General features: G+C 40.1%; 1 pseudogene; it reads right to left on the reverse strand.

Annotated features, from left to right (window-relative positions):
- Positions 1 to 6580: 6580 nt before the first annotated feature.
- Positions 6581 to 52346, reverse strand: LOC142426193 (protoheme IX farnesyltransferase, mitochondrial pseudogene; annotated as a pseudogene).
- Positions 52347 to 72089: the final 19743 nt, after the last annotated feature.

Consider the following 72089-nt stretch of genomic DNA (forward strand, 5'->3'; position numbering starts at 1 on the left):
CCTTTTTTTAAATATAAAAACTAAGAAAAGTATAGCAAAATACTTGGAACACAGCCACAAAAGGATAAAACAACTCGTACTAACAATGCCTGTTAATGTCCAGTGACTGAAACATGAAATGCTTTTGTTAACAAAAATCACGTGCTTCGGGTCGATTCCAGTGTTTTGGTTGAGCTCTGATGGAAAATTTTCTCTACATTTTCAAATTTGATTATGTCAAGTCCTGCTGCGATCAAGTTCTGGGGTTCTATTGTAGTTGCTTCTTTGTAATTTCATCCATTGAAAGTGTTACGTATTTTCAGACCTTGTTATAGTGACTTGTCTTTCTTTTTTTTAAATCATTTTATTGGGGGCTCATACAACTCTTATCACAGTCCATCCACCCATCCATTCATTGTATCAAGCACTTTTGTATATTTGTTGCCATCATCATTTCAAAACATTTTCTTTCTACTTGAGCCCTTGGTATCAGCTACTCATTTTCCCCCTCCCTCCCTCACCTTTTCTCCCTCATGAGTCCTCCATAATTTATAAATTATTGTTATTTTGTCATATCTTACACTTACCGATGTTTCCCTTAACCTACTTTTCTGTTATCCACCCCACTAGGAGGGGGTTCATATAATTTCGTAGAGAACATGGGAAACCCGAGTAACTCAAAAACATCCGATGAGTGTGGCAGAGACCAAGGCTGCTTATTAAAACTGGTATTCTCTTCTCAGGTTCATAAAATCCATCAGGTGGGTGTGGCCCCAGTCATTGGTCCTGGCCAGTCCAAAGCTGATGGTGCCCGGCTATCAAAAGATATAGCGTCTGGGGTCTTAAAGGCTTGAAGGTAAACAAGCGGCCATCTAGCTCAGAAGCAACAAAGCCCACATGGAAGAAGCACACCAGCCTGTGCGATCATAAGGTGTCGAAGGAATCAGGTATCAGGCATAATCAGATCAAAAAAATCTTATCATAGTGAATGAGGGGGGAGTGCAGAGTAGAAACCCAAAGCCCATATGTAGGCCACTGAATATCCCCTTACAGAAGGGTTTTGGGGAGGAGACTAGCCATTCAGGGTGTGATGTAGCAACGATGAAACATACAACTTTCCTATAGTTCCTAAATGCTTCTTCCTCCCCCATTCTCATAATCCCAATTCTATTTTACATATCTGGCTAGAACAAAGGATGTACACTGGTATGCATAGGAACTGGAAACACAGGGAATCCAGGGCGGATGATCCCTTCAGGATCCCTTCAGTGGTATGAGTGGTGATACTGGGAGGATCAGGGAGGGTGAGTTGTAAAGGGGGAACCGATTACAAGGATATACATGTGACCTCCTCCCTGAGACTGACAACAGAAAAATGGGTGAAGGGAGATGCCGGACAGGGCAACATATGACAAAATAGTAATTTATAAATTATCAAGGGTTCATAAGGGAGGAGGAGCGGGGAGGGAGGGGAAAAATGAGGCGCTGATGCCAGGGGCTTAGGTGGAGATCAAATGTTTTGAGACTTTTGAGGGCAATGAATGTACAAATGTGCTTTACACAATTGATATATGTGTGGATTGTGATGAGTTGTATGAGCCCCTAATAAAATGAGTAAAACATTTTTTTAACTAAGAAAAATATAAGCAAAAATAGCAGTAGCAAATGAGCACACTAACTTGGGATAAATATGCCCTAATGTAAGATGAAAGCACCCTGGCCCAGTGTTGTGGGAAACTGGGAAATCATTTGCTCAACCTCCTGTAGATTGCTTTTCCTCATCTGTCAATTGAATATCACAGTCGTTCCTGTTTCACCCACAATGCAAGCATGAAATGAAATAATCTGCATAAAGTACACTGTGAAGCACTGAAGAAGTTTGTACATATCATTATTAAACTCATCATTTTTATTATTTTTAAAAAGTGACCTGTTGAACATGTGCCCTGTGTAGGCTTTTTCTATAGAAAAATTACTAGACGTAAATGCGTTCGTTGTTTTCTCTCTGTCTCCCTGCCTCCAGTACAATTGTGGAAATGACATGTGAGTATATGAAAACCTCAGTTAACTTTGAGCAAGTACCTGGAGAAAAGTTGGTTGGTCAGACAATGTGCTGAAGAACTATTCTCATAATTTATTTTTGATTCAAGACATTATGTATCTTGAGGGTCACTTTAAAAAGACAGTATACATCAATACATTGAGTTTATTTATTTGCTTAAATATCTAATCATTTTAAAGCTATATTACTCTAAATAAAAGAGTAGTAATTCAACATTTAAATTGTTTCCCTGCCTTTTTAGCTTTGCTTTTTAATATGTAAGTTAGAGGTGTTTTCCTACTAATGCAATTAAGTGTAATAAAGCCTATCAGGTCTTGTCCCCACAAGTAACATAAAAGATTGTCACAGACTGCCTGCTACAAAATGTCTATGTCTCTCAGCCTCTACAGAGGTTAGGTCACCTGCACTTGGACCAGTAACCCTGGCCTTTATGAATTACCCACTCTCATTCCTCCCTCTGAAAACCACACATAGTGTTTCTGGAAGAGGACTCTAAATTCCACAGCCTCATGAACGATTTCTCACAGCAGTCTCTTGTACCTACCTCTTTGACATCCACCGGACCCCATCCAGCTGCTCCTGACGTCATAGAGTCAATACTGCATCATTCATTTATACTCAGAGTCTCATAGACACAGCATGCCGTGTGGTTGACAAATGGTGGGAGAAGATAACTCATTCCTTATTTTGCTTTTTTATACTCGAGATTCAAAACAATGTGTTACTCTTTTGTTAATGTGGTTTCCACCACTTAACCTTCCTAGACTTAGCCTCAAATGTTATTACCAGTATTTTTTCTCTTTTAGGCCATATACCAGCACAATTAAATATTTCACACTAGTCCATATTTGTTTTCACAAAATTTTCATATGTGGCCAGATAGGAACTTTTCTTGTTCCTTTATTCCTTGAGATTATTCAACATGCAAATATAGTCTTGACCAAACACACAAGATCAGAAAAGATTAAACTTTCAAACTGAGCATGCACCAAATTCAAGCTTGCCCCATTACAGGATTAAGAATAGATTTATGTCTAGCACATTGCTTATCCTTAGAGATACCACATAAAATATAAAATATATGGATAAATAGACAGTAAGTATTATAACTTTCAACCTCTGTTTACTTGTCTTAGATTAACTCTGTGTGTGTGTGTATGTGTCCTGTTGGAAATAATGCAATCAATTTCTACCATGCTTGAAATATTAAAAACCCAAATTTTCATCTAATCATAATTATATGAACATCTAATATTTTAACACTTCAATTTAATTAAGCATACATTGAAAAACAATTAACCCTAACCATGGTTAGCTAGATAATCAAACAGCACATTACAGTGGGTAAATTTGTTCCACGAGACCTCTTTAAAGTGGTAAAAAGCACGAATGTTACTTTGAGGACAACGTTCCTCCTGAACTACGTCACTGTACTTTCACTAGTTCCACCTGTGTATGAAAGTTGGACATTCACTAAGGAAGACCAAAAATGGATGCATTTGAATTATGGTGTTGGTGCTATAGGGTGGTTATGGGTCCTATTGACTCAATGGCAGTAAGTTTGTATTTTGGATTTGTTTGTTTAATTCCCAATAGAGTTCTGTTATAAATGGAAGAACAGTAAAATTCATTTTATAAAGTAAAAATAATATGTGAATTTCACTACTACTCTCCTGTATCAAACAGTTAAATTGTATGACCGTTATTACTACTGAAAAATGTATTGCTTTTCAAACTATTTTTTTTCATTTAGCCTCAAGAATTCTCTCGCTCTCTCTCCCTGTTGTAATTTTCCCCTTGATGTGTAGTGAATTACTTAATATGGCCCTCTAGTCCTGGTCTTCTAATTCTCACCAAATGTAGGAGAGTGTAAATGTGAGGTCTTTACAGTCCACCAAGAGAACTGGGTGACTTGTTATAGTGAATTAAGGGGCATGACCCTATGAAATGTGGGCACATGGAAACACAGGCTGTGGAATCCGATGTGGAGACTGATCATTTCCCAAGGAGATGGCAAGAAGCAGTGACAGAGGGGAAGGCGCAGCAAAGGGAGACGAACTCAGTTGAACAAGGCCCCATTGCTGTAAGATATGCAACCAAAGAAAGTGCTTTGGGGTGGGGGTTTCATACCCACTAGTGTGCTCTGAGTGCTTCATCTGGAGGCAGTAGGTTTGCCCACCCATGGGGCTAAAGTCAAGCATTTTGGGACTGAGGCTTACGACCACAGTGTACATTTAGGTATTTATCTTTGGAGGTAAGAGAGCTTTCTAACACTTGTTCAGACAGAGCAGAGGTCAGGCCCAGGGGCCACAGATTGAAACTTGGACCTCGACAGAAGAGGGCTGGCCTGTGGAAATGACTGAAAGGAGACTGTCCTGATTGAAGAACTATATCATGATTGTTCCTGAACCTAAGTTCTAAACTGATACATCCCCAATAACCTTCATAACAATTGAGTATTGTGTGTGACTTCTGGTTTGCAATGTATTATCAAACCCATCAGGGAAGTGTAGAACCCTGCATGGCTTTGCATCAGAATTGGTGAAAATGTTAGCAGCTGCCGGCATGTCTGACCTCCATCTCACAGGAGTCATGGGCTGATGCCTCTGGTGATTCCCCCTCCCCCAGCCTGCTGCGCCTCCTACCGCCCTCCCCCCCCCCCCCCCCGACAAACACTTCTTGTGAAGTAAAAGGTGGTCAGACACTAGACTATTTTTGTACTCGTATCCTATCATTTCAACTAGGTAATGGTTATGGAAGTGACTAGACGCTCTGATGGCATAGTGGGTATGCATTTGTCTGTGATCCTCCAAGTTAGCAGTTCGCAGCCACCAGCCTCTCCGGAGGACAAAGATGGGGCTTTTATCCCATAAAACAGTTACAGTATCAGAAACTCATAGGCAGCTCTCCCTATCCTGTACAGTCCCTATGAGTTGGCATTAACTCAATGACTATGAGTTGGAATATCCGATATTTTTTATTGCTTTCTCTTTAAAAATGTTTTCCATTGATATAATTTTAGATTTCTACAGAAGTAATAACAATAAATAAGCACTTCAGTATATAATCTATCAGTCCTCCCATGAAGTGAACAATGGACATTGACATTGTTTGTTAACAAAAGTAAGAAATCCATAGTTTATACTATCACTATGCAATCTTCAGATCTGACCTTAATCTTGAACTTTCACAATAATGTTATTTTTCTGTATGCAGTCTAGACAAGCATTTCATTCCTATATTTTCTCCTTCAATCTGTGTGAAGACCTCAGTCTTTTTGTTTTAGTGCTTTTGTAGAGAAAGAGGGAACTTTTAAATGTTCATGGAAAATGGAATTAAACGATACTGAAATATATACATTATGTTTTAACCCCCCCACACATCTATCTGTCAGATATTTTACACATGGACCTTTATTTTGAGCTTTAAAGGATGTGTTTGTGTGTGTGTGTGTGTGTGTTGCTCAACACACAAATGCTATATTTAATTACAAGAAGATTTGTATTTGATCAATTTAATTTAGGATTTGTGTGTTGAGCAAAATAGCAAACAGAAGATGTTTTGCCCTTGCTATTGCATAGCACCAGGAGGTCAGGATGGATCCCTTACAACACATAATCTTAACTTTGCTCAAAGTTTCTCCAGTGTAAAACTACTAACTTTTCCTTTGTAATTAATGCATATTTGGCCGGAAAATGCTTCAGAACTATGTAAATAGCCCTCCTGCTCTGTTTGTCCTCTTACCGAACATTCTTGCCTAAAAGCATGATCGGGCAGCTTTCCCGATGCGATTCTCTATTTCCATCACGTCCCTCACGTTAATTAGTTGTAATGCTACTGTAAGAGTTCTTGCTTTTTTCACCAGTCACTTATTTATTCACATCTGAATAAATATCATTGCTACTAAGCTCATTGAATAGAACCAAGACATATACTAATACACAAATACACACAACTCATTTTATTTGTTTCTTTATTCCTCTGTATAAACATGAAAAGCCATGATATGAAAAAATAAAAAAAATTAAATAAAACCTACTGCCACTGCCTAGAGTATATCATAGTGACCATATAGGACAGAACAGATCTACCCCATGGGCTTCTGAAGCTACTGATTTGTTTTTCTCTTTTGAACTGATATTTTCAACAGTTTAATTATATAGAATTCACACACAACACAATTCAGTAGTTTAAATATGCTTTTTTCTCTTATTTTGGAACGCCAAATTATTTTACAGTCTTGTGCTCACTGAACGGGGGCTTTCTCTCCCCACACTCTGGTATCACCAACTGCCAAGGGAAATGAAGAACACCTCCCAGTTCATTTTCCTTATGCTATTTGGCTCCTTCTTCCCTCATCATCCAGCGTTGCTGCCTCACTCTCACTGGGCTCTCGGTGGCCACCTGTCCTGTCCTGCTTAGCAGCAGGGGCAGATGCCTGAGGCTGCAGAACCTTTCTTGGCACAAATCAGGTCTGTAGAACTGGAACTGGGGGTAGGAGATATACAAGTTGATGGGGAGGGAGATGATGGCGATGGGTCATGCGGTGACATCCAGCAGGGGGGCCCGGTGGACAGTCCCATAAAGGCCAGGCAGTGAGTGGCTGAGGGCCCCACACGTGCACAGGGCTGGGGGTGTGACCAACATCTTGAGGCAGCTTCCCTCCTCTCACTGAGTAGTCTGCCCTGAGGCCCCAGCTCTGGGCTTGAAGTGTGGGAACTGCCAAGCGTAGAGGATTCCTCCCAGAAGAGATGCCCCAGCATCTAGGTGGCCAGTGGCTGATGTGCAGACCATAATAGACAGGATGGCCTCAAATCCCGCTCCCACCCAGTGGCGTCTCACAACAGGTGTACAGGAAAATGCTGCAGGCTCTCAGAGCCTCCAGGGAGCCTGTCCCCCTGGCAACTCCTGGAACAGCACAGCGAGTGGCAAAGGACACTACATGGTGAGCCGTGGGTGGATCTGTGCAGGAGCCAAAGGTCTGCTCTTTGTCCTGTTCAGGTTTGAGTCAAATAGCATCTCAGGAAAACTGAGTGAGCGAATTGGCAGCACAGGATGCAAAGCTGGTTCCAACACAAGTGGGCAGGAAGCCGGGCAAGTCAAAAGGTCTTGGAGTCAGTGCACATCCAGCTGAACGGATGCTGACTACTAGACCTGGAGTTTGAATCTGGAGAGGCGAGTTGCACTTCCAGGCAAGTCATCCCGATGCAGCTTCATTTCTTTCCATTGCTTTTCATCTCTTGTCTCGTTTCCCACTTCTGTTGACCTTCCGAGTGTTGAGTCCGAGTCTAGTTCTAGCATTCCTACACATTTAGCTTTCTGGACAAGGCTAAGCTCTCATCTCATAGAGTTCTGCTTTGGCTTGAGTTAAAGATGTTTTCTCCAGGAAAGGAGATGCTGTTGGTTCTGGCTTAGGTTTCTCTTGCTGCTTGGGGCTGCTGTTCACTTTGGTGATTTACATGCGCACAAAGGAGTTAGAAAGTGCTGACACATCACCCACTGCTGATTGATGGTCCCCAAAAGGCATGTGAACTTGCGAAGGGATTCCTGAGTCAGGAGGAGAGAGTGTATGGGGATGCAGCCATCCTGCCAGGCTCGGGCCACTCTGGGAACCCCATGTCCTCTCTCTTCTCTGGCCACTGGACACCCCCTGTTGCTTTCCCCTGTTTCAATACCTTTAAAAGAATTGTGCAGTCATCACCACAATCCAGCTTAGAACGTTTTCTTCATATTTATACCCATGATTCTTAGCTTCTCATTTACCCCCAACGCCCCTAACATAACGTAAAGAAATCATTAATGCAATTACTGCCCTGGATTTCATGTAAAGGATACCATACCTCCCCAAACCCCAACAACGATCATGAAACAAAGCACAGGGAAGAAAAGAGAAAATCATATGAATTACAACAAATAAAAAATGTGTCAAAAGGGAAAAAAATCAGGTGCTAAGTTTTAATCTAACTGTACATGCATTAATCCATTTTCCAATGAACTGTGTTTATAGCAAAGCCATTCACATTCCTGGTCAAGGATAACAGCAGATTCATCAGAGACTTAATCCATGTGGGAGGTCTGCAAGTGGATTTGGGGCTTTCATTGACCTCCATAGAGGCTCTGAATCGTAACAGGAGTAAAAAGCCTCATGGAAAAGATGCAACATGGAGCAGCTGGTGCATTTGAAAGACTGACCTTCTTGTGGCTGGCAGCCCAATGCATAACCAACTAGGTTGCCAAGCTTCCTAAACAAAATTTTAGCTTAGCTCACAAAAAAATGTCTTCTTTGAGACATTTTGCCCTTTCAAGATCTATATACAAGGGTGCTTCTGAAAGTTCACGGAGCAGATGGAATTAAACGATATTGGAATTTTTACATGACATTTTTGAATTCCTCACATATATACAATCACACTGTCATCAACTCAGAGATTAGATAGAAAATTGGGGGCACTGATTTATGTTTGAGGGTGGAGCAATATGGAAAGCAAATTAGAAAGGGAGTATGGTTTCACAAGTGAAAGACTGGCCTCAGCATCCCCAGTGTACCTGTAGAAATGACTGGGTCAGTATATATTTTGCTGTGCATATTCTCAACGACAAAAATATTTTAAAATGCATGATTTTCTATATTGATTCCAATTTAACATCATACCATTTATCTTTACTTCCTTTTCTTATAAGTATATTTTTGACTGAGAGAAACTTGGATACCACTATAATATACTTACAAAATAGTTTCAGATTTGAGAACCCATTCTTCTGTGAAAACATTTACTAAAGTACAATAAATGTACGTGTTCCTTCCTTTCTTTCCTTATTGCTACAGTAGACCGAATGCTTACCAAAGTTTCTTTTCTTGATTCTTCCATACTCTCTTCAATGTGGTTATGTTATACTTTTGGAGTGCCATTAGATGCAGTAATTGTTGTTCATATTCCATTAAACATGAATCTCTATTATATATAGAGAGAGAGACAGAGATATGGATATATAATTATAGACACAGATATAGATATAAAGATATTAAAATGAACCTCAGTTCAAGATTTCAAAAGCAAAAACAAAATTAATATGCACTAAGAAGTGTCACTTCTTCCTCATCTGTAACACTCGATTGGATATTTCTATTCTCATCTTTATCACAAATAAGGCAACATATGGGCTTCTCTTATTTCTATTTTTATTATATAAACCATATTCTAGGTATCCATTGCATGATGCTATTTCCTAACGATGAACTTTCTAAATCATTTCAAAGTTATTTATACCTGCTTCCAATTTTACCAATACATTGTAATCTTATTTGTACACCTTAGGTTTTACTTCATTACCAGTAGGTAGTCGAGTTATTTCCAATACTTTATGATTCTTAAAAATTATGAAATAAATATCCCTTTACATATCTTCCATATTTTAATAAGTATTATTGTCTTATATACTAATTTTGTATGATGTTAGTAATATGATCCTAAATAATTCAGGAAGAGAGCAAAGATATCACCCAGTAGATATATAGTACTTTCACTTAATATACATTTTTTACCACTTTTCCCCTGTATTTCCTATGCCTTAATAGAGTTTTATAATCTTTAGTTATGATAATATCTGCACATGTGTATAAATTTATATGCTTTTGCTGAACACTTCACTTTCTGGAGGCAGTATTTCAACTATTAGAAGTTGTGTATTTCACTACTTTTATAATTTAATTCCCCAACAACTCTATGCATGAGATAGGTAATATTACTGTCCTCACTTTACATGTTAAAAGAAGCCTAGAGCGTTTATGCCAATGACAAAAAGCAAATACACGAAGTTGAATATGAATCCTCATAGTCTGTTTTCAGAATCCGTCATGTTTTGTGGGCATTACTTAATAACTGATTAGGAGAGAGACCAACATTATGAGTGACTATGTATCTTCAGGGAGCCTTCTCTATAACAAATATTGTGCTAAAGCCACACCCACAGACCTAAATAATAAAGATGGCATGTGGTGGCCAGCACTGGGAAACATTGCCCAATTCCTAAGAGTGGGGAAGGTCCCACCAAAGGTCATCATACTCTGTGGGCACCTCTCTCCCTTCCTAAATGGTCAGGGTGGTATCTATATCAGCATTTTATATTGATTAAAGGCTATAAGATTGAAAAATTGAATCTATTGCATGGCATGCATATGAGTCTTTCATATCTACTTATAAAAGTAAGACATTTAAAAATATACAGGAAAGTTATATCGGTGACTTTTGACTAAAGACACATGCAGAGTATGAGCTGTTATGTAAACACCGCAAATAAGAATCAAGAGGTTTGGTGCTGGTCCTGGCTTCACTAATAACCAGTGTTGTGACATGTAGGGATCCATTTACACCTTAGTAACTGTTCATCGGAGACTTGTCTCACACACAAGAGTTTCGGAGATGCACAGCGACGGGGAAACGCAGAGAGACCAGTTGCTCAGTCTGTGGCCAGTTTCTGGCAGGAAATCTTCCAGAAAGCAAGCGAGCAAGAAAAAATAACAAAGCTCTGAGACACTTCTTCTAAATTCTGTGTCCCCAGATATGGACATAAACTGCATTTTTGAGTTAAATACTTCCCCGCTTTTCTTATAGCTCTTGGTCTCTTCTTTGGCTGATTCTGAATTTCTCTTTGTAGGTTAAAAAAGCCACACAGGCTGTCCATCATCTAGTTAACTTGTAAAATGTGATGCCTTAATCTCATGATTCATCATAATTTTTGTTGTCAGGATTAGGAGGAAAAAACTAAAGAGAACAAAGAAAGGCAAAATAAAAGCAGAGAGAGCAATTTGTAAAGAAGAATGTAATAAAGTCTCGGGTCTCCCCAGAAGGAACTTTTGTTGTTAACACGACCTTCCATCGTCCCACTGAATAATGCAAAATTTGTTTGGCTGTACCCTGTAGGGCTGGCAGCCTGGGAGCCAGGGGCAGCAGGAGAACTGGGTTGGCACAAAGTAACAGAAATGTCATTTTTTAATTATGTGGTTCGGAGGGGAATCTATTATCCACCGCTGAGATGCTGAAATCAGACCATCTATCTCTAAAGCAGGTCTGTCTACAATGTAAAAAATATATATCTCTTGTCACTGTAGGAAATAGAACGATAGGATGTTTTCATTTTGGCTGCCTTCTGTTTATAAATTTATTCTTTTACGTCTGGCCATTGAAAGGGCATAAATTCCTAATATATTGCTAGTCTCCTCTGTCCCTTCTTCGTTCGTGAAGGTTGTTGAAGTCATCCAACCCAAACTCACCCCAATACAGCCTTCTGGGCTTTGTGTTCAAGGCATCTTCGTTCGACCTCCATATCAGCGCCCAAATGCCCATCATCAATAGAAATGTCCACAAAAACTGGAGGCATTCATCTAAATAAATACAAATACAGATTTTTCCTTTGCATTTCCAACGAGATGCTGGAAACGATTTGAGTCCTACCCTTTCTTCTTCTCTTCTAAGCTAGTTTAATTTAAATGTAAACTAATACTTTTACCTACCAGCTTGTTCATAAAGGTTTTGCATTATTTCAGATTTTGTTCCCCTTAAGGTATCAAGGCAAATGAAAGAATTTCGTTCATATTTGTCTTCCCTCCTTTCTTTAAAAAACCTGCCAAATTCATTATGTTCACTACGCCATGTGCATCAGGCCTCCAAGCGATTCAAATCTATTAACCATAAGGTACAAGCTAAGTGCTTTTAAAACAAACGCGTGCAGTTTATTTTAAATTAATGTATGCTTTCTATATTCCATAAAGTATAAGAACATTTGATGGAAGGCCAGCGTGGAAGAATGTTAATAGCTGCACTGCCCTCTAGTGTTGTATTGTAGATACAGCATGACAAGTATAAGATTTCGTGCGCGCGCGCGCGCGCACACACACTACACGCCCTTTACCGAATCAAAGGGAATTGCTATATTACCTGCTGGATTATTAAAAGTTATTAAAACAAACTTTATAAAGACTGTCAGCTGGTTTGTTGATTCCACATATCACCAAAGGTATGTTTTGCTTTCCTTCTTTGTACACATGCAAAAGGAGAAAATGCGATGTTCTCAGCTTCAGATTTCGTGGCTGTAAATATTAGAATCTTAACATTCCAATCACAGTTTCCATCTACCTTTGGTATTCCTTTGAAAGCATATGTGACTCAGCTTAGAGAAAAATTTCTTTCATTTCAGAATTATTCTTCCTTACATGTTCATAATGTTGCTCAAAGAAAAAGAACCATATTTAGAAAGATAGTTCATAGATAATTCATAACTACTAATCATTTACAAGTACCTATTTCTACTACAAGACAATTTGGATTCATCTGGGCAATTTTACGTCTAATGAATCACAGCAAACATGAAGCATTCCCTGATACCTGGCCAGACTGTGAACTGTAATATTTAGGAGTTATGATTTATAGGATAGATGCACTGAGAAAGGAGAGATGTAGGGGAGGGAAGAGAAAGCAAGGAAGGGGGGAATGAAGGGGAGAGGGAAGAGAGAGAAATCTAGATAACAGAAACAAAGATAGATTGATTGATTGATATTGAGTAGATTACAACTCATAGTGAGCAGCACACAGCAGGGCAGAACTGCCTCTGTGTGTTTATGAGACTGTAAATCATTATGGGAGTAGAAAGGCATCAGTCTCCATTATATTATAATAAATGTCTAATATATGCATTTATGCATCATGTTAAATAAGTTTATAATTGTTATATGTAACATTTATTTAAGTGGCATACTTTTAAAATATAATATTTGTATTGTATATAATGCGATTATATATTTATTTATATAATATATTTATAATGAATAATTATATACAATCTTATATGTGATTAATATATAAAATGTACATTTTAGATATATACAAACACACATTATCCATTACATATTTATTTAACTTCTTGTAGGTACTTGGAGCCTTGAGGCACTCAGAGCTTTGGTGGCTTAGTAGATTATGTGTTGAACCACTAATAGCAAGTCAGCAGTTTAAACCAACCTGTCTGTCGACAGGAGAAAGATGAGACTTGGTACTCCTTGTATAGATTTATAGTCTCTGAAACCCACAGTGCAGTTCTCTCCTGTCCTATAGGGTTGCAGTGAGTTGGAATGATTAAATGGCAGTTTAGTGTGAGTAGGGCATTGAATCGTAATAGTAATACACAAACATTATAGAATCTCACCCTCAGATCTGACATGACTTTATAAAGGTTATTCTAATTTTACAGCTCTTTATATACACCATGCCTAGTGATGTCTGAGCCTTCGAAATTCCCCATTCCTAGATTTTAAGAACTCAATACGAGTTGAGTTCAGACTCAGACAGCATGGCTTCATATTCACTCGGAAGCTGAGCTCTACTATTTCCTGCCGTTCACACCACTTTCTAAACTTTGCTTTCCATTTCTAAAATGTAGGCACCGGTGGCAAGCATCTCCTAGAGGGGCTTGATGAAATGAGCTAAGGCATATGTGTCAAGGAGCATCATGTCTAGCATGTATGAAACTATTCCCTTGGAGTAGCTATCAGTCATGTAGACAGCGTAATCTCAGAAGCATGAGACAAAACAAACCGTTTTTAGTGCCTGTTGGGATAAAACCCCCAAAATGACAGCAGGGGAAGAGACAGGAGAGCAAGGAGGATTGTGGAACTGCCGTCACTTGTATGCAGAGTAGCACGGTTGGTACTTCCTGAACTGCTCACTGTCGCACTTAGTGAAAATGGGAACAGGGAGCGGATATGCCATTCCACCCTGGGTCAGAAGGCACACGGTGAGGGAACAGGGGCCCAGCGTGGGGGGGGGGGGGGTACCCTCTGTAATGTATGAAAAAAATCTACAAACAACAAAGTTGGCTAACTCTAAGAATTCCCACAGGATTCTCTCCCTGGAGTTTAGGAACAATTATATCATGAGAAATGAGACTTTTCCCTCCCTCTTTCTCTCTCTGTTTCCTTCACTTTACCCAAAAGGAGTAACAACTCCTTAGTTTACTAGGGCGTTAAAAGACCATGGAACCAGTCCTTTGGCATTGCAAACAGTTAATGTGATGAGTGGTTATGTGACATTAACCTCAGAATAGAGCCTCCGCCAATCTGAGGAAACGCGGTCACCAAAAGGAAGAGGAGCACGTTTCCCAGGCGTCCAAAAGTGGACACAACGGACACGTCCATGAAAATGAACAGACAGACGCTAGGCGGTGCGTGCACACAGGAGAGTACTCCCGAGTCCAACAGAGGAGCGAGATCTTGCTCCGTCCGTGCCTCCACTTGGCTTAACCATGAGAACACATGCGGAGTGAAATTTCAGCCTCAAGAGGACAAAGGTGAAACCTTTTCACGAACGTGAAATAAGCAAATACATAGACAGCCGAGATAATTAGCAGCTACGGGAGGGGCGGGGCGGAGAAGGGGGATTCTTTTTAAATTAGTGAGCACCACTTTTGTGTTAATGATGGCGGAATGATGTAAAAAATGATCGGGAAAATGGTGAGGCCACTTGAACAATAGAATCAAGGGCATGACAGTGTCCATGTAGAGATTGCTGAGATAGTACGTGTTTTTTTTTCATGTATATATTTGCCACCGTATTTTTTACCAAAAAAAATGAATATTCTAGTAACTATGACATATATGGGATCACATGAATTGAGATTCACTCGGCAGTTGGTTTGTATAGCCTGAAAACAGGTATGAAACCCCGTGGGTGCTGGATTCGTTTTGACCCTACTGCGTCAGTTATTATCTTACTGCTGTTGAGTCCATTCAGACTCCTAAGGATCCCGGAGCACAGAGTACCGCTGCCTGTTAGGTTTTCCTAGGGTGTAAGTTTCTACAAGACCAAATGATCAAGTTCAATCTGCCTTCCAGTTAACAACTGGGTACTTAACCATTGTGCCACCCAGGTTCCCTGGCTCCTTATTACACCTTGTAAAAGCGACTCTAATTCTCAAGGCAGTGAATTTCAGATTGGTGTGCTCCAAGAGGGTTTAGTTGAAAGATGGGTGCATTTCAAACTAACAGGCATCTAATTGATTACATGGAGGAGAATGTGCTACCTCAATAAATCTTGGCTTTGAAAACATCTAATCTTGTCTCATAATTCCCAACATACATGTCAGGTACCGTTTTTAAGGGAAAAATGAAAGAATGTTAGTCAAAAATCAATAAAAAATAGAAAATCATTTAGAACACTACAAGTATCAAAGCATGTTAAAGCAGTCACAATTCAACAGGAAATTGGTGCTAACATGAGCAACACTCTCTTGAAATAAAACTGTTTATAAGCGATGCTATCACTACACAACTAATCCAGGAGGTCTGATTTCATTCACAAATGCAGCTTGGAAGAAAGGTCTGGCAATTGACCTACTTCCTCTCTACAGAGCAGGCACTGAAAACCCTGCAGGGTCAAATTATGCTAATACCCAGGTCACTGTGAGACAATATCAACTTGGTGGTGACTCCTTTGGGTTCCTGTCTCTTTTCATAACCTTTATCATCTATTTTTTTCCTTTCAAATTCCAACTTGCCCTTGTATGTAGGAAAGGAAATTCTGCATGCACCCCACCCCCACACACAGCAAAACAAGGCTTTGCTTCTAAGCCTCGCCATGCAATGCCTCTTATTAAATCGTGCCTGATGTTTTCTTCAATTTTACTTTCACTCAATTCCAGCAGGCATTTTAACCTTCTTCATGAATATTCTTGCGTGGAATCTGATTTCCTCTTCCCTCCCACTAAAAATACCTTCACAAAGGATCAAAGAAAACAGAGCCTTTCTTACAGGCTCTCGGCTGCTTTGTGCTTTCTTAATCCTTTAAGGCAAAATGGTGAGTTTCTACAAATCCTTTTCTCATGTAATTATTTTCCCTAGTGAATAGAAAAATATGAGTCATTTTTGCAACTCTTTTATGTTACATGACAGTTTATTTGCCCACTTGAACATAAATTACTGTTTATCTTCATTTTTTCTAATTAAGCAAGAATTAAAATATTCTAATTTTCTTTTCCCCTTCTTGTGAATATATTTTTGTAGCATTGTTCAGCATAGCTTTGGTAGTTCATTTCACTTATCATTTTACTAAGAAAATATATCTTTTCCAGTCCAACCATCATCATTATTCAGCTATGACCAAAGTTTGCCTAAAGTGTGTCAGCTTTTCACAGCCTGTACTGATTTATCCAGAATTTAACTCAAAAGTGAACACAGCCATTGAGCCCATTCCAACTCATAGAGATGCTGTAAGGGAAGCTGGGGCTGTGATAGCTTACGGAGCAGAAAGCCTCATCTCCTCTGTGGCCAGGTGCTGTCAAACTGCTGAACTTGTGGGTAGCAGACTAACTCTCCCAGCAATCCAGCCCGTGATAGATCGATTATATATTTGAAAGTGGGGAAAATGGAGTTTGCCAGAAAGGGTAGGTGTGAAGAATTCAGAAGTGTTGCATGCACGTAAAACGCGAAATAGTAAAGATCCACCAGGCATGTACTCCTGCCACCTGGATAATTTGTGGTTGCTGTTGGTAGGTGCCCCTCACAGAGACCCTGCGTGTAGCAGAGTGAAACAGCACCCGGTCCGGTGCCATCCTCACAATTGTTGCGCCTGAGCCCATTGTTGCAGCCCCTGTGTCCGCGCATCTCCTCCAGGGCCTTCCTTTCTGTTTCTGCCCTTCTGAGAAGCCCAGGTGGCATATTGGGCTATGTGCTAAGCTGCTAACCTCAAGGTCACTAGTTCAGAACCACCACAGGTCTGTGGGAGAGAGATTTTCTATACGCTTTCAAGAGTTCCAATCTCAGAGAGCCATAGGGCCGTCTACTATAGCACATACACTGGAACCATAGATGTTTGTTTTCCAGAAAAAATTGCAAAAATGAGAAGCTAGTTAACTTGGTAGAATATCTAGTTATATTCTGAAAGCATTTAGGACCCCAAAATGATTAGATTTTTAATTTTGACCAAAATGACAACCTTTTGTTACTTTGGAGTGATTCAATAAATCACTGTGACCATCCATAAAATATAGCTTATTTCGACTAAAACCCTGGAGAGGGGTGGGTGTGAGTGGGAGGGGCGGAGACAAAGAGTGAAGAGCTTGTGTGAGAGGGAGAGAGAGACAAAGAGGGAGAAATGCTGCACATCTCCATCATCATTTTAACTAAACCAGCGACATAAATGGACTGGTGCTATTTTTGGCTGTCCTGACTATTTAAAAGCATGTATATTAAACCACATATATCATTTGTATAGCATTTTGGCTCAGGCCAATTAAAATATATGTATTGGCATATCCACATTACTATTTAGAAATATATTAATTTAATGTCAAGCTATATTCCTCTGTGCAGGATCATTGTGCTCATACCACATAATTCGCTTTCGTACTTGCTAAATGATAATGGCATCTTGGTTCCCATCATAGCTAGAGGATGGGCATTCCTTCACATTGTGCTATATATAATACATATGGATAAAAGTACAGCCAGATAAAGGAGATGATAATACCAAGCAGCCTGTGGAGGTAAGCAGAACCTTCTAGAAGAAAGGGGACTCTCACTTTCTCACTACAACCCCTTTGAGGTAAGCAGTTTGGTAAGTGGCGTAGAGAAAGAAGGCAAAAACTAAAGTACATGTGTCATCACATCATATAAAAAATGGATGGAAGTAAAATGAGACTGGTCCCTAAGTGAAGGGTGAAGATCTGCAGGCTCTCCAAGACAGCATGCCCCTCAGGTGTGCATTCCATTGTTCAGCAGTGTCCACACATGCATAGAGAAAAGGATATTTATAGGGAAGTTTTTACCACGATGATTGAGTCTAGTTTTCATGAACACAATCTGCAGGGTTTATAAGAACACGTCAGGCGAATATTTCCTTTATGTTCTGCTGAATGAATACTAATTCTGGGCAGCATTAAAAATACCATTGTGGTAGTTACATAACCTGGTGTCAATTTGGGACTTGAGAGGACTGAGAGTGAGGGATGGAGTCTAGTCTGTCAATTGGGTGATAGCCAAGGAGGCCTCTGGGAGGGCATGGCCTTCCTCTGAGGATTCTGGGTACTCCTGCAATTCCTCCTTGGAGATGGGAGACATACTCTCTCTCTCTCTCTCTTTTGACTCACTCCCTGAGAGATGCTGTACTGACAGGACACATGGCTCTGTGCTGATGGAGCCTATACCCTGGGAAATGGAGAAACCACATGAAGACCTCTGACAGCGCTGAGATGCTCACAACACCACTGGATCCACAGGACTTCCCACCCACTGGCCTGTGATCTTCCTGAATTTAGTATCATTGCATGTGTTTTGTGAGTCTGAAAGAGGATTTGATAGATTGGTATCACACATAGGGGCTAATAATGGACTTATGGGCTTGATCTGGACTGGGGTGTTTTCTCAATATTCAACTGCTCTTGTATATAAAGCTCTTTCTTATACACATGTGAGTGTCTATGAATTTTTTCTCTGGTCTACCCAGACTAACACAACTACAAATGATCAGCTCAAATTTTGTAGTTATTTACATTTTGAACAAGGTCATCCCTAACAAAGCTAATCCGCTAATAAGATCACCCCTAATAAAGGTCATTGGTAACAAAGTCCAGAAGTGATTAAATTAGACTTGCAGATGGTTTTATTTTGAATCTCTACATAGGTAAATGCATAGATAGATACCTTTTCACTCCACGACCTTTAATTCTCTGATCTAGCTGTAGATCAGCATCCATATCAAACTCTCCCTCTCTTAGTTTCTCTTACATCCCAGCCATTGTCTTTGTGTCTAGCTAGCTAGTGAGATCCATCCATCCATCCACAAAGATACTTTAAAAAATTCATTAGTTTTAAATTCAATTTTTCATGACGTTCCCATCAGTAATATATTGCCTAAGAGAAATTATAATAAACTAGAATGTGAATTTGAACATGTCAGGTCATGAGGATGAAGGAATAGCCTTCTAAAGCTATGAGCACATTTGATGACTGGAATATATGTATGATAATAAATAATGTCCTAGTAAGGCACTAAAAGCAATATTTCAGGGCACTCTGAACAAACTGACTCATATCATTCATTCTCTCGCTCAATACATGATTATTGTCTGTACTCCTCTAGGTACCTCAAATACACTTGTAAGGAAAAACTAGTTTCCTTGATATATATGATTTTCTAATCAGGGTAATATAAAACACATTGCCATTGAGTCGATGCTGACTCAGGCGAGTCTTTAGGACAGGGTAGAACTGTCACTGTGGGTTTCTGACACTGTCAGTCTTCATTGCAGTAGAAAGCCTTGTCTTTCTTCCATAGAGCGGCTGGTCGTTTTGAACCACTGACCTTGCAATTGGTAACCCAACTTGTAACCATTACACCACCAGGGCTTGGGGGAAATATAGAACATATACATTAACAAAGAAATGAGTAGTTCTAATCTGAACTATATGAAGTAAAAACATAAACAACGATGACCGAATAGTAGGGTTTATTTGTGGCAAATGACTTTAATGTGGTCCTAGATTTCCCTCAAGAGGAATAACTGGAAGTAAGATGAAAGGCAGCCATTCATTGTGATTTAAGAAAATGACTCTTAGAAGTGAAAGAAGAAGCAGGAAACTCAGAAGTAGTTAGATGGTCACGTTCAAGAGACAGAAAATAAGGGCAGTGAGTATGTAGACTATATGTCATTGTTAGGGAAAGAGGTCAGAGAGAGAGAGTGAGGGGCAAGATCATGCAGGCCTTGTGAGTGACTGTAATGTTTAAAGCATCATTGGGAGCCTTTAGAGACGTGTACGGAAGAAAGTGGTAGAATTTAATTGGGCTTTGAGTAGCTTGAGTGTTATTTGGAGAATGAATTGAAAATGCCTGAGGAAAGAGGTGGTGGGGAATGAAGGATACAATTTGAGAAGTTATAAAATAGTCCAGTAAGGGAGGGTGGTGTGTGGACTACCATTTATCATGAACGTGCTGAGTCATTTTCTGATTTTAGCTTATGTTTAAGGTAGAACTGACACAATGTTCTGATAGGTTACACGTTTAGTTCAAATCATGTAACAAAATACATTGTAGATAATATATTTCCTGGAAAAGGTAATGTTAAAGTCCAGAAGAGATTTGCCTTTAGGATATAGAAAATTGTGTTTAGAGTTTCTGACACTATATTGGATCGGGTGAAATAGGTACCTTTAGCTCCTTTCAGTTATTGACGTGTTTCCTCTGAGTGAAAAAGAAAAAGAATCTGAACAATAATGGGGGGAGTAATTAAACTTTTTGATTATTTTTATTTGAGCAAGTTCTTCTTGCTGTTCTTTTTAGATGCTTCTGAGTCAGTTTGATTAATCATGAAGTTATACATGAAAAGGCAAATCATTGCTGCATCTGGATATTATTGCTAAATAAGAGTTCCTTATAGTTTCTGCTGCCATGACTGTTTAAACCCTAAATCTTCTACTTAGAGGGCTGGTTGCACATTGGTTAGGTTTGGACTGTGATCCTTAAGACCTGCAGTTTGAAAGCAGTAGTTTGAAAGCAGCCATTCCTTGGGAGAAAAGAGGGATTCATGTTCAGTAAAGAGTTACAGGTTCACCGACTCACAGGGCAGTGCCACTCTGTCTTTGAAGGTTGCTATGAGTTGGCATCCATTCTATGGCGGTGCCATAGAATGGCACCTTTTACTTTACCACACACCATGTCCTTCTTGTGTGATGGATAGCTCCTAGTGATGTTTCCAAATCAGTTAAGACAAAATCGCATCATCCTTGTTTCAAAGGAGCATTCTGGCTGTACTCCTGTAGGGCAGATTGGTTCCTTGATTGGATGGTTTGGAGTATGGAGACTCAATATTCTTTGCCAACATTGTACCTCAAAGTTATTGATTTTTCTACACTTTTCCAACTTTACAGTCCAGATTTAGCAGGCAAAATAACAATGACTAAGGCCTCAAAGGTAGCTATGGACAAAAGAGAATTCCAGAACACTTCCTTGTGTTCATGCAAAACTTGTGCAGGGACCAGGAAGCCATTGTTCAAGCAGAACAAGGAAATATTGCACAGTTAAAATCAGGAAAAGTGTGTGTCATACTTAATCTCACCATACTTAATCTCTATGCAAAGAAAGTAATCGGGAAAGTGGATTATGTAAGGCAGAAGGTAGCATCAAGTTTGGAGGAATGGCATACTATCAACCTGTGATCAGCAGATGACACAACCTTGCTTGCTGAAAGTGAGGAGCTGTAGTACTTGCTGATGAAGATCAAGGAACGCAGCCTTCAACTTGGGTCACGTTTCAGTGAACAAACAAACCCAAATCCGCATCACTGGGCCAATTGGTAACCTCGTGAGCAATGGAGAATAGCTTGACGTTGTTCCAGATGTCATTTAGCTTGGAGCCACCGACTCGTGAAAGCAGCAGTCGGGATCTCAAATGGAGCATCACACTTGGTGAATGTGCTGGGAACCATCTTTTTAATACTGCAATGAAGAGTTAGCATGTTATTTTGAAGATAAGGTGTACCTAACCCAAGCCATTGTATTTCCAAATACCTCATATGTGCATGAGAGCTGGACATTGGATAAAGAAGATCAAAGAACGGATGCCTTTTTATGATGCTACTGGTGAAGAATATCAATAGTACCATGGACAACCAAAATAAACAAACAAGCAAACAAATGTGTCTACAGCCAGATTGCTCCTTGAAGCAAGGGTGGTGAGATGTGGACTCATGTACTTTGTACTGTTACCAGGAAAGGGCATTCCCTGGGAAATTACCTCATGCTACATAAAGTGGAAAGGCAGTGGAAAAGAGGAAGGCTCTCAATGTGATGGATTGACACAGGCTGCACCAATGGGCTCAAAATTCACAATTGTGTTCCTTTCTGTTGTACGTGGGCTTGCGATGACTCAGAGCTGACTTGATGGCACCCCACAACTGACCACAAATTGACCTGCAGCTATGGAATCCTGTAGAGTTATACTTCTCCAATATATTCTTTGATTTATGATTGCACAGACATTGATTGTGAATTCAGGTAATATGAAATTTTTACATCAATCATTTCTCAATTCCTAATATTACTGCGTATTGGTCCACTTTTGAAGGTGCATTCTCTCTTCATTTGAGTCATAACCCAATCTGATTCTGTAACCTTTGTTCCTTAGCAGTAAGTGTTTCGAGTCCTCTTGCTTTTAGCATGAAAACTTGTATCATCAGCATATTCCAGGTTGGGAAGGAACTTTCTTTTAGTGACGGTTTTGTGCCTTCTATATTCCAACATCTCAGAGAATTCCCTCAGCATACAGACTGAATAAGGGTGGAGAAAGATTCAACCCAAACATACAACTTTTCTCATTTAAAACCAACCCTTGCTCTGTTCCAGCAGCTCCCTCTGGTTCTATGTACAATGAGTACGATTTAGTGTTCTGTAATTCCCATTTGTGAAAATGTTTTACAAATATCTTTTTATGAGCTACATAGCCTTTTCATAGTTAATAACTGACAGCCATGTCCCCTTTTGAATACAATTTGAATTCCGTACAGTTTCCTATCATGGAATGCTAAAAATGCTTGTTTCATTTTAAATTATATTCAGCAAAATTGTATCCGCATGTGATACTATTTAGTAATTTCCACGTTCTGTTTAATTGCCTTCTTTGGGGTGGAGAGCATATGGGAATCTTACAGATAGCTCTGCTACAAATTTCTTGCCATGGTCAACTGAGCTCCTCTATAGTTGTTTGTTGAAATATTGCAGGTGCTATTGCATTCAGTCTTTGAGCCTTGGTTTTAGATAATACTGTCAGTGCAGCTTGGACTTCTCCTTCCATTTCCTGTGGTCCATGTCCATATACTACCACCTGAAATAGTTCTGTGTCTACTGATTCTTTGTTGGTAGAAGGGTCTGTATGCTCCTTTAATCCTTTTTGGCCTGTATCAGGTGTTGCTTAATATTTTGTCCATAGAAGCTTTCAATGTTATAATCGGGGGGGGGGGGTTGATTTTTTCTTTCTCTTCACTTCTTTCAGCTTGAAACATCAAACTTATTATTCCATTACGATTCTCTGACTCTACCTTCTAAATGTATCAAGTATCATAATGTTCTCTGTGCACTCAAGCCATCCAAGAGAAAATTTCCACTTTTCTTGTGACAGTCATTGTGGTCTTTCCTCTTCTGGGTTTTTACTGATCTTTTGCTTCCTTGATGGCATCCAACTATTCCTCTGGTCTTCAGTCACTAGTGTGCAGTTATTCAATCTATTTGTGACCAGGTTTCCCAATTTAAGTATATTTTGTTGACATGTTTTAATGCTCTTCAGCTTCAGCTTGAACAATGGATTGTTTGTTCTGTTGTTAACTCTTCACCTTAATTAGTTTGATGCCATTGAACTTCTCTATCATCTCTCTATAGGTGTAATCAATTTGATTTCTGTGTACTCCATCAAGGGTGGTCCATATATATAATTACTGGTTATTATGTTGAAATGGTATTTATAATGAATTGGTCATTTTCCTAGCAAAGTTATATCATAGGACTTCCTATATCATTTCTATCATAGAATTTATGTCTTTATACTATATTTTTCAATTACTATTTTGTACTTCAGGAGTGACCATGAGCTACTCTTTTTTACAATGATTGTGCTGCAGTTTCCCTTCAATTTTTTTATTCCAGCACAATAGAATTATTGATTCTATAATGCATATGAACAATTCCAATATATTTCACTTGCTCATGTCTGTGATATTCATTTTTAGGTTCCATTTAATTTTTGAGAAATCGCAAATTTCTTAAATTCATACTTGACCCCCACACTGATATTGATTGCATGTTTACTGTGGTTTTTTCTCTCTTTTATTTTGAGCCATGCCACTTCTGCAAATGCAGTTCTGAAAGCATTACTCTTCTCGTCATTAGGGTAATTCTACTTTGAGGAGATAACTCTTCTCGGCTGAATTTAATTGCCCATCCAACTAAGAAGTTCATCTTCTTATACTACATCAGACACTATTTCAATGCTACCCATAAGGTATTCACTGGCTAATTATTTTAGAAGTAGAATAACAGATTATTTTTCTTTGTTTCTCTTAGTTTGGAAGTCCTGATGAAAACCCTTCTCCCTGGGTGGCCCTGCTGGGTTTTGAAATACCACTGACATAGTTTCTAGCATCGCAACAACATGCATGCCACTGTAGTATAACAAACAGACACAGACAAGTGGGGGGGGGGGTTAAAGGAAAAGGTGAGCTTCAAAGGTGATAACTATTCCATAATCTTAGACAGCAAAGGAGATTTTGAGGAAGTATCTGTTTACAATTCTAGAAGTGAGTGGAAGGTTTTTGGCTATTTGTGGTATGAGTCAATTCTAACTCAAAGCGACCCTATCGTACAGGGAAGAAGTGCCTTTGTGAGTTTGTGAGACTCTAACTCTTTATGGGAGGACAAAGCCTTGTCTTTCTCCCATAGAGTGACTGGTGGTTTCAAACTACTGACCCTGTGGTTAGCAGGCCAAGTGCATGAAAATCACAAAAGCCCACACCCTCTTCTAAATGTAATTATAGTTATTATTAAAGGAATAACTTAGGAATCCATTCAGTCAATTTGATTCACAAATAGTAGCCAATAACCAAGGAAAGCAAGTCCGGAAGGAGAAAATGTAATGCCTTCTTCCTTAGGTGAATAAATGTGGATTCTCTGAACAGTGATAAAAACCAAGTGAACAGAGATCCCAGTGGATTTTAAACACCAAACCAAGGGTTTGAGCTTTTATTAACTAGACAGCTTGAAGTGATCAAAGATATTTTATGGCAGAACCGCCCATAAGGGAGATATAAATGATTTTAAAAACATTGATTTTGCATACTCTTGAGATCACAAACTATTTGAGTGAGCGTAAGAAGTCTCCTTGTATGTTGACATACATTAGGAACCCCAGAATTGTTCTAGGAAAAAGCCCAACTGAATTAGACAATCATTCTAGTTGTAAAGGAAATATAGAAAATAACAATGGTAATTGTTTTTAATAAGCCCAGGTATCCTAGAAGATAGAAAAAAGACTATTCAACATGTTGACCTAGAAACAACAGTGGTATTTCTTGGTGAAGAAAGCTGTTAGAAACTTGGAATTTGAGAAGTACAGTATCAGGAAAAAATGATTGAAAGTCTTTCTTTAAAACTCATGGTTATACAGGGCAGATGATGTTTACTCAAATAGATATATGATGTGTTGATATCTACTGCTGCTCTTCACTAAAATATGTCATTGGACTGCTCCATCCATATTTGGAAAGTGAAGTCATGGTTGAATCTTGGTGAGACCATTTACAATTTTCTTCTCATTATGTAACCAAGGGCTTTCCAATCCTCATGAAGTGCTACTTACTTTGGGTGGTGAATTATTCTTGGGCCCCATTAGAACTTTATTTATTTGCTCATTCAACTAGTGCTTAGTACTCTAGATCACTGACTACCTGGACATGTAGCTGGGGAATAAATAATGTTGTATTTGCCTTGAGAAACATGAATCTTAATGGATAGGAGTCAGATGCTGATTCTGATCCTATATATTCTGAACATATAATGTAAAGATGCCTTTCACATGTAAAATGTATTAAGTAAACAGAATGGAATGTGTGTGATGGATGTTGCAAAATAGGTTCCAGATTGGTTTCATTTTTTAAAAACATAGCAAATGGAAAAAGAAAAAAACAAGCAAGTAAACAAACAAACTTAACTGCTGCTATCCTGTAAACTTTGTACATTTCTCTGTTCCTTTTCATGACAGAGCTTCTTTCAAATTATGTCAGTATATTTTTTTGTTATCCTACTTCTTCCATTAAAATTTTACTCATATTTGATGTTTCTTTTATCCATGAAGTTCCATTGAAAGAAGCCAAGGAAAGATTCACTTTGCTAAATGCAGTGGTTGAGTTTCTTTTCTGAATTTAATACTGAAACAGTTGAAAGAGTCAAATCTTATTCTCTCTTGAAATATATTCCTTTACAACTTCTATGATATCTCATTCCCAGGTGTCCCTTCTTTCACACTGACTGTGTGTCCTTTTGTCAACACTGGATAGATGTACTTCCTATCCTGGCTCATTTTAACTCTCTAAGATCTTCCCTTAGCTAATACCACCAGTTTAAATTATTCTAAATATCTTCCATATATAAATTACCTTCATAGTATCACAAGGAAACGTTGAGGATGTGAATGTCCAGTGGCCCAGTTGTTGAGCTCCTCTGGTCACTGCAGGGCCCTAGGTTAAAGACCACCACCTATTCCACAGAAGAAGCTGGGCCAGTCTGCTCTCAGAACGATGTGAAAACCTAGGGAATCTTGTAGGACAATTCTGCTCCATCCATAAGGTCTCCATGAGCCAGAATCTATCTGAAATCAATAGGAATATGAAAATCAAAGGATACATTTGGTTCTAAGTGAATATCAAAGTGATTATGCAAAGACATATTTTCTCAGGAAAGAAGACGCAGGAAGGAGCTGAGATAGAGTGAGTACTTCAATAAACAGGGTATGGTGCTTTCCAGGGGCAGGATCTCTTGACTGCGAGACTGAGAGATAAAGCAGAATGTGCGGCCAAAACTGAGTTCCACAATCAGGGTGGGGGGGGGGTAGTTAAGGGGCATATTTTGTGAACATGCATGAGTCTTTAAGTTCTATTCTTTGTTAATAACCACAGAAAGCTCACGTGATGTGGTTTCAATATTATGAATCCAAACTTCTAGTTACTTGGTGAAACTCAACTTTAAAAATTTTCCAATTTGCCTAAATTTTTCTAAAATTATCCAGTGGAGGCTGGGAATGAGTATACCCCTACCCCACTCCTGTTGTTTCCACTCCAACTCCTCTTGACCCTGCATGAGTTTTCCAAAGCTTCCATCTTTATTGGAGGAAACAGCTTCGTCCTACTCTCACAGAGCAGCTGTTGTGTTCGACTGCTGGCCTGCCTGCTACCAGCCCAGCGCTTAACCTGAAGTATCATCAGGGATTCTTTGTGAAACTGCAAAGCTGAGAACATGATGTCTGTTAGCTTCATTTCCTCCACGGGTCCCGAGGAAATAGAACACGGACAGCTTTATGATATTCATGGCAGCAAAGAGCATCAAGATTGTAAGTATCATAAAGCCTGAGAGCATGTGTGTCTAAGCTCGCAGGTGCGCACGCAGGTGCACACACAGGAGACAAGGAGAAACAGAGAGCATGAGAAACAAGAAAAGGAATCATTTAATTTCCCAAGGTAATACCTTACAAAGGAGCAGAGAAACCATGAGCAGTTCATATTGTACACACCATACAAGAACACCATTTTAAACACTGGCCTGGGCACTTGTGAATAGACATAACACTTCCTCGATTCTTATGAAGTATATTGTTGGCTTGAGAGCATAAATGGAGGGATTTTGTTTGCTTTGCTTTCATGAAATAAGCACAAGCTTCTCACATACACTTTCAAGGCAGTGTGGGAATTCTTTGTTTATAATTATCTACCCATCTTTCATTAAAAGGCCTTACCAAGTTGTACACATTCCAGAGTGCTATCTTTAGAGCAGCTAGAATGTCTAGTAATTCCCATGTTGCTGATTTATGCTATCAAGTCTATCCTGACTCGTGGGAGAGAGTAGAACTGTCCTATAGGGCTCACTAGGTTGGAAACTTTATGGTATCACACTTGGAAAAGTAGAGGGAGACCCTCAAGGGATGGAGTGCCACAGTAGCTGCAACAACTGGCTCAAACAGAACCACAATCGTGAGCCTGGTGCGGGACCATGCAGTACACTGGGACACTATTAATGCTGGGCGGCCTCTAACAACATCAGAAAGAATCTCTAGGAGAGTTGATTGCCGGGTAGTTTCCCCCCAATCACTGGGCTCAAATCACTGACATTTCAGATAACAGCTGTGGGACAGTGAATTATGCATCTTCTAACTATAGACTTTATACCTCCCACCAAATAACTAAGTGGGGCCATGTATCTATGGTATATCGGACCCTTGTAAGGGGATCTGTCGGTTTTACATTCTGCCAGATTAAAAATGAGTTATCTCAGAAATTAAAAAGGGAGAAATTTCCTGAGCATGCCGGAAGAACATCCAGTAGGATTACAGTGGGTTCTTGATTGTTGATCCTGAGAGTTTTGCATTAATTTTCCTCCTTCCAGAAGATAGAAAGAAGCCTTTGAACCAGAAAGTTAGTGAAGTGACCACAGCCAAAGCAGCAGTATGAAGAGGACAAGACAGAGCAGACCAGTAGGCTTCCCATCCCACAAGGTCAGGGCCAGTAAAACTGAATGCCTTAGGCCAGCATATCCACTGGCAGAGTAGGGTGCCTTCAGGCGCTTAATCTTGGGAGCTAGAGTGTAGACTCATGGGCCTAGAGTCGCGTGCTTCAGACAGAGGCTTATGGAAGAATGGTGTCCCCTTTGAACATTCATTACCAGTGCTATAGGATCTATCCAACACTTGCTCTCATGGCAGGTGTGAGGACCCCTGAAAGGCCATCCTTTAGCAAGGCTGCAAAGAAGTGCTTCTAAGGGAAGAACTTCTTTATCGTGAGCATTTCTGATCCTCAGTTCTAGCTTCATTAGTCTCACAAGTATGTGTATTGCCGAAGAGATCTGTGGGGCCATTGCAATGAATAGCTGAACCCAGTTGAAAAGCAGAGCTCTGCGGGAGGAACCGGTGCTGGTAAAATAACATAAAGAAGGATACAGAGGAGGGGCACGTCTGACTTCTGCCTCCTAGGGATCAGCCTTGGGAGGATATGGAGCTTAGCTCTCCTTCCACTTGTGAAGATAGAGAAAGTCAGACAACAGGATCATGCCATTTGTTTGGTAGCAGTCAAGTGCTTAACCATTGAGCCACAAGGCCTCCTTGCCATTTCTGATTCTGATAGCATGCATTATATACAGTCTCATGTCGTAGGCATTTGTCTCTCTTTTGACATCTAGCATATGTGTTCATTGAGGTTCTATTTTAGACATATTTTCTAGATTTGTCACAATTAGACGTCTAAGTGAGGTGCTATCGAGCCAGTAAATGAAATATAATCACTAAGATCAATGATTAAACTTTTAAATCTGTAGAATTAACTATAAATACTTCTAAAAGTAATAACAAATTTGATAACTATTTTTTAAATCATTTTATCGGGGGCTCGTACAACTCTTATCACAATCCATACATCCATCGATTGTGTCAAACGCATTTGCATATTTGTTACCCTCAGCATTCTCAAAACATTTGCTTTGTACTTGAGCCCCTGGAATCAGCTCTTCATTTTCCCCTTCTCTCCTGACTCCCCCTCCCTCATGAACTCTTGATAATTTATAAATTATTATCATTAATTTGTCATATCCTACACTGTCCAACGTCTCTCTTTACCCACTTTTCTGTTGTCTATCCCCCAGGGAGGAGGTTATATGTAGATTCTTGTAATTGGTTCCCTCTTTCTACCCCACCTTCCCTTCACGCTCCTGATATCACCACTCTCACCACTGGTCCTGAAGGAGTCATCTGTCCTGGATTCCCTGTGTTTCCAGTTCCTATCTGTACCACTGTACATCCTCTGGTCTAGCCAGATTTGTAAGGTAGAATTGGGACCATGATAGTGTGTGTGTATGGCAGGTGGGGTTGTGGAGGAAGCATTTAAGAACTAGAGTAAAGTTGTATGTTTCATCATTGCTACACTGCACCCTGACTGGCTCATCTCTTCCCAACAAGCCTTCTGTAAGGGGATATCCACTTGCCTACAGATGGGCTTTGTGTACCCAATTTGCACTCCTGCTTATTCACAATTATATGATTTTTTTGTTCTTTGATGCCTGATACCTGATCCCATGGACACCTCATGATCACACAGGCTGGTGTGCTTTGTCCATGTGGGCTTTGCTGCTTCTGAGCTATATGGCTGCTTGTTTACCTCCAGGATTTTAATACCCCAGATGCTATATCTTTTGATAGCAGGGCACCATCAGCTTTCTTCACCACGCATACTTATGTATCCATTTGTCTTCAGTGATCGCATCAGGAAGGTGAGCATCAGGAAATGCCAGTTTAATAAAGCAACGTGTCTTGCATTGAGGGAGTACTTGAGTGGAGGCCCAATGTCCATCTGCTACCTTAATACTAAACCTATAAATATATGCACATAGATCTATGTCCCCATCACCATATATAAATACATTTACATATGTACATGCCTGCATTTAGACCTCTATACATACCCATTGCCTCCTAGTTCTTTCCTTTATTTCCTTTTACTTTCCTCTTGTTCCACTATCATGCTAAAGCCTTTATTTGGGTTCCAGTAATTCCTCTAGATTACATTGTCCTTGATCAGTCCTTACCAGGCCTTCTATTCCCTTCTTGCCACTGATTTCAAATGACTTGTTGTTCCCTTGTTCTGGGTTGGTCAACACCACTTCCTCTCCCCCACCTCCACCTACCTCTCCCATGTCCCCCAGAACTATTGGTACCATTGTTGTTTTTTCTTCCAGATGGTTTCTCCAGCCTGTCTTATCTAGATAGACCTGCAGAGATAATAATATGCACACAAAAGCAAGAAGGAGCAAAACTAATAGACAAAAACAAAACAACAAAAACAATAACAAAACGAGAAAAGCCTCTAAATAGTTCAAGGTCTCTTTATTGACCTTTAGGGGTGTGTTCCAATCGAGTCTGAAGGAGGGTTCATATTCTGGCCCCAAAGTCTATTTTTGGTACTCCCTCGGGACTTCCTTGTTCTGCTCCCCTTGCTGTTGTGTTGCACGCCCTTAGTATTTTACCTAGGTGTGGTGGGGTCAGATCAGGCGCAATTCCCGCACTGTGTCTCTAGTGCTGTCCGCTGTAGGACTATAGTTCAGCGAGGGGTGTTGTGTCTCATAGTGGGGCCGGCCATATGGTTCTCTCTGTGCATTGGCTGCTCTGAGTGGAGATATCGTCCTCAAGGCTTAGTGGGCTAGGATGTGCTCCCCTCTCTTTTTCTCCCCCTTCATTTGCTCCCACATGCTCTGATCAGACATGTCCTTCTCCTTGAGCTGTAGCTTCAGTGCTGTTCTCTGAAGTAAATCCTTCTGCAGGGAAGAGAGGCTATCCATGTAGCTGGGATTGGGGCTGCCCCCTTAGACCCCTCTCCTGATTCCCTGCTTCATGCCGGTATGTTGCATTCACATCTTGGAACACCTGGTTGAAGTCTGGTCCCTCTTTCCCTGTGGAGATAAAAACAATACCCTCCCCTTGGATGAGTTAGTGTTCTGCTCCCCTGCTACCCACTTCTCTTTATTTTTTATCCCCCCCTCCTTTTTGGTTGGCTACCACATATACCCCTGGATTTGGTCTGTTCCCTGTCATACTATATGAACTTCACCCCAGGAATATTTTTATCCAGTAGCTTTTCCCTATGCCCCGTTTGTACTTTTTTTTTTTTATGCTTACCCCAACAGACTCATGTTGTACTTCTCCTTTTGTGCTTGGCTTACTTCACTTAGCATAAGTTTGTCCAGTTCTTCCCATGAGGTGATGTGCTTCATGTGTTCATCCCTACTTTTTAGTGATGCATAGTACTCCATTATATGTATGTACCACAGTTTTTTAATCCATTCATCTGTTGATGGAAATTTGGGTTGTTTTTAATTCCTTGCAGTTGTGAACTGTGCCACGATGAACACTGGAGCCCAGATGTCTGGCCATGGTTTGTTTCTTGTCTCTTCTGGGTATATGCCCAGTAGGGGGGGGGGTTGGGGTTATATGGTAGCTCGATTTCCATCTGCTTTAGATATCGCCAAACCTATTTCCATAGTGGCTATACATACCTACAGGTCCACCAGCAGTGGATGAGAGTTCCTATCTCACCACAGCCCCTCCAACACTTGTTGCTTTCTGATTTTTTGAATTGGGCTATCTTTGAGGGTGTTAATTGGTATTTCATAGTTGTTTTAATTTGCATTTCTCTTATGGCTAATGATCAGGAACATTTTCTCATATGTTTAATGGCCATTCAGATTTCTTCCCCTATGAAACTTCTTTTCAGGTCCTTTGCCCACCTCCTTACTGGGCAATTTGTTTATTTTTATTTTTTTGGAAGCTAGCAGAGTACTGTAGATTTCAGCAATAAGGCTTTTTTTTGTCTGATGTGTCATTGCTAAAGATGTTTTTCCAGTCTGAGGGCTCTCTTGGTGAATTCTTTAATTGTACACAGGTGTTTTATCTTGAGTATATCCCACTTGTCAATTTGTGCCTCCTCTGTATTTGTGTCATTCTCTATTTCTGATAAGCTATGTATTCCTTGCATCAAAGTTCTCAGTTTGGTCCCAATTCCCTCAACAATTTGGGATTTTACCTCTAGGTCTGTGATCTACTTTGAATTTATTATTGTGTACAGAGTGAGATAAGGGTCTTACTTCATTTTTCTGCAGGTAGATATCCATTTTTTCCAGCACCGCTTGTTGAAGAGACCAACTGTTTTCCATTTGATATTTTTGGGGCCCTTGTCAAAGATCAGTTGCCTGTATGCTGATGCTTTTTTTTTGAGTTGTCAGTTTTTTTCCATTGGTCTGAGTATCTGTTGTTATACCAATACCATGAGGTTTTGACCACTGTGGCTGTATAATATGTGCTAAAATCAGGTAAAGTGAGCCCTCCAACTGTGTCCTTATTCTTGAGTTCTCTGTTAACTTGGGGCTTCTTCCCTCTCCATATGAGGTTGATAATAAGTTTATCCATTTCTTTGAAGAAAGATGAGGGTAATTGTATTGGAATTGCAATAAACTTATATAGTGCCTTGGACAGAACTGACATCTTTACTATATTGAGTCTTCCAATCCACGAGCATAGAATATTCTTCCATTTGTTGAGGTCACTCTTGGTTTCTTATAATACTGTTCTGTAGTTTTCCTCATATAAATAGTTTGTTCATTTATTCAGGTATATCCCTGGATATTTCAATTTGTGCTTGGCTATTATGAAGGGGACCACCTTTTTTATCTCCTCTTCTGTGGTCGTATCTGATGTGTATAGCAATCTGATAGACTTCTGTCTGCTGATCTTGTATCCTGCCACTCTGCCATACTCCTCTATTGCTTCCAGTACTCCACTTGTGGAACATTTAGGATTTTCCATATATAAAATCATCTCATTCACAAATAACAATAGTTTTACCTCTTCCTTCTTCAGGAAAATACCTTTAATGTCTTCTTTTTCCTTATGCTGTCAGATAAAACCTTCAGTGAGATGGTAAATAGGAGTGGGGACAAGGAGCATCATTGTCTGGGCCCCCTTTTCAGTGGGATTTTGTTCATCTTTTCTCCATTGACTACCACATTGACTGTTGCTTTTTCATATATAGCTTGTATTATCCTTATGAATTTTCCGTCCATTCCTATCTTCTAGAGTGGCTTAAACAGAAATGGGTATTGGATATTGATGAATGCTTTTCCCTCATCCATTGATATTATCATGTGGCCCTTATAGTTTTTCATGTCAATCTGGCAAATGATACTAATTGTCTTTCACATGTTAAACCATCCCTGCATCCCTGGTGTGAATCCAACTTCGTTATGGTGAATTACTTGTTTTATATATTTTTGCATCCTATTGGCCAGTATTTTGTTAAGGATTTTTGCATCAATGTTCATTAAGGATGTTGGTCTGTAGTTCTCATTTCTTGTGGTATCCTTGCCTGATTTCGGTATCAGGGTTATACTAGCTTCAAAGAATGAGTTTAAGGGTTTGCCATCTTTTACTATGTTCTGGAAGAGTTTGTATAGGATTGGGGTCAATTCTTCCTTGAATGCTTGGTAGAAATCTCCTGTGAAGCCATCTTGTTGCGGGGGGGTTTGGGGGGGTGTTCTTAATACCTTGATAACCTTGTCTATTTCATCTGTTGTTATGGGTATTTTAAGATTTTTGATGTCCATAAGGGATAGTCTAGGGAGGGATTGTTTTTCTAAGAAATTTTCCATGTCTCCCAAGTTGTTGAATTCATTGGAATACAGTCCTTCATAGTACTGTGTAATTATCCTTTTGATTTCATTAGGGTCTGTTGTAATGCCCCTTCTTTAAGCCCTTATCCTTGACATTGAGATTTGCTCCCTTTCTTTGGTTAAGTTTGCCAGTGGTCTTTTTATCCCGTTTATCCTTTCAAAGAACAAACTTTTAGGAGCATTAATTTTTTCCATTGTTTTCTTATTTTCCCTCTCCTAAATTTCAGCCCTGATTTTTATTATTTCTTTTCTTTTGCTGTTAGTAGGATTTACCTGTTAATTCTGCTCTAGTTGTTGTCAATTTTGTGGTTGCATATTAATCATGAGTCTCTCTTCCTTTTTCTGGTGTGCATGTAATGTGCTATGGAACTTCTTCTGAAAACTGCCTTTGCTGTGTCCCATAACTTTTGGTACATCATGTTCTCATTCTCGTTTGTTTCTAGAAATGTCCTAATTTCATCTCTGATCTGGGCCAGTACACACTTATTTTGAAATAGAGTTTTTCATCCTCCAATTGTTTGCCATTGTTTTCTTCATCATCCATTTTGTTGACTTCCAGACTTATGGCACACTGGTCAGAGAGAGAGGTCTGTATGATATCAATGTGCTTAAATTTATGTAGATTTGCCTTATGCTCCAGCCTATCTTTGAATTTGTGCCATATGGACTTGAAAATAATGTGTGTGTTTTTTATTATTTTGATTAAAAAAAACTCTGTAAATCTCTATCAGGTCAAATTGTCTAATTTTAGTGTTTAAATCACTAGCCTCGTTTTTTAATTTCTTTCACTGTGATTTATCTGTCACAGAGAGCGGTATATTGAAGTCACCTATTATAATTGTTGAGACTGTGGTTTCTTTTTTCATTTTTTGTAATGTTTGGTTGATATATTCAGCGGGTCTTTCATTCGGGGAATATGTGTTTAAAATGTTTATTGGTTCTTTGTCTACCATTCCCTTGAGCATTATATAGTGTCCCTCCTTATCTCTTTTTATGGTTTGCACTTTGAGGTCAACTTTATCCATGATTAGGAATCCAACCCTGCTTGTTTTGAATTGCTGTTTGCTTGGTATATCTTTTGCCAGTCCTTGATTCTCAGTCTATTTTTGTCTGTAGCCTTGAGATGTGTCTCCTGTAGGCAGCAAATTGATGGGTTGTGTTTCCTAAATCAGTTTGCTAGCCTCAGTCTTTTAATGTCTGAGTTCCGTCCATTGATATTCAAGGTTATTATTTCCGTCTGTGGGCTTTTGTGTTGGGTGTTTTTCTACCTCCCTTTATTATCAGCGTGTTGTACATGTGTGTGTTTCATTCTTGACTGCTTTCCATCCTTAACCCAATGCTATCTTGGGGGCTGTTTTATCTTTGTTGCGCTCTGTGCGGGGTTGTTCTATGTGCAGGTCTCTTATTTATGTTTGGTGAGTGCAGTTCTTCTGACCATACTGGATCAGCAAGGATCTTTTGTTGGGCTGGGTTTCTTCTAAAATATTCTTTGAGTTTTTCCTTGCCTGGGAAGACTCTTGCTTCTCCATCCATCTTGATCGATAATTTGGCTGGGTAGAGTGTTCTTGGGTTTGCATTATTTTCTTTCAATTTTTGGAATATGTTCCTCCACTCTCTCCTCTTCTTCATCGTGTCCACTGATAGGTCTGAGCATATTCTCATTTGGGAAGCTTTACATGTGATTGCTTGTTTTCCCAAGCTGCTCTCATGAGCTTCTCCTTTTCTTCAAGTTGGATAGTTTAACATTATGTGCCTTAATGCCTCCTTCTTGGGCTTCAGTCTAGTTGGTGCTCTTTTGGCCTCTTGAATAGTTGCCGGGTTTTCACTCATTAAGCTGGGGAAGTTTTCCCCCAAGAATATTCTCATGATTGTGGCAGATTGATACCTTTGTTGTGTCTTCCTCTTGTAATCCAATTTATTCTGATGTTATTCCTTTCCATAGCATCAGACATAAATCTCAGGTTTTCTTCAGCATCTCTGATGATCTTATAAAATTTTGTTCACATTTGTTAAAGTCTGCTTGACTGTCCTCTTGGTCACTGGTGTGGTTCTCTGCCTCCTCCAGTTGATTGGTGATGCTGTGATTCTGCTCCTGGTTTTTGTTATATTGTCCCTAATCTCTTGCATTTCCCTTTGGTGTATGGACTTTATATCCTCTATAATTTCATCTTTTCTCTGTATTGCTTTCCTCATATCCTGTATGACTCCAAGCAGCATTTGAAAAATACTTTCTGTGGCAAATCAGTGTCTGCTTCTTCTATGCATGTTGTTAGGTTCAGGGCATCTTCTGCCATTGCTTTTTTTTTCTCCTGTGTTTTCATTGAGGTTGTTGGGGCTGATCGTTGTTTGCATTGAATTGTTTTATAGGAACCAGGTGCCTTTTTCCAAGTAGTTGAAGAGCACTGGCTGTTTTTGGACAACTCATAGGCATGCTTCTTTGAACTACCTGCAGCTAATTTCACTATGGAATTGACCTACCACTTTATCTTCCTGTGGCTTCACTCTTTCCCTAGTCAACCAGTATTATGTTATTTAGAGGGCAAGTTGGATGGTCCCTTCAGGGGACACTGGTTGAGTTGTTGTGGATCCATGAGGATGTTGCTGTACTGCGTAATCTCACAAGACTCCATGATGGTGTGGACCATGGCTGCTTGGGGCACCACAGAGTGCATGTGGGTTGCTTGCTGCAATGGGAATGTCACAGAAGGCTGGTGGGTTTCCTGCTTTGATGTAGAGCACCTCGAATGTTGATTGGAATTGTGCTGGTGAGGTAGATGGTTGCAGAGTTTGGGCAGACGTTCCTGCAACAGCGTGGAACATTGGCGAGTGTTGGCCAAGTTGCCTTAGGTCATGTGGGGCACTATGGCAGGCGGGAGGAAGTTCCTTCAGTCACATGGGACCACAGAGGACAGATAAGAGCTCACCAGACACACATGCAGGATTTCCCCCAAACAAGATGGGCGGGATTTCTCAGCCAAGTGTTAAGCACTGCAGACTGCTGGGGATCAGAATTTTCTCAGAAGAACTTGGGCAGGATAACCCCTGGCAGAGGGTAGGCAGGCTTTCCCCAGCCTTGAGTTTATGCTGCAGACTATGGAGTACTCTCAGCTTGGGGAAGGGCAGGTGAGAATGCCTTAGGATAAGGGGAGTGCTCTGGAGGTCCACCGTATGTTGAGAGATAAGGGAAGAGAAAAAGGGGGAAAAAAACAAAACAAACTAAGCCAGCTGAGATGGTGGGGAGATATAGAGAAGTGAAGGAAACAAAAGCATCGATATTGCTGATCCCTGACTGTTTGGCTGGAGGGGTTTAAGCCCTGCCCCTAGGCCGCAAGAAGCTGTGCCTGTATTGACATAAATCCCTATGCCGGCCTCAAATGATCCCAGCTCCAACTGAGACAGTGGTGAAGCTAAAGTTAAACCCTAGCTGGCCTCCACTGTGGTAAGCCAAAAGCCCCCAGCCCCTCAGAACCTAGTGGATCTGTGCCTACTTATCTTTATGATGCTCCTCCTGCGACCCAGCAGAGTGGAATTCCCCTCTTAGTAACTCTCCTGGCCTGATTTCTGCGGAATCCCTCTGGTATGTGTTACTCAGTCACCATCTTCCCAGAAGTCAACTAGAAAACTTTTATGAGGAAAGGGAAATACATGTAAATGGAAAGGGCTATAAGGAATAACATCTAATTTTCTTATTTAAAAGTCTGAGAATTGTGTTCTAAAAATTAATATCCCATGCAAATTAAAAGCTCAAAACATCTGAATGTTCTTCACATGTATTAATCTGTATTTTAATGGGAAGCTTGGCCTGTAATTTAATTTCCTCTCTTCAATAGTAATACTCATTTTTATGTACTCTATTAAGATATAAAAATATGCCACTGATGTTTGTATTAAATTTAGAGATCACAAGGATCATAACCTCTAATACATTATCCAATCATCACTGATTTTCTATCAGGCTTGATCCTTTTTCATGAGTCATGGATCTTCCACCATTCTCACCTGACTTGGAAATGTGCTGCAAGGAACACTGTGTGCTCTAGTTAGCACTTGAAGAGGTTACCTGTCTAAGTACCTGGCACAAAACAGTACACACTATGTATGGTCAAATCCTTGGGCCAGTTTTATTTTGTCAACAATTGTCTCCTCTTACTCTGTCATTGGTACCTTTTCAGTTAATGTAGCTATCTGCTAGCATTTATATGGATGATTGAGTTTACCAAGACATATCTCAGAAGGTTGCTTTGCAGTCTACTCCCCAAACCAAACTTAGTACTTATCAAGTGAATGCTGACTCATAGTGACCCTGTAAGACAAGGTAGAACTGTCCTGATGGGTTTCAGAGACTATAGGTCTCTAGGGAGTAGAAAACCCTGTTTTTCTCCTGCAGAGTAGCTGATGGTTTCAAACTGACAACCTTGCATATAATGGTCCAACAGGTAACCACTAAGCACCAGGGCTCCTAAACATCACAATTGAAAACCGTTTGGAAATAATTCTGACTATGACACAAAAAAGGAGCCTTCATGAATCCAATGCAACTCATTGAATTGGTGGGAAAATCAGAGAACAAAAATCCTCATGATATTAATCACCAACCTAAAAATACAGATATTATAAATTGAATTACCTGAGGAAAATTAATTTAATTATTAACTTCTTTTAAAATGGCAATTATTTCTATGCTTTTCCTTGGTAGATCATTATGATCCTAGATTTTGAGTTAATATTTCAATGAATATAGCTCTAAACATAACATTTGAATAAATATATAAATGCATATATTACAAATAAAATGTTTGGTGAACCACTAAGAGTGATTGGGAAATACTTTTAAAAATTCCAAGCATCTGCCTCTATGCATGAGGTACCTCCTGCCCCAGCATAAACTAACTTATTTAGCTTCAAACTCATTGCCAGGATAAAATTAGATTAATTTAATTTAGGACTGTAAGAGTACAATATGACAACTGAATTTAGAGATGATCCATCTTTATTTATGCAAAAAATGCTTGGTATTTGCCTTAATAAAGAAGAACATCTGATATAAACTTTTATGATAAAGAAATGACCAAAAAATGGATGTAAGCATTTCAGGGATAAAAGGTCTGTTTTATATAGTTTCATTTGTGCATTAGTAGAAGAGATTCCAATTTTTCAGGAGTAGTTACAACCTTGTTAATAATGGTAATATATGATCCACTATTTACTTCCCTAGCACCATTTAAATAGTTCTTCTGCAACAAATCAGCTTTGTAAATTGAGACCTGACAGTCATATCCTATGGCTCATCGGTTTTGAGTTCAGGTTAGCAATATAGATGTTTTGGAAATAGTAAGTTTGAAGATTAATTTTTTTTCCCTGAAGTGTCTTGAGCAGGAATCATCTTTGAGTTTTTGCTTAACTTTTAGCAATGTATTCCTTACCCAAGGTTGTCTGTATGTTCTTCCTGTTTGACCTTTATTGCTCAATTTGTGCTCTCTCTCTACCTTTGTTTCCCATCTCCTCCTCCTCTTCTTCTTCTTCTTCTTCTTCTTCTTCTTCTTCTTCTTCTTCTTCTTCTTCTTCTTCTTCTTCTTCTTCCTTCTCTCGCTCTCTCTCTCTCTCTCTCTCTCTCTCTCTCTCTCTCTCTCTCTCTCTCTCTCTCTCACACACTTCATAACAATGCTTCAGTTGAGTTAATATAAAAGTTTCTCACTACACTGTAGACTGGCCTGTGACCAGATGATATACTTTTAATTACTCCGAGATTCAGAAGGCAGCATTATGAGTCAATGTGTAGAAATGAAGAAAAGGTTTCATTTCAGAAATGGTCATTGTGAGGGGTACGAGTCTACTCCATTGCAAAGTTCCTTTGACAAATCCTACACCTGAGATAGACTTTCCAAATCACATTGTGTCCAATCTAGTCTCCAATAAACTTGGTCCTCAAGAGTTGCTCTTTCTGGCCTAAATATTCGAATGACTAAGTGCAAAACACATGGCCATCACTTTGATTCCAAACCCATAGTGACTTTGTGTATGATTTCTGAGTTTCTTAAGTGTTATGGGACGTTATAGCTTCATATTTTCCCACCAAGTGGCTGGTGGATTTGAATAGCTCACATTATGTTGAACAGTCCAAAGTTTACCCAAGAGGGATCATTTGCAGTCAGCAACTTGCAGCTGAATTTTTTTAGGATAGCATTGATATAGGGGATACCAATTTGAGAGGATTCCCTACTTCTCTGGGAAGGCTTACACACAGATAAAGATTAGCAGTATTTATTGGCATCAAATTAGATAATTTACTTTTAAACAATTGCGCAAGATAGAGTGATCTTCTCTTCTTCCTTAGTGATGACTGGTCTCAGAAAACCAGTAACTAAATCTTTAACTAATTAGCATGTAAAGCCTAGCTGCCTGAAATCATTAAAGAGTTCACCCCATTGACTAAATAATTGACTGAGTTCACCCTTTGTTACTGTAGAAACCAATGGTCTTTTAGTAAAAGAAAATAGACTATAAGAGCCATTAATGTTTGAAACTAGTTATTCCTATCAGGGATAACCCTTGCATGTTAGAATCTGGTAAGTAGTCTGGGTCTGTTAATGAAATAGCTAGTCATTAACTTCACAGAATGGCTTTTTCATTTTGATTTGCTGTGTATGTATATATTATTGCCTTGTACCAAACATTACTTGAAACCATTCTGGCATGGGGTTTATTTGTGTACTTCATAGAATATTGTTTTGAATGTAAGACATAGCCTTAGATATTTAAGCCACAGGCACAAATCGAAGCAAACAGAAATTTCTAAAATCAAGGTCAAAGAAAAATCCCTGAAGTGATCTAGTTACTTTGCACACACATACCATGGTAGCACTTGCTGACCTTTCTGGTTCCTCTGTGTAGCCGCTTTAGTGAAAAGGTCAAGCCAGGCCCCTGCTATCGACCAATTATATATATGGCCACACACATGGAGTGGAATACCATCTCTACGGAATGTGCATGCATCCCCAACACCTCTTAGCTCAGTACCTGTAAAAAAGGCCTCAGAACTTAATAAAGGTACAATTCTCTTCCTGGAGATATTTTTGCCTCTTGTGAAAATGTAGCATTGATTGCAAGCTTTTGCCAGCGTGTAAATTTAATGTAGTATGCACAACATTGGCAATTAAATGGGCTGAAAACCTTTGTGGACTTTTATGACAGCCAAACTGGAAGCATACTGAAATTTTACAAGTAGTTAAATGTTGACTTTGTTTATAACACCTTACAGTGTCTATTTTTAGATAGAGTTCCAAGGAAACACTCTTCCAAATCACTTAATATCCACCTTTCATAAAATAAACTGAAAAAGAAAGGAAAAAACTAATAAAAGGGTTAAAACACCTTTTATTTTGCTGTCTTAGAAAATTGAGCAATAGTTCTCCCCACGGACACTGCACCAGATTCTTCACCAGGATAATGATTTTTAAAATATATATGGATTTCTATACACTGATCCTGAAGTTTTACTTGTGAGACTCTGGGGTGGAAGACTGAAACAATATTCATTTTTGAAGTGTGCTGAATGATTCTGTAGGCCTTCCCTAGTAAAGAGTCATGGGATTGGAAAGTTACAAACAGGAGAAACTCTACATGGATAAGCAGAATTGCCATGCTATGATAGAGTTCATTACAGAATGGTACAAAATTGCAGCAGTGCAGAAAAAAACTGAAATGGAATTAGTGGTAAAGATATAATTTCAAATAAAAGTGTTTGAAAATTGAAAACACAGGAACAAAGGTAAAGAACAAAAGATAAAGGCGCATATACACAAACTCAGAGATGGAGGGAAAGACGAGTCTGTGTTTGGTGTGGTCCACTCTGTGTCCATTTTGATACTCGATAGCCATCAGTTATTTAAGCAAACACTATTCGAAATGGTTCTTAAAGATATTTTGTTGATGGGATCACTGTTCACATGTAATGGACTTAAATCAAACTGAACAATCCAAATTATCAAAGATAACCCAGATGGCCCTAATGCAGTGATTTCAAAGGCTATATGAGCAAGACTGGGGCTTTCTAGGAGAAGAAGAGATTGTGCCTATCGAACATAGCTTTTAGCTTCTCCTTTCTGATGGCCTGTCATAAAAACTGTAAACTTGCTTAGCCAGCCTCACACTCATATAAATCAAATCCTTGCAACAGATTATATATCTATAGATATGTATATGTGTGTGTATATACATATATACACATACTGCATTGACTTACAGTGAGTGTGGGAGTGCTAATCTGCAAGGTGAACAATTTGAACCCACCACTGGCTCACCCTGAAGGAGAAAATTGAGGCTATTTGCCCAACGGAAGTTTCAGAATTTCAGAAACCCTGTTTAGGGTCTCTATGCATTTCAATCAACTTGATGACAGTGGATGGATGTACTGCTTCTGTCTCTGTTGCTAGAACCCGATGTAGACACTACTCAAAGACGGTGTTTGTGAGGGTTGTAAGTAACTGCGTCTACTCAGTAGCAAGGCCCTTCTGGCTCACCCCTCCAGAGGGCGCCAGTTCCTTCCAACAGCAATGTCCCAAGGAATCCATTTTCTCAGAAGTGCAACATGGATAATGCCAGCCGAAGCCACGGCATTCGTGGCATTCCTAAGTCCTCGTTGACGTTGATTTGACATCATAACCCATGGGAAAGAAAGTGAAAATTTCCCTGACGGGAAGCTGCTCTGTGGCTGTTCTCCGCTGACTGTGTTCTTGCCACAATGGATAAATGAATGGTTGGTTTTGAGTAAAATAAATGGGTAAGTGAGATTCTAGACTAGTAACCCAGTGAAATCACTGACCTTTTTTAGGGAAGACCGAATCTGAGAGTGGACTTCTTCACGGAGCCCTGGCAGCTCAGCCGTGACGTTATTGATTGGTCAAATGCAAGAGTTGATGATGCTAACGTGCCCAGTCACCTAATGGGAAGAAGGTCTGTCGGGAGACCTTACGGCCGGTTTACTCTATTACATCGAGTGGCTGTGCTGCAACATGGACTCGATGTCACACACCAACATGCGCTTTGTCAAGGCTCTGTTTCCTCAGTGCCACTTGCTCCTGGAGGTCGCTAAAGAATCACGGAACCTCCACCTGCTCCGTGACACCTTTTCCCGGCATCACAGGCTGCGCAACAACTCCTTTTTGCACTTCTTTTAAAACTCATAGCTCTTCCTTTCCAGCCTTTGGATCGTAACATGTGACATTGTATTTGACTGATTGCTTCTTATGATTCTGAATCACGTGCTATCATCCCTTCATACCTTCAGGAACCAAGCACAAAGCCCGCGTCTTCTCACGACTTCACTGAGAAGGTGCATTCAGAGGAAAAGGAACGAGGGTGAAAATTGTGAGCCATATGGGGTCTCTGAGGAGGGAGCTCCAGGCAGAAGAAAAGCATGAGGTGCAGAGTGGCAGGGGTGGCCAAAGACGAACACAGCTGGGGGAATGATTGAGGAAAAAGAGTGATAGGAGATGAGGGGAGCAGATTGAAGGGTGCAATGATTGCACCATGCGCCTTGTTAGAAATTTCATGTTGGCAACTACATATGGAATAGAGTATTGCAGAACAATGACGAAAGAGCAGAGACTCTGGTTATAATACTATACCAATAGTCCAGGAGGTATCAAACGCTAAACCAAGTGGAGCGTGTATATAGCGAGAAACATATGGCAAAATCTAACTTGAGAGTGAAGTCATTAAGATTATATGAAGAATTAAATATGGGCTGTGAAAGAAAGTGTCAAGAGGACACAAAGTGCTTTATCCAAATGCACTCCTGGCTAACAGTGTGTGTTTCTGAACAGTGAACTCACCTGCGATGTTTATACAGAGAAGCCAACTTGTTATCAGAACATCTCCGCTCTTGTAGCAAGAAACCTGCTAATGATTTTAAATGCTATTAATGATTGCCTTGAAACCTAACTTACATAACACCTGCCAAAGAAACTTGCTATTAACAGAAAGCTGTGAAAGAAAGAAAAAAAAAAACGGAACCAGAAAAACCTACATACATTCTGTTTATTGAATAGAATAAAAAACGGTGCTTTACTTTATTACATGGAGTGTACTGGAGGTCAGCCTGGGAGAACATATCCTTTGTATTTCCTCTGTTTCGTGTTTACTGACAATTTTTTTTTCATTTAGAATGGACTGTTATGGGATTATTAACATCAACAGCATCAAAACCAAACTCATTGCCTTCAAGTCAATTAGACTATTAGCAGTCCTGTAGGACAGGGTGGAACTGCCCCTGTGGTTTTCTGAGACTTGAACTGTTTACAGGACAGAAAGCCACACATTTCTCCTACAGAACAACTGGCCGATTCAAATGCTGGTAGAGTCAACAGCCCAAAGCATGAACACTATGCCACCAGAGCTCCACCAACCACAGAGACCATCCAATGTCTCACCCCCATCTTTTCTTCACCACATTCCTTCCAGAGAACTAGTTGTTAAGCATTTAGACGCACAATACCAAAGACTCAATGTCTATTAAAAGGCATATTAAAAATACCTAATGCTAGTTTAGATTGCATTAGTCCGTTTTAAAAATAAATGTTGTGTTAAAGTAATTGTCATAACTGAGCAGTCTATTATAAATCAAACACATCTAATAACAGTAGATGGCCATAAGGCTAGACAACAAAATGGGATGCATTAACTACAAAACCTGGCGTAGGCATTTCTCATTCTTGGAAATTGTATGAAATATTTGATCAAATTCAAGTTGTTAGAACTTGAAGGAGCTGAAACATGGTTTGAGCAATATGGTGGAGGTTGAGTTGGTAAATTTCCTCACCTTTAAGCAGGTACTCAGTAAGCAATACATACCTACTGATTTCTTTCCAGAAACCTTCTCCCTACAACACATATTTTACTAATCATCACCTGACTGCAGCTTGAATAATAATCTTATTACTCAAATTGATTTTTTTCTTTGTCGTCCTTTTATAAAAATCATTTCATTGGGGGCTCATACAACTCTTATCACAATCCATGCATACATCAATTGTGTAAAGTACATTTGTACATTTGTTACCCTCACCGTTCTCAAAACATTTGCTCTCCACTTAAGCCCCTGACATCAGCTCCTCATTTTTATCACTCCCTCCCCACTCACCCTCCCTCATAAACCCTTGATAATTTATAAATTATAATATTGTCATATCTTACACTGTTTGATGTCTCCCTTCACCCACTTTGCTGTTGTTTGTCCAACAGGGAGGAGGTTATATGTAGATTCCTATAATTGCTTACCCCTTTCTACCCCACCCTTCCTCCACCCTCCAGGTATCATCACTCTCACCACTGGTCCTGAAGGGATCATCTGTCCTGGATTCCCTGTGTTTCCAGTTCCTATCTGTACCAGTGTACATCCTCTGGTCAAGCCAGATTTGTAAGGTGGAATTGGGACCATGATAGTGGGGATGAGGAAGCATTTAGGAACTAGAGAGAAGTTTTATGTTTCATTATTGCTATACTGCACACCCTGACTGGCTCGTCTCCTCCCCGTGATCCTTCCATTAGAGGATGTCCAGTTGCCTACAGATGGGCTTTGGGTCCCCACTCCACTCTCCCCTTCCTTCACAGTGATATGTTTTTTTTTGTCCTTTGATGCCTGATACCTCATCCCTTCGACACCTCATAATCACACAGGCTGGTGTGCTTCTTCCATGTGGGCTTTGTTGCTGCTCAGCTAGATGGCTGCTTGTTTACCTTGAAGCCTTTGAGATCCCAGACGCTATATCCTTTGATAGTATTAAGGTAACAGATGAACATTGGACCTCCACTCAATGCAAGAATAGTTGTTCTATTAAACTGGCATTCCATGATGCTCACCTTCCTGACACAATCACTGAAGACAAAGCGGCTACATAAGAAAATGTGGTAAATAAAGCTGATGGAGCCCAGCTAACAAAGGATATAGCGTCTGGGGTCTTAAGGACTTGAAGGTAAGCAAGCGGCCATCTAGCTTAGAGCAACAAAGCCCACATGGAAGAAGCACACCAGCCTGTGTGATCACGAGGTGAAGGGATCAGTTATCAAGCACCAAAGAACAAAAAAGTCATATCATTGTGTGCTCACCTACCCGATATGATCGCTGAGGATAAATGGGTGAATAAGCGAATGTGGTGAAGAAAGCTGATGGTACCCGGCTATCCAGAGATATAGTGTCTGGGGTCTTTTGATTTTTTAAATAAACTTTATTGAGATATAATGATGTATAATAAACTATTAAGTGCTTAAAATGCATGTGTATCCCAAGCATATTTTTGTATTTCTAAATATCTTGGTTTTAAGAGGGGACTTAAAAATCTTCCATGGAAAACTGGGCTGAATAAAAGAACGATATGTTTTCCTTCACATTTTTCAAAGTACCCTCATATTCTATTAATTTTTATGTTTTTAATTTATTAATTTCTGCTCTTATCTGTATTTCCATATTTACCTTTCACTTGTTGCTAAATTGTATCTTTCTATAACTTCTTAAAGTGGAAACTTAGATCATAGAATTTAGAACTTTCTTGTGTTTAACATATTTTATAACATGCGTATTCTGCAATTTGGATATGTAGGCTTTCATAAAATTTATATGATGCTGGTGGTATTATTCAGATTGTCTCTATTATGGTGACTTTTTGGTTAGTGTTCTACTAAGGCGCACTGATCAGGAATCAGTCTCATCTCTCACTAGAGGGGAAGGATTCTACTACTGAACAATTTATTATAATGTGGAACTACTTCTTATAAAGCAGAAAGTTTGAAAGTGCATATTGCCATTTATCATCCCTACCCGGCATCTATGTCATTGTTGTTATAGGAATGTAGATTATAATAAAGTATTGATAATGTCCTTTAATGTTTGTTTCCAATAGATCATATCTTTTAAAAGAGGTTTTAAATTAAGTGCATGCCTTTTACAATACTCATTTCTAAAGTGCAAGTTGCCTTGGTGTGGCCTTCTTGGAGGTCAAGCCTGCTGGCTTCTTATTCTCTTAGTTCTTCTTTATGTGAAACAAATTAGATACAGAATCCTCAATTAAAAGTATTTTCCTTCAAAGTTTTCAATTTATTCTAAATTTTTCTTACTGCTTTATTCCTGTCATCTTGTTGTGCACTAATTACTTTAACTATTTGGTTTTTAAAATTAATGAAGATGGTATAACCAGGTGGTAAAGTTCTAATAAAAAAATCACTCTATCGCCACTATGTAGAATAAAGTCATTTAAATTTTAATTATTTAAAATATTATGACAATTTATAGATGTCACGTAATGTATTAACCTACATAATTCTTGAGAACAAAACAGTGCTATGAATTTAGTTAAAATTTAAATTTTTAAGTTATCAGCTTTTTAATATATTTTTTTACATTACAACCTTAAGATGATAATAACCATTTTGATGCTTTGACTTGATTGTAAAATTCAGAAGGTTTTGTTTTCTGTAACAGTATATTGGTACAGAGTTAGGAAACGCAGATGAATCGTTGGACTGAGAGCAAAAAGTGTATTTGAAAACATTTGCTAAAGAGATTTATACTGTCCCTTTCGATAGAATTTGAATGTTCTTGTTTAAAGTTCAAAGATGAAAACTTGAATTGGTAACTAGGTACACTTTCACATTTACCTTTTGGATAATTGAAGGCACATCTATTGACAAAATGTTGTTTTTTGAGTTTGGTGAGGGGGTGAGTAAAATGATGCTTGAATGAAGGTGACAGTGGGAATGTGCAAAGGTGAATCATATCCATAAAGGCTTTCAGTACTCAGATAAAAAGCCTTACTCTAAGTGCATCAAAACAAAGCCCGACAGTGGTGTTAGAGCTATTACTCTGAAGTTACTGTAATTTGGTAAGAGAAGATAGGGGTGTAAAAAAGAAAATCACAGTGTAATTTCAAAGAACCAAATGGTGAGGGTAAAAGTCTTAAGAACACAATGCAAACCAATAAAAAATTTTGAAAAAGCTTTACACCAGCAGAATGAGTCAGCCTATACTCCTGATCTTGACTTCTACCTTGGAAACAAGTAGCTGACCTTGTAAACTTAAATTTGTTTCTTATTTAACATTTGTAGAAAAGCTACATAGAATGCATTGCTTACATTTTAGGCTTTATGGCTATACCATTATCCCTATTCCCATACCCATACTGTCTTATTTAGAAAATATTAGCTGAAACCCTTCAAACATGACTTTTAGTTTGTGTCCTAATCCCTCTATTGTCTTCTATCAAATTAGTTTCCTTCTACTCTTGCTTTTTTATTATTTTTCATTATTTTATTATCCTTCCTCTAATATCTGGTTATCATTGTTCCCCAGTCACATTTTACAGTGAAGAAAAGCTAAGCTTCTATAAACCCCAAATTAGAACTAGGGTGTGGGGGACTGATGTATTATGATGCCGAAGTCAATCATGAGCTAGTCCTTTGCTGATCAAAGGATGGGTGTTGGGCAGGTCTTACTTGGTTGGTAAAAGACACTGCTGATACTTTTCAGTACTGTGAAATGTAACTGCTGTTGACTTTGTATCTCCCTTCACCAGAGCAGTATTCCTAGGTCTAAACAGAATTCCTGTGGGGATAAAAAAGCACTCAGGTGTCCTATGTTGTAACCTGGAATAGTCTGAAATGCCACTATGTCAATCAGCAGGTTAATCATAATTTCATCAAAAGCTATATATATATATATATTCACATATAAACAGGTATGTAGCAAATGATTATATAATAGAGAATATATTGTTTGACCCATTAATAGAACCCAAACTAAAAAATAAGAAATTATTTTGGGGTTAAATTGTCCAGAATTGTCTAAAGAGAAATAAGAATTTTATTAAGGATCTTGAATAATTTGCATAAGGCACCAGGAGAGCAAACAAATAAACCAAAAATTGAAACAAAACCTCAGTGTGGCATGAGAGTAGCCTTTTCCGGTTTCAATTCATTATTTCACTCATCAAATAGTTTTGGCCTACTAATATGCCAGCTCCTTTCTGGGTGAATTTGTCTTTGTGTGAGAAAACCGGTTCAACTCACCAGAGGCTCGCTTTGAGATTTATAAGGAACACAATTGAACAAAGTAGTTGAGGGATAGTATCAGCTTATAAAGGGGCAAAACTCTGCCTTTTCTTGCGTTGGTGTTTTTTCTTGTTACCTATAATAGAAACACCGTCTACATTCTATATTCACTGTCTAAGCTAATATGATTATCACTATTTGCATCCCAGGCTCTTGTGTTTGCTCACTTCTTTATAATTCTGCTTCACACAGCTCTTTCCTTTCTTCAAATTAATGTCAAGCAAATGCGATGTATATCCAGCTGAGCAAGATAAGCATGTAATGCTGTGTCCCTACAAATCATGCCTACCGATTTAATTCCCATTGAGTTACAGCTCCAGTCTAAAATAGAGAGTTACTTCATTTTTTGACTTAGATTGAGAAGAGATGATGTGGTCAATTTACTTCTGTTCTTAAAACTACTTCACCAGATATATAATCATTATCAGAAACAACTTCTGAGCAGACAACTAAAGATGTGTCTATGCCAAAGTACATCATTTGTTCTAATATAATTAAGAAGTGACATTTCTAGAAGAAAACATTCTTCACTCCATCAGAGATGTTAAAGTCCAAGTTTAATATTTTAACTAATAATCTTTAAAATATAACCTATGATAAGCAATGCAGCATGTTAAGGAGGCGATTTTGATGTGTGCAGCCGTGGAACCACTACTAGACCACACTAGGACGTTGCCATCAACGTTCCTAGAATCCTTTTGCAGTCAATCCCTCCCCTTCACTCCAGGTGACTGCTGAATTGGCTTAAAATCACCTTAAGTCCGTTAATTGACATTGATATCCCTATATAAATAGAGCCCTGGTGGTGGTGTGGTTACGCATTGGGCTGTGATCCACAAGGTCAGTAGTTGAAAACCACCAACTGCTCCTTGAGACAAAGTTGGGGCATTCGACTCCAATAGAGAGTTATAATCTTGGAAACTCATGGGGGCAATTCTACCCTGTCCTATAGAGGCACCGTCAGTCACCATTGACTAGATGCTAGTGAGTTAAGTTTTGTTTATATTTTTGGATACGAATGGAATCATAGTAATATCATATTAATGTAAATAATCCAAAATTAGTATTTTGAATCTGGCCTCTTTTGTTCTGTATAATGCTTTAGAGAATTATAATTATACTTTGTTTACCAATTATTATCTTTGGTTGTTATAGCAGAATGATTCATCGTTCTTTCTTAGTGGGGGCCTAAGGGTCTCTTTTTGTAAGAACCCCAAGGGCGTAGTGCTTATGAGTTGGGTTGCGAACTAAAAAATCAGCCGTTTGCAACCACCCGCTGCTCCGTGGGGGAAAGATGTAGCTATCTATTCGCACACAGTTACAGTATCAGAAACGTAAGAGTAGTTCTATTCTGTTCTGTAGGGCTGCCCTGAACTGGAATCTACTTGTTGCCAATGCATTTGGTTTGGAAGTCTCTTTTGAAAGTTAGTGGGAAATGGAATGACATCTTTTCCATGAATCTTTTGAAGCCAATTCATATTGAACTTGTTTTTGTTTTTCTTTGGAATATGCATCGGGAAAATACAGGCGTTCAACCATTTCCTCTTGTGCAATGCAGTGACCTTGATTACATTCTTCAAGTTGTGAAATCATTCAGATCCTGCTTATGAGACTTGCCTCTGCCATTTGATATAAACCCACTGTCCCCTAAGGTTCCTATTTTTTTTCCCAGTAGAAATTGTCATATGGATATTGAGTTAGTTAAAGTTTATTGTGCCAACCTGGTCGATAAACACATGGTGGGTTAATTGAAGGGTGCAGAGATAAATGATTTGGTGAGCCTCACCTTTCTAGTTCTCAGGTCTCTCGCTTTCTGATGGTCAGACCAGGGTGCAACTGCCTTAGCCATTCCCTGCTTCAGCTGGCAAGACGCACTTCCTGCAAGACATCACTGAGGAGAACCCACATGGACCTACCTTGATGCATCCCCGGCTGCTGAAGCAGCCATTTGGAGACCCCTGCCAGCACTGAGGTGCTTACATGCTCACTGACTTGGCTTTCCTCCTGCAGTAGGCATCATTGCGTGTGTTTTGTGAGATGGAGGAGGACTTTGTGGATTGGTGACAGACAAACTGGCTAATGTTGGACTGTGTGCTTGGGCAGCACTGGGTTGGGATGTTTCCTTGATGTGAGCTTGCCCTTTATATAAAACTCTTTCTTATACATGAGTTTCTGTGGATTTGTTTCTCTAATGTAGCCAGACTAACACAGATATTATGACATCGTTCTTAACAGAGCATACTACTCTCGGAAAGTATTTTAGGTGAAGTGTTAAGTATACTACTATTCTTTGGGGCACAGGATTACATAAATGATTTGCATTCAAGTGACAGAAATTCTGCAGTTGACGGATTAACAGCAGAACGCATCAGCCCCAGCCCAGCTCCCAACAATATAAAATTCCTGTGGACTTGTTAAGATCCCATACCAACAAAGCACAAGTGTTGACAGAGCTGTTCTCATGAGTCCCATATGTGCAAATGTACAGACACAGGAATATACACAAAGAATAGCTACCTGTGCGTTACCCCTTTAATCACTGGGATTGAGACATAGATGGCCTTTTGTGCCTTCCTTTCCCACTGTTTGAGAGAAAAGGAACATGGTGGACGCAAAGGGAGGTGGAGCACCCCGCCCGTGCTCTGCCCTTCCCCAGGATGATACTCGAGCCTGACAATGTCCGCCCCGTCCGTGCGTCTGCCAGTTTCTTCAGCTGTGCCCTTGTCAGCGCTTCCTCTCGCTTTTCATCTGCATCACGTTTCACATCTGCCCTTTGATGATCGGATGCAGCTATGAGCCTCTCGTGGGGCTACTTCACCAGCTCCCTGGCACAGAGCTCACATTGTGACTGGCATTAATATGGATGGTATTAGTGCTCCCAGCCTCTGCTCTGCCCGCACAGCAGCCAGTCCTCGTGCTTAGACTCTTGCTTTGTAGCAATCATTGCCACCAGGTCTGCTCGTCGCCACTCCTTGCTCATTACGGCCCAAATGTGCCCTCAAGACACCTGCAGCTCAGGCTGTGTATATAACCGAAAGCCTTTCCAATCACTTGACTAATGGAAGTCTTACCTGCTGCGTGTGATTCCAGCGCCAGTGTGAACGCACTCTTGCGGTGGCCAGGGGCAGAGAAGTCTGGGTGCAGAAGAAAAGGGAGCCCATTTCCAAGTGCCCAGTGCCTTAGTCTCTGAAGTTCAGGAAATGTATTCATTCTAGGATCTCCTATGAAGCTTGACATTTTACAACTCTACCAACCTCAGCTGATTCATCTTCATAACAAACAAGTATAATAAGTATCCTCATGCCAGAGGTTTAGCGAAATAATGAATGCGGGTCCCAGAGTTACTTGGTCAGTATGAACCAGTGACTGCTAGTTCAGGCTCTTCATAAAATAGATTGTGGTTAAAATGATATTCTCTCCTTATATAATTGCGACTATATTCACATAAATACATCTTAATTGATTTGTCCTCTACATTCTATGCACTTAAAATCCATTTTATTATCGGCAAATGGCTTTAATATATTACATTTAGAAAGCACACTTGGACAGTGAGATTATATTACATAGGAAAATCATAGCACGACTGGCACTTTATATATTGTTAACTTACTTCTTTCTTTTTTGTAACCAGAATTATTGTAACGTTTTATCTCCCTTCTCCTCTCCTTGGGTCACAAATGAGTACTCATAGACTTCTGATTTGAAAGATTGAATTTATTTGCTCCCTATAGTTTTAAGGATAAATTTAGTCCCTTTAATATGTTCTCTGATGTGTTCCTGTCCCTCGTCTTCTCTCAAACAAGGGAAGATTATTGGAACTTTCCAGAATGATTATGCAGTAGCTACATATTTCATATCCACTTGAAGCGGTGTAAATGGGTAGGGGTGGCATGCAACCTGGCAATCAGGTCCCAGCCCTGTGGTGCCTCTGTGTGGCAGTGGCCTTCTCATACAGAGGGCCCTGGAAACCTCCCCTTTCTCGGCTTTTCCCTTCCTCCTGGCACGCCCGCCAACTGCTGCTTCCTGGCCCTGTTTTCACCAACATTGGGGCCACACAGCCACCCAGTGGCCTGAGGTCTTCCTGCATTCAGTGCCATTGTGTGTGGTTCCGTGAACCTGAAGAGGGAGTGTGGAGGGTATTGGACTTTTGGATGAGAATGGAACTGGGCTGGGACAATAAGTTGTTTCTTATTCATATATGAGTGTTACCGGATTTGTTTCTCTAGCCTACCCGGCTGAACACTGTACATCGCTTTCCCTCAATCATGTTGTTGTTAGATGTCATCTAGTTGGGTTTGACCCAATGCACAATAGAAAGAAACACTGCTCCATCCTGTGACATCACCAGGATGGTTCCTATGCTTGAGCCCAGTGTTGCAGCCACTGTGTCATTCCATCTCCTTGAGGGCCTGCCTCTTTGGGGCTGCCCCTCCACTCTACCAAACATGATCTTCTCTGAGAACTTATTTCACTCTGGCCTTTCTTCTTGCAACATAGATCTGTTTGTCCTTTTAGCAATCCATGGTTCTTTACTTGTCTTCTCTAGCACAATTCAAATACACCAATTCTTCTTTGATCTTCCTTATTCAATGTCCAACTTTCTCAAAGTACATCCTTGCTTTTCAATACTCTAAAGCAATGGTTCTCAACTTGTGGGTCACAACCCCTTCACAGGGGTCACCCAATTCATAACAGTAGCAAAAAGACGAAAACAATGTTATGGTTGGAGGGGTCATCACAACACGAGGAACTGTGTTAAAGGGTTGCGGCCTTCGGAAGCTTGAGAACCATTGCTCTAAAGAGTACTTATGTACAAGTTTTGCTTAACAAAACTTGTCTTTTGATCTCTTGATTCCTGCTTCCCCAAGCATTGACTGTGGATCTAACCAAGACGAAATCCTTGACAACTTCAACCTTTTCTCCATTGATCACAATATATTGATCCAAATTGTGAAGATGCTGGTCTTCCTTACATTGAGTTTCAATCCATACTGAAGGCTGCAATCATTTGTCTTCATCAGCAAGTGCTGCAAGTCTTTTTTTTCTTTCGGCAACAGCGAGATCGTGTCACCTGCATACGGCAGACTGTCAAGTCTTCCTCCAATCCGGGCACGACATTCTCCTTTATAGAAGCTAGCTCCTCTGATAGTTGCTCACCATAGAAATTGAATGCATCCGGTGAGTGGCTACAACCTGTCACACAACTTTCCAGATTTCAGATCATGCAATCTCCCCTATGCTTGTTTTAAGTTATGGCTCTGACATCGTATGCACACGTTCTACTCAGCCCGCTTAGTTATCAGCAAAAGATTTCATTGAACATCATATTGTGTCCTACTCTCAATACAGTTGATAGCATTTATGTTATTGCTATATTATGAAATGTTTTGTATTAGATGTGTGCTATTTTTCCTTCAAAAATTGCATTTTCTCCCATGAATACCTCTCCATTCCCCTCATAATTCTATCTGGAGTCTTGAATAGTTTTTTTGTGGATCTCATGTAGCTTCCAGCTGGCTGGATTCTATCATCTTAAAATATTTCTCTTTAAAGTTCCAGAATGTACCTGACCAGTTAGCCCAGAGTCAGATTTATTACTGGCCTTGCTTTCTTTACATTTGAGTCTGGTCTGATTCATGATGGCTTCATGAGTGCAGAGTAGAAGCTCCATAATGTTGTCCAAGCTGCAGCTGTCCATCAGTGGGTCCTGGGCCTGTCACTGTGGTACCTCTTATTGGATTCAAACAGCCAAACTTCTAGATAGTAATTGAATGTTCATCAATTTGCACTATCAGGGACTCATTGCTTGCAGTTTATTTAATTCATAAAATGTAAACTCACTGCCATCACCATGAACCCCATTAGCCCGTGTTGACTAACGGTAATCTTATATGGGGTTTATGGGATTAAAAATATTTAAGACAGCAGTCTCAACTTTCACTCATAGAGCAACGGCTGGGATTTGAACTGCCAGTCTTGTGGTTAGCAGCCCAATGCTTCATTCAGAGTGCCATTAGAATCAACCAATGCAGGTGGAGGGGGTGGGGCGGGACGGGAACAAAATCTTTATCTTTCTATTGACCTCAGTACTGAAATGAGTCAATGGTTTATCTTAGGGTAACGCTAGAGATCTTCTTTAAGCACTGAATGGCTGATTTTTGTTATTTTATTTGAAAACATTTTTTAGTTCTGACCTTGTTAGTAAGTGTGGCAATTATGTTTCATTACATAATGTTAATGCCTGAAAAATGAAGATATCAGTATTCTACTTCTCCAAGGGGAAACACCAGGGATAGTATTACTCAAATAACAATAGAGGGCATAAAATTCAACGTATTCTGCCTCAAGCAGGGTTGAAATATCTGCTTCCTGCAGCCAAGAACCTGCTTTTATCTATTGCTAAAAATGTGGTTTCTGTTAGTAGCAACTTATATCACAGTTTATTAGAAAAGCTATTTTAAAAGGCAGCAAGAAATGTGGACTAACACTACAACTTTTTTATGTGTCAATAGAGGTAAACTTCAATGATTGCCACCATGGATGCATGAGCAAATACCTTTCATGTCAATATGTCCGTTCTTCATGCATTCTATTGCTTATAATCTCAGAGGGGACACAATCTTCCTTTCTGACCGGACTTTATCTCATTCTTTTAATTCCTCATCCTGTACCTAGCAATATTGATTTTTAGGACTGAGGCATGCTTGGCAAAAGCATTTCATATGCATTTGAAACTTGGACAATGGTAAGGGAGACCAACACTATCATTCAGATGCATGAACTCTTGTATGGTCCCCCTTACCCATTGTCCAAGTTTCAAATGCATATGAAATGCACAGCCATGGAGGACAGGGCAGAATAAAACTGTCCCTGTGAGTCTCAGAGACTGTAACTCTTTATGGGAGTACAGAGCCCTGTCTTTCTCCCCCAAAGTGTATTAGGTAATTGAAAATGCCATAGCTTTTGCCAAGCATGCCTCAGTCCTAAAAATCACATCCTTGCTCTTCAATCTTTGAAAGAGAACTTGTACAGCAGATATGCTCAGTGTAATATATCATTTGATTTCTTGATTGCACCTCCAGGATCATTTACTGTGGATCCAAGCAAAATGAGATCCTTGAGTGGTAATGGTGACTGGGCTTTCCTTTATATTGAGTTGTAAGGCATACTGAAGGCTCCAGTCCTAAATGTTCATTAGCAAACACTTCGATGTTATTAGGGAGGAGAAAAAGAATGATAAAATGTATATTCTTTTTGAAAAAAATCATTTTATTGGGGGCTAGTACAGCTCTTATCACAACCCATCCATCCATCCATTGTGTCGAGAACATTTGTTGCCATCATCATTTTAAAAACATTTTCTTTCTTTTTGTTTTTGTTTTGTTTTTTAATCATTTTATTGGGGGCTCGTACAACTCTTATCCCAATCCGTCCATACATCAATTGTGTAAAGCACATCTGTACATTTGTTATCCTCAACATTCTCAATACATTTGCTCAAATGTTAAAATAGCCTGAAGGGACAGCCTGAGCTGTTGACATTACCTGAAGCTTTTGGGAAGAGACCCCAGTAGGTGTGAACCTAAGAAAGGCTTACGTTAATGTAAGGCAAAATGGATGAGTCTATTGCGAATACATGCTTTCACCCTAAAGTTTTAATCTTGCTTCCACCTGAAAGTGCATTTGGCACTTGTAATTTCTCGAAACGAATGATCACCAAGGAAACAACTGAGCACAAATTGCGATGGATTCTTTTTGATTTGTGTGGACTTAAGTAAGCGAGGTCATCAGATTTCTTTGCTCCTTCAATTATCATCTCCATTTTACCAGCTGCGCTTAAGCTTCATGGACAGTTTCAAATTTAAGACAGAGAAAATATATTAAAATAATATAGGGAATCCAACTAATTTACTTTCAACGCACGGTCTTTATGAGACAATATTGCTGATCGCTTGCTTTCTGTTTTACCCCTTTTGCGAAATGCTTGATGACATTCTGTTTTTCATTCTGATTTGTATTTCTGAAAAGATCAGCAGAATGTTATGAGCTCGAAGTCCCCCTTTCTTCCAGCTTCTTCCAAACGCAGCATCACAGAGAATGTATGCCGAGGAAAGACTGAAAGGATGTGTGTGAGCATGACTTCTAAGCAAATGCAGATATTTTGAGTGTTTTTATTTTTTTGAAAGAAGTTTTTTTTTAAACGTTTTATTAGGGGCTCATACAACTCTTATCACAGTCCATACATATACATACATCAATTGTATAAAGCACATCCATACATTCCCATCCCAATCATTCTCAAAGCATTTGCTCTCCACTTAAGCCCTTTGCATCAGGTCCTCCTTTTTTTCCCCCTCCCTCCCCGCTCCCCCTCCCTCATGTGCCCTTTGTAATTTATACATCGTTATTTTGTCATATCTTGCCCTATCCGGAGTCTCCCTTCCCCCCCTTCTCTGCCGTCCCTCTCCCAGGGAGGAGGTCACATGTGGATCCCTGTAATCAGTTCTCCCTTTCCCACCCACTCATCCTACACTCTCCCAGCATCATCCCTCACACCCTTGGTCCTGAAGGTATCATCCACCCTGGATTCCCTGTGCCTCCAGCCCTCATATGTACCAGTGTACAACCTCTGCCCTATCCAGCCCTGCAAGGTAGAATTCGTATCATGGTAGTTGGGGGGAGGAAGCATCCAGGATCTGGGGGAAAGCTGTGCTCTTCGTCGGTACTACCTTGCACCCTGGCTGACCCCTCTCCTCTCCTAAACCCCTCTATGAGGGGATCTCCAGTGGCCGACACTTGGGCCTTGGGTCTCCACTCTGCACTTCCCCCTTCATTCAATATGGTGTATATATATATATATATATATATATATATATATATATATATATATATATATATATATGTATGTATGTATATACACACACACACACATATTCTTTTTTTTTTTTTGCATGATGCCTTATACCTGGTCCCTTTGGCACCTCGTGATCGCACTGGCCGGTGTGCTTCTTCCATGTGGGCTTTTTTGCTTCTGAGCTATATGGCCGCTTGTTTATCTTCAAGCCTTTCAGACCCCAGACACTATCTCTTTTGATAGCCGGGCACCATCAGCTTTCTTCGCCACATTTGCTTATGCACCCATTTGTCTTCAGCGATCCTATCATGGAGGTGTGCAGCCAATGATATGGTGATTTTTTGTTCTTTGATGCCTGGTAACTGATCCCTTTGGGATCACTCGCTCACACAGGCTGGTGTGTTCTTCCATGTGGGCTTTGTTGCTTCTGAGCTAGATGGCCGCTTGTTTATCTTCAAGCCTTTAAGACCCCAGTCACTATCTCTTTTGATAGCCGGGCACCATCAGCTTTCTTCACCACATTTACTTGTTCACCCACTTTGGCTTCAGCAGTTGTGTCGGGAGAGTGAGCATCATAGAGTACCAATTTAATAAACAAAAGTATTCATGCATTGAGGGAGTGTTTGAGTAGAGGCCCAAGGTCCTTCCGCCACCTTAATATTAAACCTATAAATGTAGACAATTAGATCTATTTCCCCATCCTCATATATATGTTTGCATGTACACATCTTTGTCTAGACCTCCATAAATGCCCCTTGACTCCCAGCTCCTTCCTCCCTCTCCCTTGACTTTCCTCCTGCCCCACCACCATGCTCCGTCCCCACCTGGGCTACAGCTATACCTCTTCTCTACGCAATCTTACACTTGATCGTTACCCATCAGGCCTGTCACTCCCCCCACACTACCATTTTGGGTCCCATGTTGTTCCCTTGTCCCTGTGTTTATTAACACCACTTCCTTACCCTCCTCCCCCTCCCCCACCCGGATCTGTCTGTCCCCCCGGAACTGTCTGTCCTATTGTTTTTCCTCCAGATAGTTCATCCAGCCTGTCCTATTCAGACAGACCTGTGGAGACACTAACATGCACGAAAACAAGACAGAGGAAAACAAAGCAACAGTATACAACCAGACAATAAAACAACAAAAACAAACCACTGACAAAGAACAAAACAAAACACTTCACAAAAGAAAGGCTTGTAGTTCGTTCAAGGATCGTTTGCTGGCCCTTAGGAGCGTTTTCCAGTCCAGTCTGTTGGGACACCACGCCCTGGCCCCAAAGTCCACTTTCAGCATTCCCTGGGGACCTTGCCACTCCATTCCCTTGCTGTTCCACTGCACTCCCCCAGTGCTTTGCCTCGGTGTGGTGGGATCAGGTCAGGTGCAATTCCCACACTGTGTCTCCGGTGCTGTCCCCTGTATCGCCCTTAGTCACTGAGGGGCATTATGTCTCATAGTAGGGTCAGCCATGTTGTTCTCTCTGTGAACTGGCTGCTCTACTCAGGAACATCATCCTCACGGCCTCGTGGGCCAGGCTGTGTTCCACTGTCTCCTCCTGCCCCTTCATCTGCTCCTGTGTGCTCTGATAAGATATGTCCATCTCCCGGAGCTGCAGAATCAATGTCATCCTTTGAAACAAATTCTTTTAGGGGGAGGGGCAGGAACCCACTTAATTTTTGGTGCTGGGCCCTACTCCACGCCGGGATATTGCATTCACACCTTGCGGCACTGGGTTGAATTCTGGTCCCACTTTCCCTGTGGAGATATAAACAATACCCTCCCCTTGGGTGGATTAGTGCCCCATGCCCCCACTTCCCTTTTCTTCCTTATATTCATCCTTTTATTTTCCTTTCCCCACCTCCTCCATTGTTGTCTACCATGTGCATCCCTGGTTTTGATCCGGTCTCTGCCATACTACACAGTCTTCACCCCAGAAATGTTTGTATACAGTAGCTTTTTTCCCCTATGCCACTTTTGCATTAAAAAAATTTTTTTTAAATTTTTTTTAATTAAAATTTTTTTTTAATACTTACCTCAGCGGGCTCATGTTGTACTTGTCCTTTTGTGCCTGACTTACTTCGCTTAGCATGATTTCCTCCAGTTCTTCCCATGCCGCTATGTGCCTCATATGTTCATCACTGCTTTTTAGTGATGCGTAGTACTCCATTATATGTATATACCACAGTTTTTTAATCCAATCGCCAGTTGATGGAAATTTAGATTGCTTCCAACTCTTTGCAATTGTGAACTGTGCCGCAATGAACATTGGAGCACAGATGTCTGGTCTAAGTTTGTTCCTTGCCTCTTCTGGGTATATGCCCAGTAGGGGAATTGCTGGGTCATATGGTAACTCTATTTCCATCTGTTTTAGGTATCGCCAGATTGATTTCCATAGTGGCTGTACATACTTACAGGCCCACCAGCAGTGGATGAGAGTTCCTGTCTCCCCACAGCCCCTCCAACACTTGTTGCTTTCTGATTTTTTGAATTGGGCTACCTTTGAGGATGTCAGGTGGTACCTCATTGTTGTTTTAATTTGCATTTCTCTTATGGCTAAAGATCGGGAACATTTTCTCATATGTTTGTTGGCCATTCGGATTTCTGTCCCTGTAAAATTTCTGTTCAAGTCCTTTGCCCACCTTTCAAGTGGGCTATTGGTTTTTTTCTTTTTGGAAGCTATCAGAGTATTGTAGATTTTAGTAATAAGACCTTTGTCTGATGTGTCATTGCTAAAGATGTTTTCCCAGTCTGTGGAATCTCTTATTACTCTCTTGGTGAATTCTTTAGATGTACACATGTGTTTTATCTTCAGTATATCCCATTTGTCGATTTGTGCCTCCTCTGTGTTTGTGTCCTTCCTTATCTCTGAAAACCTGTGTATTCCCTGCGCCAAAGTTCTCAAGTTGGTCCCAATTCCCTCATTGATGGCCCTAATAGTTTGGGGTTTAACTTCAAGGTCTGTGATCCACCTTGAGTTTATTCCTGTGCATGGAGTGAGATAAGGGTCTTGCTTCATTTTTCTGCATGTGGATATCCATTTTTTCCAGCACCACTTGTTAAAGAGGACATTGGCTTCCCATTTGATATATTTGGGGCCCTTATCAAAGATCAGCTGTGTGTATGCTGGTGCTTTTATTTCTGGGTTTTCAGTTCTCTTCCATTGGTCTGAGTATCTGTCATTGTACCAATACCATGCAGTTTTGAGAACTGTGGCTGCATAGTATGTGCCAAAGTCAGGTAAAGCAAGCCCTCCCATGGTGTCCTTCTTCTTGAGGAGTTCTCTGCTAATTCTGGGGTTCTTCCCTCTCCATATGAAGTTGGTAATCAGTTTTTCCATTTCTTTGAAGAAAGATGACGGTAATTGTATCGGGATGGCATTAAATTTATATAGTGCTTTTGGCAGAACTGACATCTTAACTATATTAAGCCTCCCAATTCAAGAGCATGGAATATTCTTCCATTTGTTGAGGTCGCTCTTGGTTTCCTGTAATAGTGTTCTATAGTTTTCCCTATATAGATCTTTTGTTTTTTTAGTCAGGTGTATCCCTAGATATTTCAATTTGTGTTTGGCTATTGTGAAGGGTACCACCTTTTTGATCTCTTCTTCTGTGGTCTTATCGGATGTGTATAACAGTCCGATGGACTTCTGTTTGTTGATCTTGTATCCTGCCACTCTGCCAAACTCCTCTATTGCTCCTCTTTGGGATTTTCCATATATAGAATCATATCATCTGCAAATAACGATAGTTTCAGCTCTTCCTTCCTTTGATGTCACTTCTTTGCCTTATGCTGTTAACTAAAACCTCCAGCACGATATTAAATAGGAGTGGGGACAAGGGACATCCTTGTCTGGTCCCCTTTTCCAGTGGGATTGTGTTAGTCATTTCTCCATTGACTACCACTTTGGCTATTGGTTTTTCATATATAGCTTGTATTGTCTTGAGGAACTTTCCTTTCATTCCTATCTTCGCTAGTGTCTTAAACAGGAATTGGTGTTGGATGTTGTCGAATGCTTTTTCTGCATCTATTGATATAATCATGTGATTCTTATACTTTTTCATGTCAATGTGATGAATAATAGTAATGGTCTTTCGTATGTTGAACCATCCCTGCATCCCTGGTATGAATCCCACTTGGTCATGGTGAATTATTTGTTTTATATACTTTTGTATTCTGTTGGCGAGTATTTTGTTAAGGATTTTTGCATCAATGTTCATTAGGGATATTGGTCTGTAGTTCTCGATTCTTGTGGGATCCTTGCCCGGTTTGGGTATCAGAGTTTTATATATATATATATTTTTTTTTTTTTTTACCCTAACCCTAACCCTAACCCTAACCCTAACACTAACCCTAACCCTAACCCTAACCCTAACCCTAACCCTAGCCCTAAGGGTATCAGAGTTATACTAGCTTCATAGAAGGAGTTTGGGAGTTTGCCATCTTTTTCTATGTTCTGGAAAAGTTTGTGTAGGATTGGTATTAGTTCTTCCCTGAATGCTTGGTAGAATTCTCCAGTGTAGCCATCTGGTCCAGGGGATTTTTTTGTTGGTAATCCCTTGATAACCTTTTCTATTTCTTCTATTGCTATGGGTCTGTTGAGATTCTTGATGTCCGCCGAGGATAGTCTAGGGAGGGATTGTTTTTCCAGGAATTTGTCCATGTCTTCCAAATTGTTGAATTCATTGGAGTACAATCCTTCATAGTACTGTGTAACTATCCTTTTGATTTCATTAGGGTCTGTTGTAATGACCCCTCTTTCATCCCTTATTCTTGCTATTGAGATTTGTTCCTTCCTTTCTTTGGTTAGGTTTGCCAGTTGTCTATCGATCCTGTTTATCTTTTCAAAGAACCAACTTTTAGCGATATTAATTTTTTCCATAGTTTTTTTATTTTCCCTCTCCTGAATCTCAGCCCTGATTTTTATAATTTCTTTTCTTTTGCTATTAGTAGGGTTGTCCTGCTGACTCAGCTCTAGTTTTTGTAAATTTTGTGTCAGCGTATCCGTCATGAGTCTCTCTTCCTTTCTTAGGTGTGCTTGTATTGCTATGAACCTTCCTCTGATGACTGCCTTTGCTGTGTCCCATAAGTTTTGGTACGTTGTGTGCTCATTTTCGTTGGTTTCGAGAAATGTCCTGATTTCGTCTCGGATCTGCACCAGTATGCACTCCTTTTGCAGTAGAGAGTTATTCATTCTCCAGTTATTTGCTCTTATTTTCTTTGTCTTCCTTTTGTTGATTTCCAGTCTTATGGCACAGTGGTCAGAGAGAGAGGTCTGTATTATTTCAATGTGCTTAAATTTATGTAGATTTGCCTTATGCCCCAGCATGTGGTCTATCTTCGAATATGTGCCATGGGGACTTAAAAAGAATGTGAAATTTTTTTTATTTGGATGAAAAGCTCTGGAAATATCTATTAGGTCAAATTGTCTAATTGTGGAGATTAGCTCCCTAGTCTCCTTGTTGAGTTTCTTTCCCTGTGATCTATCTTTCTCAGTGAGTGGTGTGTTGAAGTCGCCCACTATCGAGTCTGTGATTTCTTTCTTAATCTTTTGGAGTGTTTGGTTGACGTATTGAGCTGGTCTCTCATTCAGGGAATATATGTTTACAATGCTTAGTGGTTCATTGTCTATGATTCCCTTGAGCATTATATAGTATCCCTCCTTATCTCTTTTTATGGTTTGCACTTTGAGGTCAATTTTATCCGAGATAAAGATTGCAACCCCTGCTTTTTTTGTATTGCTGTTTGCTTGGTAGGTCCTTCTCCAGCCTTTGATGCTCAGCCTATTTTTGTCTGTAGCCTTGAGATGTGTCTCCTGTAGGCAGCAAATTGATGGGTTGGGTTTTCTAAGCCATTCTGCTAGTCTCAGTCTTTTAATGCCTGAGTTCAGGCCATTGATATTCAGGGTTATTATCTCAATGTGCAGACTCTGTAATGCCATTTTATACCTTTTGTGCTGGGAGTTTTCCTACTTTCTTTTCTCATTAATATGTGTTTTGTGTGTGTTTCATTCTTGACGTCTTCTCATCCTTAAACCATTGTTATCTTGGGGCCTGTTTTCTCTTTGTTGTGGTCTGGGTGAAGTTGTTCTATGTGTTGGTCTCTTATTTGTGCTTGGTGAGTGTTGTTCTTCTGCCCATACTGAGTCGGCGAGGATCTTTTGTAAGGCTGGGTTTGTTGTAACGTATTTTTTGAGTTTTTCCTTGTCTGGGAAGACTTTTACTTCTCCATCGATCTTGATTGATAATTTGGCTGGGTAGAGTATTCTTGGATTTGCGTTGTTTTCCTTCAACTTTTGGAATATGTTACTCCACTCTCTCCTTTTTTTCATAGTTTCTGCTGATAGGACTGAACATATCCTTATGTGGTGACCTTTATATGTGATTGCTTTTTTTTGCCCTAGCTGCTCTCATGATTTTCTCCTTTTCCTCAAAGTTGGATAGTTTAACTATTATGTGCCTTGGTGATTTCTTCTTGGGGTCCCATCGTGCTGGTGTTCTTTCAGCCTCCTGGATGGTTGCTTGGCTTTCATTCATTAGGCTGGGGAAGTTTTCCTCCAAGAATTCTCTCGCTACTGTTGCAGATGACTTCTTTGTTGTGTCTTCCTCTGGTAGGTCAATAATTCTAATGTTGTTCCTCTTCATAGCATCAGACATAGCTCTTAGGTTTTCTTCGGCTTCTCTGATGCTCTTATTAGATTTTTGTTTACGTTTATTAAAGTCTGCTTGGTTGTCCTCCAAGACACTGATGTGGTTCTCGGATTCCTCCATTCGATTCTCAAGGAACATGATTTTGCTATTGTTTTTCGTTATTTCCTCCCTAAGCTCCTGTATTTCCCTTTGGTGTATGGCTTTTATCTCCTCTTTCGTTTCATCCTTTTTCTGTATTGTTTTTTCTGTATTGTTTCCTTCATATCCTGGATGACTCCAAGCATTCTGAGAGTTTCTTTGTATGGCTTCTCAATGTCTGCTTCTTCTATGTATGTTGCTATGTTCAGCACATCTTCTGCCTTTGTCTTTTGTTTCTCTTGTTTTTTCGTTGAGGTCGTTGGGGCTGATGGCTGTTTGCGTTGAATTGTTTTTGAGGGACCAGGTGCCATTTTCTAGTCTCTCTCTGGGAGACTTATAGGAATGCTTCTTCGAACTGCCTACAGCTGATTTTGCTAGGTTATTAACCTACCACTTTATCTTCCTGTGGCTTCCCTATCAGGGGAGTGCCCCAGATGGCAGGTCGGCTGCCTGCCCCAGTGTTGCAGGGACTGGGCTGAAGTTCCTGCTCTTGGTTTGAATATTGATAAGTGTTGGCTGAGCTGCCTTATGTCCCCAGGTACACAGGCAGGAACTTCCTGGTGAGGAGTCAGAGGAGTATCCCCTGGAGAGCAAGCAGGCCTTTCCCTAGCCTTGGGCTATCTATGCAGGGTGGAGCTCGCCTAGCTGGGTGTGGCCCAGGCGCAAATGCCCTAGGGCAATGGGAGTGTCCCGTAAGTCTGCAATGGAGTGTGAGAGAGCAGTTCAGGAACAAGAGGGGGAGCAAAATTAAACAGTGAGACTGGACTGTGCCGGGGAACAGGGAAGCGAGGGAAGGAAAAGCAACTATGCAGCTGAGTCCCACTCCCTGCCTGTGGACCTGCAAGGGCCCACTCCCTGCTCCAAGCCCCAGCGGCAATCCGCAGCTGAGCCCCAAGAAGAGTCACAAGAAAGCTGCTGAGCAGCCCCCAGAGAAGTGGGGGTGCAGAGAGCAGAGATGTTAACCGGCACCGCAGTGTAGCTGAAGCTTGATTCCTGCCTATGGAGCTGTGGGGGTTTGGGTTCAGTCCCTGCTCAGCCCACGCGGCGCGGCAAGCTGTGGCTGTGCCCCGAAAAAGCCCCTGCGCAGCCCTCCAAGACTGAGTGGGAATATAGAGCAGAGACACAAACAGAAGCAACAATGCAGCTGAACACCAATCCCTGCTGGTGGAGCCCCAAGGGCCCTGTCCCTGCCCTGAGGCAGGCAGGGGAAAACTGTGGCTGCGCCGAGGCCAAACCCTGCTACAGGCTCCAAATGGCCCCGGCTTGGGCAGACACAGCGGCTAGGCTAGGGTCAAGCCCCAGCCGGCTTCCACTGAGGTAAGCCAAAAGCCCCCAACCCCTCAAAACCCCGTGGATCTGAGCCTACTTATCTTTATCATGTGCCTCCTGCGATCCAGTGGCGTTGAATTTCCCTCTGAGCAACTCTCCTGGGCTGGATTCTGCGGAGTCCCTCTGGTATGTGTTCCTCCGTCACCATCTTCCTTATTTTTTTCTTTTTATTTTTAAATGGCACTATGCATTGCTTCATGTTCAACAGCTAGGCTATAGCTGCAAATGAGTGATACTAATATGTGGAAAAATCATCAAATTGAATCTTGAACTTTAGAATTAAGACAAAGAAATGAGTAGACAGAGAAAATAGCAGTGTTGTGACCAAATGCCTATATGAGAATGAGCCTTGTGAATAATGGGTTTCCAACATCACCATATCCGATTTCCCTTTTGAATGATATGTAATCCAGCCTAGAAGAGAGTTTGATTTGGTAGAAAAAAAACATAGTTCGTGGTTACTGAGGCTGTTAGCTTCTACTTATATGTATGGAAAACAGAGAGAAAAATACTCAAATTCTCATGCTCAGAATCGTTATTAGACTCATGACTTCACTTCAGAAATAGCTGCCGTCGGTTGCTATCCATAAGCAGCTAAGCCTCTCCTCCACAAGGGATGGTACCAGAAGCCAAAAATATGGAGGGAATTCTTTAAGGAAAATTGCCTACTTTCAGGGAATTAGTTTACAAAATAGAATTGTCACAAACATCTCCAAAGTTACAAAAGTTACAGACAAAAATTTGCCAAATTTTATTCTATTCCTTTGAAATTCCCTCAGGATTCAAAATCCAGGGGCTCGGGGAATGGGAGAGTGGGGAGGTGAAACATATCATACAAATCTTAATCAAAGCTGTATACATACAAGGTTGTTCCATAGTAGACTAAGACCTTATTATGTGTACTTCTTCCTAATGCCACGTTTAGTGATATCAATCAGGTTGGTAGTCTGAAATCAGCAATAACGGAAGTTGTTATACCACGGAAACCGGATAACACTCTGCCTCAGAGCTTTAAACTGCCAACCTCCTGACCTCTAATAATTTGTAGAGAGTTACACCGTTGTGATCGATAGAAGAGTACTGAAAGAATAAAGACCACCGGCTTTGCTCAGGGAGGCTTGAACAACAACACTAACCTTTACTAGTGCAATGCCTTAAGTGGGGAAGGGCTTACCGTGGCTAATCTTCAGTATGTTACATATGAAAGATGGATAACACAGTTTCATAGTAAGGCTCACATTAAGATGAAATAAGATGAGATCATAGACCTAATAATGAGGAAGTGTCCCATAAAGTGATGTTAGATGCCATCCAGTGGTTCCGTAAGTAGATGTCATTGTTACTTTGGACCAGGGTTTAACCAAGTTTGGGGGGGGCATCATAGCAACTGTTTTATACTCTTAAAGGTACAAGATTGCTCCTCTATTACCCACTGCCCACTGATGATGTAGCAAGGAAGCAGCCACAGACAACGTACAAGAGAATAACCGTAGATGAGTTTATTTTAGAAGGCTTTGCAGAAACGTAGTGGGAGGGCTGCGCCTTCAGGCTGGTCAGTGTTGAGCTGATCCCTTGCCTCAACCACACAAGGTGTTTGATGTAAAAAAGGTGCCATCTCCTGGTCTGTTTTCGTCTAGCCAAGTGCTTCACTGGCTTCCGTTGACCCTGGCTTTCTCACTGTCATAACTTTCATAAGAAGGGACATTCTGTTTGCTCTGTTGGATGAAAAAAATATCCAGAAGAAGGAGTGGCAGTCATTCAAGTGTCTATGCTTTCAAAGATTAGAAATGCTAGGTTCTGTGATTTTTCTTTGATTTGCTGAACCACGATTCTGATGAATTCCTCTAGGGTGGGCAAGGAGAAACAATATTTTACCAATAGGCTAACAATACATTTTATCCACAGGAAATCTCTAGCAATAGACACTGTCCCCCCACCCCTAGCCCAAGGATGTGTAGTTTGGTGGAGAATTTATATTATTTTTTATTCAGATATCATTGACATATCATCATATAGTTCAATGGTTCATCATTATCAAGAAAGGCTGTCCAGTCATTGTTACAATCAACTTCAGATTCCCCCCCTTCTCTTATGTGCTGATGTTGATTCCCGTTTCCCTGTCCCTCTCCTTCCATCATTCCCATTACTATCGTATTTCCTTCCATCCCATTTACCAATAGATATAGCTATACAAGCCTTGTGGTGAGTTTAATATGTTACTTATTGCAATTATACTGCAGGTTGGTTAAACATATTCCCAAACACCCTCAGTGATTCAAAACTCACCTATCGTTCTTTTAACCCGAGTGACAAATGTGAAGAAAAATGTCTCAGAAGCCAGCCTTTCGAGGAGAGTCAGAGAGAGGTGCTCTCGGGGACTTGTTGCCTCTGTGCTTCTGGAAGTGAGTTCAAGAGCAGGCTCCGAAGTCGGAGTGACCGAAATAGAAAAGCAAGTACACACTTCAAACTAGGTTTTGGATTTTTTTCGGTTTCAAAAAATGTTTTCTTTCTTTTTTTATATAGATGACATATAATATTTAAAAAATACCATTAAACAATGTATTATTTAAGGTTAAGTATAATATGAGGGGATTTTTTTAAGTGTAGAAAAAAATGAATTAAAATATAATGGCATCTTCCCACTTTCCCCCACTTCCTTTTTTAAAAAATCATTTTATTAGGGACTCATACACCACCCATCTCGATCCATACATACATCAATTGTGTAAAGCACATTTGTACATTCGTTGCCCTCATCCTTCTCAAAACTTTTGCTCTAGACCCAAGCCCCTGGAATCAGCTCCTCATTTTATCCCCTCCCTTCCCATTTCCCCCTCCCTCATGAACCCCTGATAATTTATAAATTATTATTTTGTCATATCTGGCTCTGTCCCACGTCTCCCTTCCCCCACTTTTCTGTTGTATGTCCCCCAGGGAAAAGGTCAAATGCAGGTCCTTGAAGTAGGTTCACACTTTCTAACCCACTCTCCCTATGCACTCCCAGTATCACCACTCACTCCACTGGTCCTGAGGGAATCATCCGTCCTGGCTTCCCTGTGTTTCCAGTTCCCATCTGTACCAGTGTGGTTTGAAAGATAGGATTCGGATCATGACAGTTGGAAGTGAAGGTGGGGGGAGGAAGCGTTTAGGGACTAGAGGAAAGTTGTATTTTTGATCATTGCTATGTTGCACCCTGTCTTGTCTTCTCCCCAAACTAGGTCTTTTAAAGGTCTCCTTTTACCAGGCTTTATCTTGGATCAGGAAGTGTCCTTGTACAGATACTCAGTATTCGTTACATTCTTTCCCCTAAAAGTGACAAGAATATTACTGACATAAGCTTCCTCTCTCAAGCTTAAGGACAATTTTGAGGATGGCTGAGGACTGAGGAGTGTTTCATATTGTTTTGCATAGGATCATTATGGGTTAGAGCTGACTTGATGACATGTAACAACAACAACCATAACAACACGAACAATCACCCTGTCTAATGTTAGAATCATGCTGCCTCCTTCTAACTATGCCTGGACTGAGCATGCTCTCTGTGGACTATGCTGAGCCCTGCAGAGGGCCATGCATGCTTTTTTGACATGTTTGCCACCCACCTGCATCCCACAAAGGCACTGTCTATCTATATGCTTTATGTGAATTGGCTTATTGCATCTGTGTTCCTCTATATCTCAGTTTACTAACCAACCAACTAGCTGGACGAGTGGATTCCAAGTCACAGGAATCCTACACGACAGAGTAGAACTGCCCCCGCCCATCTCCAAAGTTGTGAAGGTTCACAGAGGCACACTGGGCTCTCTTTCTCCCCTGCGTTTCTGGTGAGTTCAAACTGCTGATTTTACACTTAGAAACTGGGAGCCAAAGCACTGCCCTACAAAGCCTTTTCTTAGCATCTTCGTCCATCTCAAATTGAGATAGCACAAGGCGATGCCACCAAAAAACATAAATTTATTTTCGCACCATTAGAACAAAAGTGCAAATTCCGGACATTGACTTTAGAGAAGTTTTTCTCTGTGGGCACTAGAAACTTCTATTCCTTGATGATCTTTATCGGTGTGGCATCAATCTTTACTCATCTGGGTTTTCTTGCTTCTGTGCTTTCTACTCTGTGTATGCCTCAAAATGACTGGACTCAAACCCACCCTACACAGAAGCCACTCTTTTAGCTTCATAAAAAGGCCCAAAAGAGATTTCATTCACAAGTTTTATAGTTAGACTTTAGCGCAGGCTTTTGGAGTATTGATAGCCCAATTCCATCCATTACGCTTTGCATTTCACTATTCCTTGAAGATAAACTTCTGCAAAGAGGAAAATATTTCACTAGGAAAATTTGGTTTCTGTGTATCTGCTATGCTAAGTCCCAGGCTCTCCACAGCACTTCACCTACTCATAGGGAAGATTTTAGAGCTTAGCAACGATGCTTTCAAAAGCCCAAAACAACTGGTCCTTTCATGGGATGGTAATCATGGAAATGATTCTTCCCATCAAATGGTGATTATCTAATATGTGCCTTACATTTAACAGGCAATTTATACACTATCTCATTTCTTCTTCTTCTTCTTCTTCTTCTTCTTCTTCTTCTTCTTCTTCTTCTTCTTCTTCTTCTTCTCTCTCTCTCTCTCTCTCTCTCTCTCTCTCTCTCTCTCACACACACACACACACACACTCACACATGTGCATGCAAACAAGTTGTTTATTGGCTGTGGCTGAATCTCTTGTGAGTTGTGGTGACCTCTGTAGAAAACAATACATTTTGCTCAGTCCTGCGACAACCTTATGATCCCTGGCACATTTGAGTTCATTGTAACTATTGTGTCAATCCATAGAGTCTCCCTCATCATAGAGCATATATCTCCTAATACATGGAAACAATAACATTTCACAGCCTTTCCTGCAGAAACATCATCAAAAGTCTACTTGTGGCTGGGATGGTAGGCCATAGAAAGGGGCCTCAAGCAAGATTTACTGCTTACTAATTTGAGTAATAAAATGGAATATAAATATCCTAAGGATCCTGAAAATTCTTACATATATCTAGTTTCCTTTTGAATGAGAAACTGTGGTATATTGCATCTAGCATATTATAGTAAGAGGAGTCTGGGTCCGTGAGTCAGAAAATATAGATTCATAGCCAAGACACAACATAACTCATGTGACTTCAAAAGATCCCAATTGATTTTCTTAGACTGTAAGCTTTCCATGTGCAAACTGATAATCTCACCCATCTCTGAGAGATACTTGTGAACATAAAAAGAGAAAACTCCTTTTAAAACAACTTTGAATATTGGGTTTTCTATATACATGCACAATATTATTGATTCAGGTAATATAACACAAAGCAAATAAAATTCGATATCCCTTTTATTTGTATGATTCACCTCAGCCTTGAACTCTGAATTCAATTTACACGTTCCTTTATCCTAAACTGTATCAAAATGTATTCCAAATCATTTCCCTTCCTTCCTCCCCCTTGATGGTGACTTTTCATTTCTTTTTTACCGGAATGTATTATCTTCATCCCCCAAAACCTTGCAAAGCTGAGCATGTTGCAGCAAAGATACAGAGAAGTGTTTTTCTGGGCATCTCCAAGTTTCTAAATTCCTTCAACTGACTTTATTATTTATTACTGACAGCATCATTCTGACCTAGATTCTCATATTTTCATTCGGAATAATATTTCCCAAAGTCTTTGATCAAGAGAGAAAATCGCAAAGCCAAAGGCCTCTACTAACACACTTGACCTGGCTGCCTAGTCTACTTCTGTCTGGCTAATTCAGGGAGGCTTGTGATTTCATTAGGGCTCTATATGGACCAAAAGTTGTACACTTGATTATTGACCTATAGTTGGCAGTTCAAACTCATGCAGTGGTGCCTGGGAAGAAGGGCTTGGCGATATGTTTCCTAACAGGTTGTTGTTAGATGCTGCCAGGTGGACTTCAACTCATAGCAACATAAACAACCTACATCAATACTTCCTGA

Source organism: Tenrec ecaudatus, chromosome 14 (genome assembly GCF_050624435.1).
Source record: "Tenrec ecaudatus isolate mTenEca1 chromosome 14, mTenEca1.hap1, whole genome shotgun sequence".
NCBI lineage: Eukaryota > Metazoa > Chordata > Mammalia > Afrosoricida > Tenrecidae > Tenrec > Tenrec ecaudatus.